Source organism: Tachypleus tridentatus, chromosome 6 (assembly GCF_004210375.1).
Source record: "Tachypleus tridentatus isolate NWPU-2018 chromosome 6, ASM421037v1, whole genome shotgun sequence".
NCBI classification, from domain to species: domain Eukaryota; kingdom Metazoa; phylum Arthropoda; class Merostomata; order Xiphosura; family Limulidae; genus Tachypleus; species Tachypleus tridentatus.
The window spans coordinates 74,373,553-74,429,918 of NC_134830.1; the positions used below are offsets into that span (position 1 = coordinate 74,373,553).

Sequence of the window (56,366 nt, forward strand, 5' to 3'; positions counted from 1 at the left end):
AACATTGTTAAGTTTAATTTTTATGTTACTTATATTCTAAGTTTTAAGAGGTATTCGGCAAGGGTGCCGTCTATTGGCATTATTGTACATTTTATGTTGAAATATTTCAATACATGCTTGTTGTGAAGTTAACAATCCTACCCTAACAGGAAAAACAAATGGTTGTCAGTGGTACTGGTCATATGAATATTCAGATTTTACTTCAGTGTAACCTTTACTGATGTTTTATTATAAAGCTATAATATAAGGAGAAGATATTTACTTTCGTAAGTTAATGATATTAACACAAATAACATGTTGCACTGTTTAGGAAAAAAACATTAAGCTCTGGCCATACTATGACTCAGTTTTGTTACTACTTGTATAATCAATGAGTAAAATGACTAACCTCATTTACTGAGGTTACTTTCAAGAAATGGCCTTATTTCTCTAAGAGTTTGATTTAAAAATAGTTATTCTGGATGCGCTACGGAAATATTAATGTGATGTCAAAAAAGCTCAACATTAAAAGTGCTTTTTGTAATGTAAAAATGAGAATTAATTTAAAATTCAACTGAATCAGTCTAGAGTTAAACAATGAAAAAATCCAGGTTATTTAGGTTGAGAAGTTTTACTAATGTGTTGTCATTAGATCGAACTGACAATTTTGATAGGCAGAAACTCCAAACGATCTAGCAGTAGGATTCTTTTTTTGTTTGTTTGGGAATTTCGCACAAAGCTACTCGAGGGCTATCTGTGCTAGCCGTCCCTAATTTAGCAGTGTAAGACTAGAGGGAAGGCAGCTAGTCTTCACCACCCACCGCCAACTCTTGGACTACTCTTTTACCAACGAATAGTGGGATTGACCGTCACATTATACACCCCCACGGGTGGGAGGGCGAGCATGTTTAGCGCAACGCGGGCGCGAACCCGCGACCCTCGGATTACGAGTCGCACGCCTTACGCGCTAGGCCATGCCGGGCCTGCAGTAGGATTCAATCGTTGTTACAGATCTGATCCACATCACGAGTTTTTAGAAGGTTAATGCTGTCATAATGAAGGATCTCAAAATTCTCTCAAACTATATAACTTTAAATTTTATATAACGTAAAAATGATAGGGAAGAGTCAACTAAATGAAGCTGGCTCCTAAATCAAATTATGGCAACATTATAGTTTTCTGAATGTAATCCATCATTTGCTCACCTAGGGCTTTCTAGCTTAACCAGTGTTAGATCTTGATCTTCTCCATAATGCTGGTCTCAGATTTGTTCTATATGATTGAAATCCAAGAGAATTTACTGACCGGTTTAAGAGTATTCTCACAATGAAGTTATATTCAAGGAAGGCAGTGATGATAAGGAAGTAGTATGGATGAGCAGAAGAATAAAATTAGACTTAATGACTGTTAGGTTTTTCACTCAAACATCCATTCCTCATGATGCACTGAAAAATGAATTGCATTAGTTTGTCAAGTATAGTAAGAAACCGCGGCTTAATCAGATTAGCACAGCAATGTTTTTTTTTCTTTATCTTCAATTGAAATTATTCCTGTATTTCGTCACTATGACTATATACTTTTCGTTTTCTTCAAGTATACCTATATTTCCATTTTGAAAGAGACGAGCAAATATTATTGTCTGTAAGAAGAGTGGAAAATACAGAATTTATTACAAGAGAAAGTTATGCCTCAATTTTTAAATGAAGAACGAGATGTGTTTAGCAAAACTGCTATATCACTTGTCTCAGTCCCTCTTAATGATATCATAAATAATTGCAGTCATTTTCTGTGAAGTGCAAAGGGCGTGACCAAAAGGAACGTAATCTTCTTTGTTTCGAAATGTTTTTCATTGGATATGTCAATGAAGAAACAGTGTCCATACATTAAGCAAGAGTAAAAGTACCACAGAAATAGCCAACCTATAATGACTTTGTAGAATCCTAAAGCTTCTTGGATGGGTATATATTTAAACCAACTTTGAAAACTTACTGCATTATAGTGCACATTACTAAAGGAAAACCATGAATATGATGATATATTATCGTGATGATCTGCAGCGAAGATAACTTGAGGGTCTTTGAATCAAGAATAGCAGATTCGTCAACAGTATCAAGTTTTTATTCAAATAAACTAAATTTTTAGAGCTGTCTTAAGAGAGTAATGATAATTTAAGTAATTCAGAAAACAACTTCAAGATATTTTAGCTAAATATAAAGTATTGTAGACTTATCCAGAAACAGATTAAATAAGGAGCACTCCTTGGCAGGACATGGAACACGATAGCTTTCAGAATAATATATATTGGTTTTAATAAGATCCACAAAGAATGTGTGTCATTTTGTAGTAATATTGAGAAAAAGCAAAAACAAACAACAGTAAAATGTGTACTATTATGTTTCCTTACGCTTTGTTACATCTATCATCTTGATTAACTTTCTGATATTGAGGTTATGTGGAGGTAATCCTAATGAATCAAAATATTCTCACTGTTCATTTCGACCAAAATAAATACAGATTCAGAAGCTATCAAATTTATGACCAGGTTCAAGATTAATGACATACAACTGTTTTCTCCAATATATTCAATAAATTTCTAACATATTCAAATCTTCTGTTATGATGTTTCTATAAAGACTTATATCTAAAACTCTCTTAAATTATGTATATTCTAGAATATTTACAGTGTTAGGTAAAACACTACCAAAACGTATTTTATTTCGTAAATTTCTCTGTTTCAGAAAGTTAAAAGTGGCAGTCTCCAACAACTGGATCTGGTGTACAATCAAAGGCAAATGGTGTATCTCCTCCACAGTATTCATAATACCTTATTTCTTAAAATTCTTCTTCCAGTTCCAATAAATAGCATGCCATTGCTTCATACATACAGCTCAGCTTCAAAGTATGGCTATAAAGGTGAAGTGGGTATCCGTTTGATTGCCACGAAATTGATATTGTAGTGTTTGAAACTGTGTGATTTTTTCGAAGATCCAGTTAATGCATCGTTACCAACACGTCTTATAACAAGACGTATTTGACATAAAAATAAGTATTATCAATAGATGCTGCTTAGTTTTCCTGGGGTATTGAAAAGATTTACACATTATATATTTCAAAGAATGTCTAGCTGTTCCTTTCTAAAATGCTTTAGCATGTGACAGACTGACTGACGAGCTGACCTTAACTTTTCTAAAGTAAATAGAATCATGATATAGTAAACTTTTAAATTCTGATTCATCATTTGACATAATACAAAACGAATCTCTACTTCGTATGAGTTTGAATTTTAAACTTACACCAATTAGACAAGAACTTGTTCTGTACAAATGTATCTGAATGCAAAATACCAGTCATGACGAATGTTTGGGTACCACGTGTATTCGTGTACTGATCTTTGATTCCATCGTTCTCATCGTCATTAAGACAGAAACAATCAAAACTGCTTGTTGTGTCTTTTATCCACATGGACGATATCAAATGACTTATCTTATCTTCACCATTATAACTCAGTAAAGTTTTTGTGTAGGCCTTATAAGCATAAAGGTCGTAAGACAAAGAAATGAGTTTATCATTAAGGTGTACATCCACTTGAGAAAACAGAGAGTGACCTAGAATGTTTATAGGTGCAGAATCTTCTTCATCCTTTTTTAATATCAGTACCATTAGGCTTAACAATCTTTGTCTTTAAATGAATATATGATTAAGCTAGATCTAAATATCCATATTTTGAACCCCCTCATCTGGGATCCTCTTACGCCAAAAATGGAACTATGACCTCGTCACTTTTGATGACATTATTCCTCTCTTTGTCTCCCTCCCCTGAGGAAGCCAATGAGCGTGAGGCGGAATCCTTTCGATAGTTAAGTGCCAACCTTACTACTATTTTAATAACAAATTCAATATTATCATCAAACTCCAATAAGGTGGTTATATATAGATAAGTAATATAACGGCTCATCATAAACAAATTACACTATTTTTCATAACAACAAAATATATCTCTAGAAACTTGTTGTTTTGATTCTATGAAGAGTTGTTAGTTAAGTCTTTCGTACAAAGGTTCAGCTCTTTCTTTATAAAACTTATCCTGCAGTTGCACATACCATGATGTCGTTGTACAATAGTGACTTGACATATAGTCTATATTAAGTTACAGATTGAGGGCAATATTATTTCAGATTCAATATAACAATTTAATAACACTCATTTGGAAGCATCAGTTTATTAATGTGCAAGAGAGCTAGATATAGTCGTTGAAATTCAAACACACTGCTATAGTTACGACTAGACTAATATACATTTTTTCTAAACCTTAAACAAATAACATGACTTTAAATTGTTCTTCAATAATTCTGACGAAAAACAGGTATTGCTGATTCTTTGAAGATGCTTATAACAGAAATCATCAATATATTAGATTATGGTTAATGAGTTTGCGTGTTTATAGATATTAACAATAGGATGCACTCTTTAACAACTATATTCTTCTTTCAGTACTACCACATTCCGTAATATAGCTAACCAGTCATGAATGAAATGAAAGTATTGCTTGGAGTTAATATTGCAGTTTCTTTCTTTAAGGTGGTATCATTTTATTTAGTTTTGTTTAAAATTTTAAAAACGTTTTAATCAGCAAATTTTGCGACTTTTAATTAGTTATGAAATTTATGCCGCCTTTAAAGCTCCTCTATGGCTCAGCGATGAATCCAAGGGCTTACAATACTAAACAATCGAGTTTTGATAAACCCAGTGGGAAGAGTAGAGTTAGTCTATGGTTTAATTTTATCTTAAACGTTACACAAACAAACAGGTAAAACAGATATTTTCTTTCATTTTTGGCGTTATCCTGTGTCTCAGCGGTAAGCCTGAAGACTTATACAGCTAAAAATATAATTTTGATATCCATTGTGGACAGAGCACAGATCGACCACTCTGTAACTTTTGGTTAACAAAAAATTAATTCTAGGCTCGCATGAAGAACTCATTCAGGGGATATGATTTCTCAACATCTTTTGAACATTTGATTAAACTGTAGCCATAACGATTGTAATTTTGCTTAATACTGTTTACACGGGAAAATAATATTATTTAACAGAATGAAGATAGCAAAGGAAACAAAGAACGAACTTATGGAATTGTGATAGCTTGTTCCTGGATAGTATTTTTTATTTCATAATTGCTTGTGCGGTAAAAGTACAGAAAATGGCCATTATTCTCTTCAAACTTTGCTTTTGTGACCTGGATAATGAAATTTAGAAATTAACCTATTTCCTATGTAAAAACGGACAAATTTACGCATTTTCATTTACATAAAGTCTGAATAAAACAACATATGAATCAAGATTTACATGTATTTATACTAAAGTTATACAAAAATGAACAACAATGTGTAGAAATGACTGTAATGTAAATCACTTTCACGTATCAGCCCCCAAATATAGTCTCCCATCATGTTTTCGTTATACGCTCCCAGGTCTCAAAAGTAAAGTTTGAAAAGAAAAATAGGTCTTTTCCATTCACTTTAGGCATAAGCAATTGAGAAATAACACTTTCTGCCCAGGAACAAGAAAAGAGTAAAAATTTTGTTACGTAGTGTTATTACCAGATGCTCACAAGTCTGTAATTGCAATTCATCCGTAGCTGCATTAATTATGATGAATTGTCAGCTTTCACAGTAATGTTGATTCTGTTAAGAAGTATTGATTTACATCTAACACATCCAAAGATGTTATTAAAATGTATTCTTTCATACAGGTAAACGACCATTTACCTATGATTTCTACATATTACACTGCGCAACAATTTTTTTTAAAGTTTTGCTTCCTGAAAAGTTTTTGCTGATTGTGACAGGTATCTGGTGGGTATGCACAAATATAGTTTTGGTTTTGCTTCATAGCGTAGGAAGTCTGAGAAATAGACAGTTAACTAGTTACCGGCAATAACGTATTTAATTGCGTTTATGTTTCTAATACGCTATTAAGTTCAACATAATTAAAAGTGTTTTGCTCCTGATTTTCGTTTGTATTCAATGTCTGGTGCATCACGTTGCAGTGTCCAACAGTAGTCAGCAAGCATTGACGGATTCCAGTTGCCTTGATATCGTTTTTCCATTGTAGCAATGTCCTGGTGAAACCAAGATTTCTATGAAACGGTACGTGATTGGAAAATTTGGATGTGATTTTCGTGATCAGCAGCCAAAAACCTATACAGTGTTCAAGAAGCAAAGACTTTGTTGTGCAGTGTCATTTTTATAGTAATGACACGTAACCTTTTACCCAAAAAATGGCCGTTTGTTCTTGGAATAATATCCTTAAACCAAAATACATTTTTAATCCTAAAAACAAGTTTAATCACGAATTTATAAAGAGAAAAAAATACACTCATCTCATTCCTTTTTTTGAGAAAGTTTGTTGTCGTGTACCTTGGATGTTGGCATATCAATCATCAAGAAATCTATTCCAAACATAACCATCCACTTGTATGAAACCATTTTGGAGAAGGAAATGTGTATAAACATACAAGTGCCAAGTACACATCATAGAAGTGGAGCTACTACTCAAACATGCATCTTTGATTTGTGATTCCAATAACAGTTGTATATTTACTAATGGATACGTTGTGCCTATTCTTAATGATATTTTTTGACGAGTAAAATAATGATACAGTGGTAGCCCATAACATAGTTTAAAATGATGTTGAAATCATACACATCCCGGTACATCCACATAAAAATGCTGTTGTAAAATTATTTAAGACTGAATTTTATTTATATTACGAGGTTGGAGTAAATCCTGAATAACATTCTTCCTGAAGGAGTACAATCAGCATCCAACTGAGGAATCCAATGTTTTAAGGTTTATTATCAAAGTGTGTTTTGTTTTTCTTCTTTTGTTAACTTTCGCATAAAACTAGCCAAGGGCTATCTGTGCATTAAGAAGTGATAGACTAGAGGAAGGACAGCTAGTCAACACTACTTATTATATTATCTTGAGCAATTCAGTTACTAACGAAAAGTGGGTTTGTACGTAACATTATAATGCTTTCATGACTCAAATGGCTACCATTTTGGGTAAAAGGATTTGAATCGGCAGATCACAAGTCAAAAAGCCTTACCATCAAGTCATGAGAAGCTATATATCATTATATATACAGTGACACTACTGAATATGATTCTTACCAAACAGCATATTCATTTTATACTGTTACAGAATAAATAATTGATGCCTAAAATTTCTGCTGAACTTTATATAGCCTTACTAGAATCTTTATTCAATAAATATAAATAATACAAGTTTTTAATTAACTGTGTTCTGAAAAGCTTACGGTGCAGCAGTAATCTTTCAGCTCTGAAAATTGTACATATTTCAGCGTGAAGGTTGAATAGTTCCTAAATGTGAAGCACATATTGTAATTGCTGAAACTATACATATGATGTCACCTAATACAAGTGGATATAATTTAAGACACCTAATGAAGGAGTCAACATTCCGGTTTTTAACGCTAGAAAGTTGTTACTATGTAGAGATAAAAATTTGTTCTCTTTAAAATGATTTTGATAAACAATCCTAACAATCTTAATGTACGTCTTTTCAACAACTATTTTTACTTCAGCCCATGTGTGATATCTAAATGTATATTCACGATAAGTGAGTGTTACAAATTTAAATTCATTAGAAATTTACTCCCAATTGTCTCTAAAATATATTTTTATTTATCATGAGAAAGGTGATCGAGTGAAGTTAAGCATGAACCTACAGAATGAGTTATCGGTGCTCTGCACACCACATGTGTCGAAACCTAGGTCATAGCGCTATATCTTTGCAGACATACCGTTGTGCCACTAAGGGGCTAAGAGGAGAGAGTGTAAAGTTAACATTTTGTTAGCTACTTTGCCTTGAACCAACACTAGCTTTTTATTTCAGTCTTAAGGTTTTTTAAAGCAGTGATTTCCAATCTTTTTACTTTACTGACCGACAAATTATTCCTAAAGAGAAGTTACCGTAAAGTAGTAATCGATATGTTCTGAATTTTACGTTTTGAGTAAAAATCAGATTGGTATTGTAATACGAGGCATATAATAATTTTACAGACTGACGTTGCATAATTTGAATAAAATGTTTATTTGAATGTTTCTTTTATCACTTCTTTTATCTAGGAAACCTTGTATTTACTTTCTGGTCTCTGTAAGTAATTGAACCCCGGATTTTAAATTTCTAATAAATAGAATAAATATATCACTGCCTAGTGACGAAAATCAGTCTTACGTCCGGGAGTTAGGCTTGTCGTTGAGTGCATATGTGAGCACTAAAATGTGCAAAAGGTATAGTGTGATGTCGTAGTGACTGAGGTTGGAGGAGAATGGGGAGAATACCCTAAATACAAATTATGTGAAGTAAGGGTTGATTTTATGCTTGTTAAGTGTTTTTAAATACATCTTTCTTTTTATCTTTGTCATGATATATATATATATATATATATAACAACCCTCTCTACGATCCATATTATGAGACCTCACAACTTTCATAAACAACTATTACATCACCTCTTTATCTCACATGATGGCTATCACCGGATATCGTCTGTTTACCTTTACTATTATGGCCACTGCATTTTTGAATAAAAATACCTCAACATAATCCAAACATAGACTGTGAATCATGAAAGTGTATGTCATCATTTGATCTGCAACCATAAAGGAAAGCAATGTCCACTCATTGGTGTAATAATAATTTCTGAAAAGCATAAAACTGCGCTCCACATAGTAAGAGTAAGTAAAGAGTTGGCAGTATATAGAGTTGAATAGTTCTTCATATCTACTCTATCACTTCAAAATTAAAACAGCTAATTCAGATAATTCTCGGGTAGTTTGGAAGAAACTCAACATCAACAAAGTTTACAATCAAACACTGTATTTATAAACCTTCTTGAAAATGTTATATTAGCATATTGCAATTTCTAATGTCCATAAACTTACGGCCCGGCATGGCCAAGCGTGTTAAGGCGTTCGACTCGTAATCCGAGGGTGGCGAGTTCGAATCCCGGTCGCACCAAACATGCTCGCTCTTTCAGCCGTGGGGGATTTATAATGTAACAGTCAATCCCACTATTCGTTGGTAAAAGAGTAGCCCAAAAGTTGGCGGTGGGTGGTGATGACTAACTGCCTTTCCTCTCATCTTACACTACTAAATTAGGGACAGCTAGCGCAGATAGCCCTCGAGTAGCTTTGCACGAAATTCGAAACAAACAAACAAACAAACCATAAACTTACTGTGGTTCAAGGTCACATAAAGTAATAACTATCTATATGTATATAAAAACTCTATATATTTGTACTACTTTGCCTAAATTGTTAATATATTGGAAAATACTAAAAAGCCGTAATAAGGAGACGTACTGCTTATGAATTTAAAGTGGTTGAGGCAAATCATTAAGTATGAATATATCATTAATTTAACGCATAAACGAACATTTACTTAATTTATTCTTTCCTGAAGAAAACTCAATAGCATATTTTCCAACATATAGACACAGTTATTTGGTCTCTTAGGGAGTGGGGCAATTGATTTTTTCTTTGCACCATCAGTCAGTTAGTTTATATTCAAATTAAATACAAGCAGTACTACACGGATATATCCAAGTGGTCACCACTGTTAAATAGATAATTTTTTATTTTTTGTTTTAAATTTTTACTTGAGTCTTTTCATTTGCTTTCCGTGTTTGATTTATTATTTTCAAAGCATTTATTGACTCTGGTGGTTATTACGAATTTTTACACTTACCTATTTGACATTAGGAAATCTAAACATCGCATATATTCAGAGATTAAACGAAAAATACCAACACTTGACAAAAGAGTTTCACATAAATTTTAGCCTTGTGGTTAGAGTACTCAAATCACTATTTGTGGGTCGCAAATTCGAACCCCTTCACCAAACATATTCACTTTTTGAACTATGGTAACCTAATAACGTCACAGTCAATCTCACTGTTCATTGTTAAAGAGAAACCCAAGAGTTGGCAGTAGCTGGTATTGACTAGCTTTTCCCCTTATTATATATCTCTTTTCAATTATGAACAGCTAGCACCGAGAGCTCTCAAGTAGCTTTGCCTGAAATTCAATAAACAAACAATATGACTTTTGAACCAATAACTAATAATCTTCAATAAAGAAGAAATTCGGTTTGATAATGAGGCAGCAAGGTATTGGAATATTTCAATAGGAATATTATATATATTTTACTGGTTTTCAACACGAATCACCCCCATCTCTTTTATCGGTATTAAAGCCTAGATTTAAAAACACACATTACTTGGTACTGTTATTCTTGAGGTTTTACCAACTGCAGAGGCCCAGCATGGCCAGGTGGTTAGGACACTCAAATCGTAATCTGATGGCAACAGGTTCAAATTCCCGTCACACCAAACATGCTCGCCCTTTCACCTGTGGGGCGTTATGATATGACAGTCCCATTGTTCGATGGTAAAAGAGTAGACCAGGAGCTGGTGGTAGGTGGTGGGGATTAGCTGTCTTACCGCTTGTCTTACACTACTTACTTAGGGACGGCTAGCGCAGATATCCCTTTGCAGTTTTGCGCGAAAATTCAAAGCAAAACAAACAAAACCAAGTAAAGACATGCTCTTGACACTTCCTCAACCTCTGTGGTATTTATCTCATATGCACCTGCCAGATAGGCGTACAGTTTTGACCATAGTGTTTCATAATTTTTAACAAATAAGATCATTATTTATTAAGATGAGATACTAATTTACTTTGTGCTATCATACTGCGAAAGGTAATTGATATAAACAGACAGGTTATACGGTCATTATGAACAATTTTTAGAATAGCAAACAATTTTATCAGAACCTATAAAAAGATGTGTGAATCAGCATTTTACCTATCACAAGAAAACGTTATTAAAACACATAAAATGACAAAATATAACAACAAGTTGTTACAAACATTGCCTGTAATCTTATATCGGTTAATATGAAACACTCAATACTTTATTCATTATCCTCTTGCTCTAATAATTCCACAACAGAAATGGCATGCTGTTGATGAGGTTACTGATGTAGTTCACCGTGACTTCATCCCAAGTTGTCACAAGAATGTGCTACAACTAAGCTACAGTAACTGGTTTAGAGTCAGTTAGCAATTTTATGGCTTTGTTCTTCCTAGCAATTTTCAATGAAATTACAATATGGAGACTTTGTTAGCCATGGAAATTTTATAATGACCAACTGGTGGTGATAATCCATTACAATGCATGCACTGTGGGTAGTATTGTCATCCTGGAGCATAAAGTTACTGCCAATACTTGCCCTAGCATATGGCAGAAATATCTTCTCTATATGATGCCTGTAGGAGACGCCATTGACGTTTTCCTGGTGGATATAAAGAGAAGTTTTCTTACCATGATGAATAACTGCCCAAACATGTACTGTACCACTTGTCGTGTACTTTTTGTGGAAAATCATTAATCTCTCATCTGTTATTTAGGCAAACAACGAATACGAATCTTACCATTAGCTTTAGGAAGCTAAAGAAAGGACACATTTGTAAAAATGACATGTAGCTGGTGTCCTAACTGTAAGATGGCATTCTGTTTTGTCCAAAAAATCGGTGTCGGTAGTGAATTCTGGTTCATTCCATTCTTTTCGTAAGATGTTGTAAGACATCTTTCGACCTTGACATGTTATCCTAATCGAAACACGTTCAATTATGGGAGAAGTTTTTTGGCATCTACCGGTAAACCTTTCTGGGATAAGGTTTCCTGTAGTCCAAAAACGTTTCAGAATTTTGGATACAGTACGTTTAGGGTTCTCTACTGTTCTAGCAATGTCTATTTGCTTCTTACCATTTCGAGACAGTTGAACAATTTGATGATATATAACTTCTGGCGCATGAAGATGAATGATTCTACACTAGCGTTAGTCTATTTTGTAAAAGATTGTATCAAAATCACACCCTTTTATACAAAAGAAGAATGTATGCGTATTTTGACAAATAAGTGCTCAAAACAACTTATGCAGACAAGAATAATAACATGAACATGTTTTTTATCATACTCTACTTTCTCTGTTGCTACATGCTTACAGAGAATTGGACAATAACATAAATCTTGAACAATATGAAAACATTTGAGCCAAGACTGTATATTGTTGTCCACCTTTTATGTCTGTTAAACCACTTCTGGAAGACATAGTGTCTAAAAACATAGAACGAATGGATAGCTTTAATAGTTACACAATTGAAAACTCGGGAATCTTGTGGTATTTTCAGTATGTGGGCTGGAAAGTTGATGGAAAGAAGTTCTTGTGTTTATTGAAACTAGAAAATACGGCAAAGAATAAAAGAAAATAAAAATATCACTCTCGTTACACAGGAAGAAATATTTCTGAAAGGGTGTGACTAAATACAAGAAATTAAATCTCTTTGCCTCTTTGCAAATTTAATGTTGTATCTGCTAAATAAATAATGTCAAATAACAAATAAAAATATATGAGCAAATATTTTCTGGTAGTGAGAAGATAAAATTTAAATTTTCAGAATTAATTTCTAAATAGCAAATCCATTTCATTCTAAGTTTATTTACATTTTTTGACAAATGTAAATAAACTTATATATCTTTTACTAACAGACACCCGTTTCTTTGAAAACGTTAGAACAATAAAATAAATAAGAAACTTCATAGTCAACTAAGAAATCTACTGTAAGTGAGAAAATTAAAAAAAATCCACAACAGATTAATTACGATATTACAGATGTATAGATAAAACAAAGTCAAGAACCTATAGTCCACATACTATTATTTTTCTGGACACAAGATGACAAGCATGAGTGTTTACTTGGTATTCTACTCGGAGAAAATGAAATGTTTGAAAAAGTATGTGAAATGACAGGAAATTATTTTAAAAAATATGTAGAGTATAATAATGAAAGTGTTAAGAGAATGAAGTGGTTAAACGAAGAAATATTTTGTGTTAGTAACGAACAGGGAATAGTTTATATCAAAGTAGACAGATGTAATTGACTGAAGTTGGTGTGCAGAAGACAAGTAAAGAAAGAAGATATATTCCAGAAGTGAAAGAAAATTCCACAAGTAAAAAGACAATGAACCAATGATAGCAAATAAGTAATAGTATAATTGAGAATAATTTATAGAAGTAAGGAGATGGATTACAGTGTGAAAAAGAAGAAACAAATTACAGATGACTGGGAGGGTGATAGAGAGAACTGTTAGAAAGAATAAAAACAACAGATAATCTAAAAAAATTAGGTGAGTTTACGTGACTTAAACAATGAAGAATAAGCATTACGAACAAGTACCAAAATACCTCATTCATCTACAACAATACAACAAAAGTTTGGTTTGCTATGAATTTCGCGCAAAGCTACACAAATTATCTGCGCTAGCCGTCCCTAATTTAGCAGTGTAAGAATAGATGGAAAGCAGTTAGTCATCACCACCCACCGCCAACTCTTGGGCTACTCTTTTACCAACAGATAGTGGGATTGGCCGTCACATTATAACGCTTCCACAGCTGAAAGGGCAAGCACGTTTGGTGTGACGGAGATTCGAACCCGTAACTCTCGAATTACGAGTCGAGTGCCTTAACTAGCTGGCCATGGTGGGCTATTACAATAAGAGAAGAAAAGAAACATTGGTCCTGGCATGGAAGAAAAAGAATCATTCGAAAATTATTCAAAGTCGTCCAAAGTAGTAAAGAACATAATCAATAAATTATAAATACATTAGACACGTTACAAATAATATAGAATCGAGAAAGATAAAAATTGAAGAAATAAAATGTGCTAGAAATAGAAAATTTGAATGTTCAGTTATAATCTTGCTGAAGGAAGTAGAAAATAGAAATGTTTTAAGACAGAGAAACCAGAAAAACCAGAGGCATGAGAAGTGATGCAAAAGAAGACTGTATAATTGGTCAAAATAATTTATCTGAATCACAGGATTGACTCTGTTTTTATATTGCATGTATATACAATGGTATCACTCCACGAATCTTCTACCCTTCAATCAACAATATAGCACATAACTATATTCTTTTAAAGTACTGAAGTACTGAAAACTGAGAAAGGAAAGGTGCATTAAGATATTAAAGAGTTTGGAAAATAACATAAGAAAAGTAGAAGAATTAATACAGCAAGTAATCATTTTTACTCTGAATCAGTTTAAAAGTCTATCTGCTATGACGTGTGTGATGGCACCATAGCCAATGGTTAGGAATTAGTTTAAAAAAAAACAGTCATAATCTCTTTAAACAAAAAGGGATTTTTAACATTGTAGATTATTAGAAAAAATAAATTTAACTAGTTTGCTGTGAACTTCATGGTTCATAGACACACACTGAGATGCATTCTCTTTCGATTATATAATCCAATTTCCAAAAGGTTGCTCAGACCATTTGTTATAAAGCTCAGTACAAGAACTACTTGAGGTGAGAAAGCAGCCAACTTTTAGTCTTTAAGTGATTGACAGATTTCTGCACTGAGTGATTAGTCAAATATGAGAAAAACAGAAGTGTTTGGCGTGGTGTGGGCAAAAGATATATAAAAAAAGATATTAAGAATAAAAGACTGAGAGATGCGAGAGCTGAAGAATAAACACAGGGAGAGAAAAGGACAATATGCTGCTATTACGAATCAAAACTGGTTTTAAACCCAATTATCTTATACACTGTTGATATACTAATAAACAGAAATTTGTTATTTTTAGCATTGATACAGATACTTTTAGGATAGAAATAAGTAAAACCTTCTTAAAGTTGAAGGGAAAATGACTTGAGTGTATAATGTAATTATGACAAAGTTGGTTCATATTAAAGCAGTGTTAGAGGTTGAGACTTACAACAATTTGGTGTCAAAAAAGAAGTATACAACAAAATGGGATTAGAGGTCACAACTAATAACAAATTAGTGTAATGGTTGGATTAATCCATTTCTTAGAAACCAAATCCAAACAATGGAAGAAAAGTTTGTAATTGGAACCCTATCCACAATGTTTAAGGAGGAAAATCAACGCTGAAATCAAGAAAGAGAATAAATTTGTTTTCTGTTTATATATTGCCGATTTAGGGTTTGACAGTGGTCCAGTTACTTTTTACTAATTAACGTTTTGTGCCTTATGTTTAAGAGTAGAGAATTAACGATAGCATGGGTGAAAACTAAAAATCACTGTCAAAAAGTTAGTTGATAATTAAAGAATTGGGTAATATGATGTAGTAGCAGTTATAAACAATATAAAATACATGAAGTTTCAACTGAGGCGAGAGTCACTATAAATTATTTTTATAGCCTTGAGATTAGAGAAAAGATGAGAACATCAAGTTCCGTTTAAGAAGATTATCACATTAACAATCTAATAACACTCTCTAGATGTAGCTAAAATTTAAATGTTTAGAAGTTAAGAATAAGCACTGAGAGATAGTAGCCAAGAAGAATCATTTAGAGTTAAAATTATAAGCTCAGCCCTACCAAAGGTAATTCAAACTGCAAATACCTAACTTTGATGAAGGGAATATAGATACATTTTTCTGTAGTTATCATAAACAGTGAAAGTGGAAAAATGGCAATCACAGGATATGGTGAGGAAACTAATTCCTGCATTACCTGAATGGCGTTACAGCATACAAGGTAGAGAGTGTAGACAAGCTAGAGTATGATGTAGTAAAATCAGCTACTTTAGAAATGTACGACTTAAATTCAGGATTACCATAAGAGGCTCAAATAGTAAGAAAAAAGAAAAAGGGATGTTTAAACACTGTGAGACAAAGGTGTTTAAGTTCTTAGTTTACTAGATCGATGGAACTAACTATACTGGAAACACTGACAATGTTACAGATATGATATTGCAAGAGCTAGTTTTTATCAAAAGTCTCAACACAGTTACCAATATGCTTAGAAATATAAAAAAAATAAGAGATGCACATGAAACAGTGGCATTAAAAATAAATATACAGTGATAGAAGGAAATTTAGTGGAATGAAGATAGTAGAGGTACCTACAACAAACAAATATCCCTGAGAAGTGTATTGTTTGTTACTTTGTTTTTGAATTTCACGCAAACCTACACAAGGGTTATCTGTGCTAGACGTCCCTAAGTTAGCACTGTAAGACTAGAGTGAAGGCAGTTAGTCATCACCATCAACTCTTGGATTATTGTTTTTCCAACGAATAATATGATTAGCCATAACATTATAACGCCCAAACAGCTGAAAGGGCAAGCATGTTTAGTGTAATGAGAATTCGAACCCGTGACTGAGAAGTGTAAAGAAAATATTTCCATAGAATGAGTTTTCAAGTAAGAAGAGAAACTACAAATATCCGTCAAAATGTTTTGTATGTGACAAGATTGGACCCACAGCTAAATTCCTTAAGCACACTAAGAAAACTGTAAAAATAAAGAAAATTAAATGTGTTATATTATAAACAGCAAAAAATTTTAGGTAAATATTTAGAAGGAAGGTGGTAACATGGGAAGCTCTAAATGCGTTAAATGATATTGGTAGTAGGAAAAACCTTGATGAGAGAAAAGTAAGTAAAAAACAATCAACTTGTTGATGATACATTAGATTTCAATGGGTTAGCACTACATCAAGGTAGCTTGGTGTACTGTACCTCTAGATAAAGTTACTTTGAAATGATCAGCTTTTGTATGTGAAATAGTTGTATTTGTGACAAGTGGTACCCCACATCCTTTTCTCCTTGATAATAAGATGGAAGCTTTTGGGGTTCAACATACACCTTTAGCAGTGGTGACACGTAGCTAAAGTGGACAAATAATAAATCAGACTAGAAAATGTTCTGAAACAAATGTAAAAGTTGGTTAAAAAAAACATCAACTAATTTATATAAATAATGAGAAATTTTTAACTGCTGTTAGAATAGGGAACATCGATCAAGAACAAAAAGTCGCACTTAGAAAACTGAAACTGTGGCAAAAAATCAGCTATAAGTAAACTTAAGTAAAATTATTATTATTATTATTATAGGTATGAAAGAGTGTTGAGGTGTAAAGGTAATGGGAATTATGCATTAGATGCGAAATATAATAACATATGCAACCTGTTTAGTTGGAAGTCCCCCAGAGGTACAGTGTTATGTTTGCAGACTTACAACGCTAAAAATTCGGTTTAGATACCCGTGGTGAGCAGGGCAAATATAGTTCATTGTGTAGCTAAGTGCTTACTTGTAAACAAACAGAGCATATTGACATTTTCGAGGAATTAACTCCTAAGCAACGAAAGAACGTCTGTTATTTTAAGGGTGTATTTGATGATGAGTCATAGCAGATATGGTTTGTTAAGCATGCGATAAAAGTAACTTATACACCAGCATATGGCCATTAAATTGCAGATTTCTTTTCCATTTGGAGCATTGAGACCAGTTTGTGACCTTACTCTGATGTATAATATAAACACACATTAAATTTAAGATCCATCCAATGTCAATGCCTGATTATGCAATCGAACGGGAGAATAAGAATATGTAAACTACTGTTTCGAACTCTGAATAGTAAAGTAGCATAATTGGTAAAACACACTAAACTTTTTGTTATTCTGAACTTTTTGACATGTTGCCATGGTGAATATATATGATTATGAAATATCAAAGGAAAGATTGTGAGCTGTAATACGATGTATGCGAAGACAGTTGAATTATTAGTGTTCCCCACAAAATGTTTGCAGTGGTTTGGGAAAAAATATGTAAAACAGAAGGCTATCAATATGAAAACAGAGAGAGTGAAAGATGTGATAATAGTTGAACAAACATAGAGGGAGAGAGAAGCTCAGGAAAACTTGATCCAATTAAAAATCATAATTAACTCTAAACCTAATTTTCTAATATATTATTGATATAGCAATAAACAGAAATTTGATGTATTAGGTTGAGGAATAATTCGTGAGCGTTTTTAAATAATTTCATTCAAGCATTACATGTAAGACTATACAATACTTCAATGCATGAACACATTACACCCAAAACATTTATTATGATACTTTATTTCATGTAATACCTAGGTATATAATATGCATTGTTTTAAACGAAATTGCAAGATATTAAATGCGAAAAGCAGATGGTGTCGAAAATGCTCGATTTTGTCCACTTGACATTCCATTTAATGAGCTGAAAATGAAAGCAAAAATTAAAGACATATGAAAATCAAACACACCATCTATTAGAGCAAAAAATTATATACCAAATGACATGAAATATTTTGCGAAAGCGTTTCATTTATGAATATATTTTTGTAACTTGAAAAAACGCTCACGAATTATTCCTCAACCCAATAGTTAATTCCTGATAAAAATAAATAAAATATTATCATATTAAAAGCTATGTGCAAGCAGAACATAATCATAACAAAGCCGATCAGTATTAAAGTGGTGTTACAAATAGTCTACAACGTAATGGTGTCAGGAGGTAGTCTAATATGCCTTTGAGTGATTTTTTCACTATTCTGGCACATCCACCTCATACCTCTATCTTCTTAGCCATCAAATTACAAGCTAAAATAACACTGCTTTCTTTTAAAGCTGATAATATCTATGACTATAATGTACTATTCATGCTGTTAGAACGTAAGGTTGTCCTATATCACTCTGATAGTACATAGGTTGGACCAAATGATATTCTTTATGATATACTGTGCTATCTTTCTCCTAACTCTCTCGCTCATCTTCTGGTTGAGGAAGAGACTTCTACAAGTACATGTAATAAGGCTATTTTCATCTCTTTTTATAAACTTGAGAAGGATTATAAAATCTCTTCTAATTATCAACCTATTATTTGACTAGATATCTCTGTAAAGTATTTGAAAATATGGTGCATGCCATTTTGTTCGGTTCCTTTAATCAACAAACTTCTTCTCACCCACTAATTGTAGTTTCTGCAGGTAGTGTTTCAATATAGATCACCTAATTTGACTTGAACTCTCAAATAGAGAGTCCTTCTTCAAGAAAAAGTATCTTGTTCCAATCTTCTTTGGTCTTGAGAAAGACTGTGACAGTTCTTATCGGTTGTGTGTCCAGTTGTCCTTTATTCATGACATTTTAACTGACAGATCATTCCACGTCTTTGGGGGATCAATATTGTCTCAATGCTTCACACTAGAACTTGGAACCCTTTAGAGATTTATGATGAGTGTAACACTTTTTAAGCATTAATATCAATTCCATTTCTGAACAACTTCCTCCCACAGTTACAAAAAGCCTATATGTTAATTAATTTTTGATTTTCTATCTCATACTTTCCTCACTCATCTGTCATATAAATCATTTTTGTTTCTTTTTACTGCAAGTATGGACTGCTCTCGATCTAGATACCCTCTGGGAATTGTTGTAATTCTCGTAGTGGTTTATAAAATGTTATTGAGACTTATCTTTAACCATAAGCTGAAATTATTCTACACATTAAACATCTTTGTGTCGAGTGTACAAAAGTACTGTAAGTTCTCTACATTTTCGTTGCCACTTCTTAGGGGCGATAAGTGTTTTATGCTTCAAAGTTATCGTACCCCTATTTTATCAACTATACAATATTTACTGCCTCATTCAATGTTTTGATGGCTCTTGAATCACTTAATACCAGCTGTTACACACTACTGTTGGATATTCAGAAAAATCTGTCCCATTTCCTTTATTATCAAGTTTACAATGTTAGTGCATGTAAAACACTACCAGCATTAGTTGTACGGTAGAAAGTACACCATATAGGTGGCCCATGCTTTGCTTAAATGGTTAACTTTTTAAATGTCTGGAAGGGATTATAGCAAATTGAATGACAAAATTGCATGAGTATGGTATAACCATAAGGCATCATTCAGGTCAACAACATGTTAAATGTCCTGGCCTTGTATAATACGTTGGAGTTAAAACCATTTCTGTCATAGTGATATCAAGCCATACGGTAAATGATTCCACTAATGGTTGGATACCATGATTAACATTTTAGTAGCTGAGCTGTGAAAATAGCATCTGAAGCACCTAGATATATCACTAATGTGAAGTCTAGCCAGATGCTGATTGGATAATGCAGCATAGAGTCATATAGCTTGTGGCACTTGTATGAGTGCAGAAATGTGTGATACCATTGTATAAACCATCGAAACATGGGCCTCAGTCTCTTCAATAACTTTATGTAATGCTTCATACATGTGCTGTCAGAGAAGTTAACATGTCTTATAAGTATCGCAAAGTAAGCAGTCAGTAATAGAATTCAGTTCTGCTGAGAATTTTTAATGAAAAGTCCCAGTTCGAGCATTGATATTGCTGCTGCTACTACATTATATATCAATACACTCTCATATTTACCTTAGCTATATAATACTCTGTAAAAGTAATTTATTGTCTTATATGGACATCAACATTAATAGCAGAACAATGAAGACACTGTTTCACCATACATATGCCAATTCACTGTCGCCGCAGAAAAGTTAATACAGGTAAATCCAATAAATTAAAATCATTTGACACAGATTCACAATAACCCTATCTGCATTCTATTCTGTGAAATATCAAAACTACCTCACTTCAAAGGAGAAATTATACACGTTGTTGTGTACTGTGAAAATTCCAATAAGTATTAAATTGCCAATTACATAGAGCTTGCATCAGTCATCTAGATGGAGGTGAGTAATTCTTGTAAAACGTTCTTCAATCATTTCACTATAGAAAATCACTCAAGAACTTGGGAAGCAAGGTTTGTAACATATTTCTACTGAGTTTTCAAATTTCTGTTAACCATCCTCAGTTGTGCAAATTGTTAATGCTCATGACGTTGTACCTACCAAAAACGTAAATAATAACTGTAAAATAACAGAACAGATGCATTTTAATAAAATTCTGTTCAACAGCTCAAAAGTAGGGTTTACTATATATTTTCGATCTTGTTAATTATACTGTCAACAAACAACAACATCCTAATATTGTAATAATGGAGAAGCTATTAAACAATATCCTGCAGATATTTTCTAGTGATACTTCTTGAAGAGCATGGAAAATAAAGGTTCACCATATGATTGCTGTATTCGATGTGTCAGTGGACCACTCTTTCATGAGTACTAAATACAGATCACTGCTGAACTACTTCCATGCTATTTGATACATTGGTATGTATCAAAGCGATACCCAGCCCTTATTTTGGAACATTTGTTCCCTAACAGTTCTTGATGACAATGTCCTTCTCTAGCTATTAATATTGAAACTCGTGAGCTTCAACCAATGCAAACTTTAGCCACTACACATATTCTTGTGAACGCTATTGTACATCTATAACACAGGGAGGACCAAACACCACCTGCACAGGGAGCACTATTTCTTAACCAAACGCAGCCAGTCTCTGTTTTGTTGCATGACACAATATCAAGTGCTAATTCTAGTCAGTTGGACTGAAAGTAGCAAATTTTAAAATGACTAACCTTATTATATGTAATACCACTTTAAAATAGACTGGAGTGATGAAGTGCAACGCACTTTTCCACTGATACTTTTCATAACTCATAGAATAGCTGGTTTTAAAATTAGTATCCTGATCTTTGACACTTTTAGGTCACCATATTAGGCTATCTATTGATCTACAACCTAATAAGATATGAATTATGATGAAGTATTAGCCAACTGATAAGAGTCAGACCACTTAGTGTTGTAATGGTAGTAATAAATAACAACCAGCACATAACAAGTACCTTATACAGTCTCTGTGAGAACCACTGATAGCCAGGGCTTTTCTCTGTAAATTCTAGTTTATTCAGCAATAAACATACAGTTTAGAAACAAGTAGACTCGTGACAAAAATAAAATCTTAAAGACAGTACAAAACTCATGAATACTCAAATTTCAGCCATTGCATAACACACCATGTCACCTGGATACAAAACAAACAAGGGAAAATTAAAATAATCGACACAGAGACTTTTATAAGACAAAATTAAATAATTATTTTATATCAACAAAATAAAGATTTCATTCAACAGAGATTATGGATTAGAGGTGAGTAACCTGTAGCTACTACTGGTTGAATTCAAATGAACTTTCTCCTCCACCAAACAGAAGCAGGGATAAATCAACCAATCAAAACACGCCCTCCACAATCTCAGAATACTAAAAAAAAAAAAAAAAAGGATAACACCGTATATACACTGACCTGAAAACGAAGAGAAGACTTTTGAACTTGTCTTTAGTTCTTGTTTTTCTACCACAGGCAGTTGCCGTCCATTCAAATAAATGTTTTCTTAACATCTGCACTTAACACTTAAGTCAAATGACGTCTATAAAACTGCCATCATATGTTACTCACAAAAGCAAAAGAGAAATCAAGGTTTCAACTCTAAAATCCATTAGATACAAACTATTCTGAGAACTAAGACCTTTCATTTGATAAAAACAATATGGCACACCTTTCTGTTCTTGTAACCGACTGTAGTTTAGGTTTGTACAAGCTGTGTTCTTCTATCTTTGGTAGCCAAGATTTATCTTCCTGCATAAAAAACATCAATAATGCTAGATCTGAGTCTTTGAACTGCTGTTTCTGGAACTTCTTGTGCGGTAATTGTAGAATTCATTCATTAGTAGAATCTCGTAGTAGAATGGTTTGATGTTGCCAAAACAGAAATGGTTTCATCTCTCACATAGTGTATGAACAAACAGTCTTTCATCATACAATGATACAACATATTCACATTTCCATTTGCTAGCTCAAATGATGTACTAACAAAGTCAATTTTCTTATAATATATTTTATCTAATGTGCTATCATTCTTTTAAGATGTTTCAAGTTCATTGGATATTTCAACAAAGCATGATCCCTTCAAATGGTGAACTTCCTGTCTTACAAGTATTGTAAATATTATTTTAGGATGCAACTGTTTCTTTATTGTACAATATTTGTGCGGAGAATCTATGAGCATATAACTAATATAAGCATACTAGTATACGTTTTATTCCATCTTGCAACAATAATAATTCTGTTCTGATACCAATATCATTGGACTCAGTATTAAATTGGAGATCACTTTCTTGTTACTGGTATGCTAGCATTAAAGCCTCTCTTAAAGTAAGTTATAGCAAGTAGAATGCTTGCTCTTGCTCACATTTCTCACTCAAGCAAGAGTTTTTTTTCCAAGTTTTAGAAAGAGCAAACAATTCTGCTTGTCAACTAACAGAGACATTAATCACTTCACATATTAATGTGAACCTGTGGAATGCCTGTTGTAGACGAAAAAGCATGTTTTATGCATAGAAAGAAAAAGACTTCTCAACCAAACACCAGAATATTCAACATACATGTTGATCTCTGGTCAGTTGAATAACATACCATCATGATGTAGAATAAGTTTTACAAATCAATTCTGTTGGGATTAACAATCTTAGTAAGTATATGTTTGACAATCTGTGTCACTCTTTCCAATAAACCATAAACTGTGGATTATAAAAAAAAGTGCATGCCTTCACTACACAACTCAGAGAAAAGTTGGCTGTTAAAGTTAACTGCCTGATCAATATAAATAGTGCTTAACCAGTACAACAACCATAGACTATGCATGTATGTTGACAAACGGGTAAAGTTCCCACTTTGTGATGTAGTTAATGACCACAAGAATATAAGGTCACTTCTATCTGTCTCTTGGAGTAGACCAATCATGTACAGGACTCTTTTCTGTAGAGGAAAAGTAGCAATTCTTTATTGAAGTTTATTATGTTAGGCCTGTTTCTTTTGCAGCTGGCAAACACTGCAAGTGTTCAAATCAATATTGAATGTACGAATACAGCCACAAGAATGGCAACTGAACATTATCAAAAGCACGTGTAATATTTTGACGTCTTCCACCTTTTGTGCTATATAAATTCTGGAGAATCTCATGCTTCAAAACTCTACGGACAACTAGCTGTAACACAGCTTGGGAACTATATGTTAGAAATTGTCAACAACAGCACATTACATCTTTCTGCACATGTAATTGCTCACTGAAGTGCGTTAATTATAGTTCTCTTGTATGCTCCTCAATCTGAGTTATTCATGTTTCTCACCCAGGTTCCTAAGCAAATCCTGCTTGCTTTTTCGACATGAAACAACTTATTTCATGTGTGGAGTGTATAACGATATTAGGCTGCACCAAAACAATAAACATTTTCTGTAGTAAAACACAACACCATTTATACAGATGGAGATACTGTAACGTCCTTTCCCCACAGTTATATACTCTGCTCTTCCTGGGTTCGATCTGATCGGTATCAGCTAATCCTTTTAGGGAACATCAGCAATTGTATAAATGAAACTAACCAATAAGCTTTACTGTTACTGTGTAATCCATGAATAGAACAAGTGTTACATCCAGAGAATAACAAAGGCACTAGCTTTTCTGTTGGGCAGCTGGCGTCAAACTTTCTGGGCTACATCTTATGAGAAAATTGCATATATAAAGAATAAATGATTAATTCAAATTAACATAAGAAAATAGAAATGCAGAGCACAATAATACAATTAAATAAACTTTGAAATATTTGAGTGGAGTGTTCATTAAACAATTTTTCAAAGCGCAGTCCCAAAAGAAATATATGATATGCAAATTTGATGGCTTATGAGTGAAAGAAAAGAAGAATATGTAAAAATTAGTCAATCATATATATTTGTTTTATCCAGTGCTAACGAAATCTTTCGTCTCATGGACCAGTTGGGATACAAAAGACACAGCAGTGGTCGAAGAAGTATTTATATTTATTAATTTATTGATGGTAATATGCATAGACATGACGTTTCTTTTAATGCTCATCATGTATTCCTATGGTAAATTTTAAAGGTATGAAAATATTAGTTTTTAACTTAGTAGTATATTGATATTCTTTGTTTAAAAATTACATATTACATGCAATTTTATTAACTGGTTACTACTGTACAAAAATTTTCCGTTTCAATGTTCTAAAATTGAGTTCTATAAAATAACAAAAATGTCTGTATTTTAATAATATGATTTAATATTAATTTCTTTTCTTTCGTTTACGTCAAAGAAGTGAACAAGTCTTCGAAGGTACGAAAATGCGAAAGTTGGTAATGTTAATATCGTTGAATGATTCCTGTCAGTATTGTCTAACCTAGTTAGAGTTAGAAGTAACCAGTCGTAGTAGATTTTATACTAGTATTACGAATAGTACTATGGAGGTAAGAATAATTTTATAATTTATTGTTTCTAAAACCTATTCATATACAAAAAGAGTAACTGTAGAAAATCTTAGGCGCAGTATTGCGACCTATTTTGTAGACGTATAAACACCCAATAAATAACACTAAATGGTAGTATAGAATTTTAATAAACAGAAACAATATTGATTTTATTAAAGTAATAGTATTGTAATAATATATATATAAATAGATTTCACAAAGCGCAAAATGTGTTTTAATATAAAACAAAAGTCACAATATTACTTACTATTAGCGTTAAAATCTTAAACTGCTGTAGGAACATAGATGAATTTGCGGCTATTTATTAAATATTTAACTAGGCTTTTAACTATACTAATAACCCTTATAGGCGATCCAATAAATACAAGTTAAACTTTTAATTTCACATACAAGTGGAAACCTTGATTATGGCTTTAACTTGTAAGTCACAACTTAGTTATAAGATTTGCACTAAAATGATTGGATTTCAACTAATAATGAAGTTTTTGTGCACAATATATATGCTATTTGTGCAGTTTAGATATATCTTTTAATACTACTAGCAACATATTGTATCGATATTTATTAGTGGGACAGTCTCAGTCATTCTGGAGCCCTGGGCAGAATTCAGTAAATGGGGATCCATAATGATAAGAAAACACCAGAAATTGGGAATAGATTAAAAGATTTTTCTATGTGTGGGGCCCTCGGCAATTGCCAAATTAACCCTACAGGTAAGACAGTCTGTTCATTAGTTATTTTTTTTATTGTATTAGTCCTATTCATCCAATTATTCCTAGTGAACATTTTCACTTGAGTAAAATCTTTAGTCATAATTGTTGGGTCATCTTGTGATGGTCTATTCTGATACTTCTAAAGTAATTCCCTATGTCACCTGCAAGGGAGGCACCCACTTTTAAGATCTGTACTAGTTCTTTTTTTATAACCTTGTTTCTTTCATTGATTGTTGGTTACTAAGTGACACTATCCACACCTTTTGCCTCTTTTCTGACTCTATTGTCTTTTTATTTTACAACTGTTTTTTTCATTCTACTTACTTTTGGTCATTGTCATTTGGATGTCTACTTCATCTCCTCCTGTATATCAGAAGTGCCTGTTGATTTGTTACCTGACCACTTCTTTATTCTGAACACTTGTTCTGCCTGAGAGAGTGGTCAGTGTTTTTCTTTTTTTTTGCTTCTATTTCCTATTTATATGATTGTTTCATTCCTGATCATATTTTTTGTCTCTGCAGGACTGTCCATTGCTCTTCCCTTTTGGTGGGCACAACCATTGCTTGTTTTTCTTTTAACTTACCCACTCCTCTAGTGACTTATTCCCTTCTACTTTTAAGTGGTTTGGTTTGTATGTTCATCTGTCTGACATATTTCTTTTGGTATGGATCACGCCAACCACATTTTATTTCATTGCTACCCATAAGGTTAAGAATATAAGCCGTTTTTTTCATTCTGATACCAACCTTTGGTGGAGATGGTGCAACCTGGTATGTGGACATTAACACACTCATCACCTATTATTTGTATCACTTGGATGTTTCATATGTCTCTGTTATTTGCTTTTCTCAGATCACTATTCATCAATATATTCAAGTGCTCAAGTATGGCAGGTTTTGTCTGTTGATATATTCCTTGTTCTTGTTGGATCTCTATATCATGCATTTCAAGATACTACCATTCATGTACTCAGTTATTCATACACCTTCAATGAACACATAATGTAAAACTTGTGGAATTAAATGCTACTTATTGTTATGTTTGGTGTCATTGGATCCCACTGAGTAGTTGGTGCTGCCTCATGGGTACAAAAAGTATTAAACCGATTCTTCTGTAATTAATACCCCCCACTGAGATATGGTTTTATGCGTGAATGCTCTAGCAGTATATCTGTAGAAGTTATATGACCATTTCTGCATTTTTTATATATATATATATATATACAGAAACAAGAAAACCAGACAGCACCAAATTTACTCTTGATTTTACATGTGGCTTGTGCTACCTGTGTTTAGGTATATTAACTCATTGCATTATATCTTGGTGGGGATCCTATGTCAGATGAATGTGCATAATAAAAGTGACACACACACACACACACACACACACACACACATATTGTCTATTTCCCTGCTTAAGGCCTTCCCTTATTTGGAATGGATGGCTAAAACTGTAGACAGAACACCCACATACAGTACAGTATCTCTGAAGCAGTTCCAGATAGACATGCATAGGCAAAAAATAGTTGGATTTTCTGTGAGATACTGCTAAGGACTCCCTCCATCTGTTATTATAGTATCTATCATGTAAGGATTTGATCAAGATGGAGCAGCCTAAAGTGCTAGTCACACTAACACATTCTAACATTAATCTCTTTCATAATATCTTACTACCAACACTGATATCCTTGGCTCTACTATCTTAGTATAAAAGTGAAATAAACACTAACCTGTTGTGCAAATAGTATTTATTCTCTGTTTGAAACGGATGTGGTATCCCACCTGGTGCTGTTCTACTAGACAACTGCAGGTCTCATGAAAGTCACATTTTTCTTGTTACTTCATAAAGGAGCTCATCTATGTAATTGATCAGCACTTTCCATCGTGTTCAGTGTCGGTTCTAGCTCTTAGTAGTATAGAAAGGTAAGTAACATTTCTGAAGTTAACATCTTTCTTACTTGAAAATATATTTCAGATAAATAACTAATACTCTGTACCACATCCAACCTTTCCTTTACACTGCTGATACATTTTACTTGTCTTATTAATAATATGCCTATGATCATGTGCTAAATACTGTGCATAAAGGTTGTGTTGCCTTCCTAATGGTGGAGTGCTAAAGCATGAGGATTGTTATGTTGTTGGCTGGAAATTTATTTGAGGCCTATGGCATGCACACAAAATCCCATAACAGTTGTGCCTGAGGTAATAGCTCATAGTGGTGAAGAGAGGTAAATGCATCTGAAATGCACTTTTGGGTAAGGAAAATGTTAACTTTGTTAACAAGACTTGGAAATGTATAAGAGATTAAAAAAGTCAAAATGGAATGCAAAGAAGTAAAAAAAAATATGGCTGTATCAACAATGCCAAGAAATAAAGAATAATTGGCCAGAGTTAAAAATATTTCTTTATGACGTAACCCAAATGACCATCTGGAATTGGTGCTGACTATGAGATTTTTTTTAACAGTGTGATCTGGTAAATTTTTATTTTTAACAATTTCTGCAGATATACTAATACATGTAACAAACATTAAATTTTTTATGAATATAGTATGCCTAGAATAATTTTTTTCAGAAATTCATGAAGTCTACGTTGAAGGGCATCACTTGATCACAAGTTAACAGCTCAATTCTGATTGGCCAGTGTATTAAGGTTTGACAGTACAACTTATCACTTTTCCAGGACCTTTTACACTAAACTAATAAATTCATGCTATTGACTAGCATAAATTAACAACATTGGGTCATTCCATGTCAAATCATCCAGGGGGCTGCAGGTGACCCCTACAGAATGCCTTGAAAAAAATTCACATGCTCATCTACCTATATAATGACAAATTGCCAAAGATTAGATCAATATCTCTAATAGTTTCTGATTTACAGCCCTGTAAAATTTAGTTAATTTTTTTTATTTTTGGGCAACTTTGGCTGTTTAAAGCTGCAAGAGTAATGGTGGTAGAAGGCTGAAATTTGCTACACTGACTGAATTAATTTCACAGAATTCAAAAATTTAGGATTTGCATTGTGAGGCAGTAAAATCACCTGAAAACCCAAAATTGTAAAAAAAAAAAACCATTGGTTTATGTAATAAGCTATAGCTCTAAGACTTAATATGATACAAAGCTGAATTTTGTTTTCAAATTTACTATAACATATCAGTTGATAAATCAGCAATTGTTGTAATTACAAGTCTGTTAGATCTCCTGTAAATAAATTTAGTTATATGCAACTCTTTATGATTCAGCTAAAAATAGCCCTACTTCAGGCCACAGTTTGACCATGTCACCAGTTATTTAGCCTTTTCAGATTTTTACCATATATTCTTACATCTCTGAATATGATCTACAAAAAAAAATCAGGATGGTGTTCAACCTACTTTTTGAGTTATAATTTTTTTAAAGTATCCTCTGACCATACATTTTTTACTTGAAAAAAAAACCAAAAAAACTTCAATTCAGGTATGTTACTGTGTGCAAATATATCCATACAATTTTGAAATAATTTATGAATCCCATTGAAATATTCTAACCAGCCTTTTACAATGCTAAATAATGACATAGTAAGAAACAAGAAATAATTAATTCATTTCTGAACAGGTTTATTGGCATAACTAGTTAGATCACGTGGCAATGTATTTATTATATTGTGAATCTTAAACTCAGCCATATCTACATAACTAATGCATACACAATATATTTGCAAAGGTAAATCAAACACAAAAAGCACAGTGCTACAATAGGGGACAACTGAGAAAGATTATAGTCACACCAAACTGCAATAATCGTGACGATGAAATGTTTCAAGAACTGCTTTGGCGATAAATTAGCCTTAACAACTTCAAATAAACATTGCTTTGTTCAGACAGCTTGAGTAAATTTCTGAAATTTGAGTTTTATTATGTTGAAATCACTTTAACTTAGATCATAGTGGCAAGCACTACTGACTTACACGGTAGGTGCACTTATCAGACAATGAATATGCTAGAAAGGAATCCAGCTTTCATCTTTACGTGACCTTGCAGGCCATGAGAACAGTTCATTTCTTGACTTCTTCATAAATGACACCAACACATCAGATTGTTCATCTGATCTATCTTTTATGTTTCCCACATACCATTCATGACCGTATATGCATGCCACATATTTCCCTGGCTGATAATTGTCACTGATATCATTAGACCCTATTTGAGCTGCTGCAGCATCACTTTCACTGTTACTACCAACATTACAACTGTGTACACATCATCATCTGATAGCCTTCTCATATACAATTTGTTGGTAGAGTGGGGTATAAAGCTATGATGTTACCTAATACCTGCCACAGTTTTGCATTTTTCATAGTGCTCAAGTATATCAAGCATTACACAATTCTGCAGGACTGATTCCTGATTGACAAGAAAGAACTGAATGCCCTGAATGTGGTCCTTTGCCCAATGGTACATATCGGAAAGACTTAAAACTTGATATTTTATTTTTCACAACCTTGATTTTTTTGAAGATATGTTCAGAGATGTAAGAATATATGGTAAAAGCTGATTAGAATATTTCAATGGGATTCATAAATTATTTCAAAATTGTATGGATATATTTGCACACAGTAACATACCTGAATTGAAGTTTTTTTGGTTTTTTTTTCAAGTAAATAACGTATGATCAGAGGATACTTTAAAAAGTTATAACTCAAAATGTAGGTTGTACACCATTCTGACTTTTTTTGTAGATCATATTCAGAGATGTAAGAATATATGGTAAAAATCTGAAAAGGCTGAATAATTGGTGACATGGAAAACTGTGGCCTGAAGTAGGGCTATTTTTAGCCGAATCATAAAAAGTTGCATGCAACTAAATTTATTTACAGGATATCTAACAGACTTTTAATTACAACAATTGCTGATTTATCAACTGATATGTTTATAAGAAATTTGAAAACAAAATTCAGCTTTGTATTAAATTATGTCTTAGAGTTATGGCTTATTAAATAAACCAATGATTTTTACATTTTGGGGTTTTCAGGTGATTTTACAGCCTCACTATGAAACTCCTAACAGAGATAAACTTGGTTTGAGACCATTTTTGAATTCTGTGAGATTAATTCAGTCAGTGTAGGAAATTTCAGCCTTCTACCACCATTACTCTTTCAGCTTTAAGCAGCCAAAGTTGCCCAAAATGAATTCACCAAAAAAAAAAAAAAAAATTTTACAGGGCTGTAAATTAATCCAATACAAAAGTCATACATCTACTAGATTTTTTTTTCTCTTTTGTGATGCCACTAAAGTTGGATTTTGTGACCTTTAGATGGTGATATGTTAGTTGGCTGAGAAATATTTGGTTTGCTGTAACAATAGAGAACTTCATTGTTGTCATACATCAGTCTAATAATAATATACAAATTATTGTGGAAATCATAAAAAATGATCCAGGCTGACCAAATTCCCAATAAAAAATTTTAGTTTCATATTAGTTTTTTTTTTATCTCATTGAACGTGGATTTTCTATTGCAACAATTTCTAAGGACTCTTTATCACTGAAATTGTGCATAAGAGATGCTAGCTACAGATAAATTTTTATTCCTATAGTGATTTAGAATCCATTACTGTCATTAGTCATCACATAGGTGCTGCCTGTCCTAAGTTCTTCTCACATTGTACATCCTTGTCAACTACTTCCACCACACCTTAAAAAAAAAAAAGGAGGGGGGGGGACTGTGACCCATGTGGCAAAATTTCAACAGTATTGGAAGCAACACTCTTTAAGTTTTCAGCATTTACTATAAAAGGATGGAAACTGTAAACCTTGGTTGTACTTAAAAGGATGTGAACTACTAGGTGTTAGATGAAATGTCTGATCAGTGAAGAAAATAAAAATGTACTATGCAGAAAAACTAAACCCAAGAAAGACTTTACATAGCTAAGGCTGAATTGTAAAGAATCATTTTCCAATACTGATGAAAGACCTGTCCTATTTAAAACTGTTATTCAACAATGCTGTTTAGTTTCTTTCTTCTGAATTTTATTACAAACTTGTGATTGTATGCAGTATTGTACATTACATTTGGTGCAGTATACTTCTCTTTCACACTTTATCTTGATACACTGCTGTCTTTTTTATATTAATTCTTATTTGCTTTAAATTTAATTTTTGTAATAAGTCCATTGGGATTACTCTATAAAGTTTGTGCTTCTATTTGCCTACTTTATACAAGAAGAGTTAACAGTTGTGTAATGTCACTTAATTGTTTTTCACATTTTGTTTGAAGTGCAGTGAGGTACTGTTATCACTCACTCAGTCCATTTCACATTGTATCAGCTATTATTAGGCAGTTTGCTAATATAAATAGCTTCTTAACCATTGTTATGTCTGTTGTATGCCCCTGCTAGTCCAGAGAAACTTTTATTGGATAAAATGCCTTGTTAACATTGAATATTGTAGATATACTTGTGTAGTTGGCATACAGTATTATATACTCTTCCTTACTTTGACTCAAAAATTCTTATTAATAATCATAAAATTTGGTGTTATGGTTTTTTACTTGAAATTTTGTATTATTAAATTCTTCATTTCTTATCAAAATTACTCTACTAGTGATAAATGACCTTTATAGCACCATTTTAGTTTTTTTTAATTATGCACTCAGTGCTTTGCAGTGGAGTTGGTTTGGGTTTTACTGAACACTTCTGAATAAACTACAGAGAAAAACAGTAAGATAAAAAAAGTAACAAACTTTGTGTTATAAGGGTGTTTATTATGAGTATTACAATGTTTTTTTTTTATATACCAGTATGCTCCACAGACATGAAATAATTAGTTCATTGTTGTAATTTGATTTTCAGTTTCACTTGTAATATGATTTATTTATCTATATATATATGATTTTTGGTATGAAGTTTAACTATTCTGTAATTTTGTTTGTGTGTGTGATCATTCTATGCTATAGGGTATGTTTGTTCTTTTTATGTGTGTGTTGTACATGCATTTGAAGATTTACTTTATTCTTCATTAGGGTACCTTTTTTATTATAAAATTTCTCTATGGATATTTCTGTAAGGTATTCATTTCTAGTTAGGTTTTACCACATTTTAACTAAATATGATATGTTTGTTATAACATATTAAAGTTTTTGTTTATTCAACACCATCCTTACAATATTTTGTTATGTTCAAATTTAGGATCATAATTTTTTTTCGAGTCATAGTGAATTTTAAATCGAAATTAGATAGAGCTATATTGAAAGATAGTTTTAAGCATTTGAAGGTGTGTCAAATGTCATTCAAGTAGTTTTCGTTTTTGTCTTCTTAACAGGAACTACTTGACAATATTTGAATAATTATTACATATTAAATGTCATTTTGTAAAATTATCTTTGGTCTTGTATAACATCCATTAATTAAAAGATGTTGTATTAAACAGAAAACGTGCACCATCAAAATACTATAGTATTGTATAGTTATTCCTAGTGTAAAAACATAAAAAAAGTGATGTGGTAGAATAAGTATGAAACATAAAAGTATGCTAAATTTAATATTTTTTAAAATTTTTATGTTTTAAATTTTTATTATAAGTAGCTGTACACAACAAGGCTGTAGTTGAAATTTTATGCTGTTATGTAACTATTTTAACTATCAGGACATTTCAACTTCTGTGAGGGTGTGCCTTTCAGGTTTCAGATGTATATTTGCATATTAAATTTCTCAAAATTTAAATAAAAATCTAATTTCAATTCTATGTTAATGTTTTATTCAAAAATATTTTTAAATTGGTATTATATTGTATGACATTTATGTATTTCACAAAGAGAAATTAAGTCTTCTAGCCTTCATTTCTGTGTGAGTTTGAGAAGTCCTAATTGTAAATAACATTTATTGACTTTGTTTTATATTTTTGTTCTTCCAAGTATAGGTTGCTGTTTATTAAAATCTTATATTTTTTTGGAAATATAAAATTACTTTTCATGTGGTTCATCTTCCTACTCTATCAGTTGTTTGTCATTACAACTCTTCATTTTCACCCTTGCATGTGGTCTGAACAATTCATAATGATGCTTTGAAAATAACTAGAGCCAATGTGTAAAATGTCATTGAAAAAATTCTAATTGTTTTTGAAAACAATCACACTCCTGAATAATAATTTTATTCAAATCTGATGTTTCAGCTTATGCCTTTCTGGCAATACAAACTGAAAACCAAAAAAAGAACATGCACCACATTTAGAAACTGTTTTAATAAAAGAAATATTACATGTTACAGAATGTACATAAAAAAAGATTTAGAATGACAAAATAATTTTTTGTTTGATGCTGATGAAACTAAGTACATTTCATGGTTTATATAAATTAAAAGTAACTAAAGCTTAATAGAACTACATAAAGTTAAAGAAATAGCTACTGATACAGAAAAAAATTTTGTAGTGGATTTTCTTTAGGCACAAGTGCAATACTCTGAGTAGGACCAAAATTATAACAAACACTAAAGTGATATTTTAATTGTTTAACTTGTTTTGAGAAACTGGCAAATGTTTCTGAGAGTATAAGAACATTTCATAAAAATCAAATAATTGCAGAATTATAAGCTTGCATTTTGAATGTAGAAATCTACAATTTAATAGAAAATAAAGAAAAAGTTTCTTGTTTTAAAATTGTCCATAACTCATAAATCCAATATAATTCATTTCCAAAAGTCAGATCTAATATTTACTAATGAGAACAAGCTATCAAATAAATGTAAAAATTAAATAAAAAACATTAATTACAAAATGTAAGAATTATTTTTATTTTAGGTTTGTAAGATTGAATCAGGAGAGTCTCTTTAAACTTCCTATCAAGGAAATTGTTAACCATTATTAAAGGCTTAATATTTAATGGTGTTTTATAAACTGTAGTAATTTGCAGGAAAAAAAAATAGTGTTTAATTTAAAACCAAGGTTCATGGTGACACAGATATGTTCCTTAAAATGTTCATGTATTGCATCACTGATTTCATCAATGTATTTCTCAGCATTTAGTGCATGTCATTTTGCATATTACATTTGTATTGGTACAGGAATTATCTAGTCCAATGTTTCTGCCAATAAAATAGTTTGTACTTTATAACAATTTTTCTCATATTAAAAGCCAGATAGAAAAGTAACTATTTTAATGTTTCCTTGATGTTATACAATACAAATATCTTACTCGGATTTTTCTGTAGCTTTGTGTTCATGCTTAATGATTGGATTCATTTTGGAAGATGAAGCCATTGGTCAGTTTTTTTTACGTGTTGTACAGTTTATAACTAGAAATTGGAAAGTTTTATTTATCTTTATAAATTATCAAAAGAAAAGTATTATTAAATATCAAACTTATTGAAGCTGACAAGATATATGATATTAAGTAAGATAAATGGAAAAAAATTAATATTTTCAAGTGGTTGTCTTACAACAAAACCTTAAGTTTTATAAGTTTTAAAAATGATATAATTACTTTTTAAGCAGAGAATAGGTGTCAAACTTAACTTAGAATGTAGGTACTAAATTTTATGTAATTTGGTTAAGTATTTTCCATTATAAGAAAGAAAAGGCAAATCAAGATACATAGATTATCATAAAAGTGCCAGAAATATAAATCAAGGACATTTTTAATCACCCATGAATAAGATTTTGTTATCTCATGAGCACTCTCGGGTGTGTTTCTGGCCTATCAGTCATTTGGGAGAATAAGTATAATATCTTGTGACATGTTTCCCTCTTGTAGAATAAACAAGCAGTGGAAGTGTTTGAAGTAATGAGTAAAACTGAAATTGTTTTTGCAGCAGAGTATATTAAGTAATCAACCTGCAATGGCCAGTATACACTCCAATGGTCATATACTAACTCTTGAAGAACTGACTGAAAGGAGGGATCAAGTTCAGAATACACATGAGAGTGGAGAGTGTTCTGGTCTTCGTAGTCCTCCAAATCACCTCTCTTCAACTATTTCTGAAGGTTTTCATACAGCTCACCACAGTAAAATGCCAATACTTGGACCAGGTATTTGTTGTTCTTTTGTATATTTTCCTTTTTTTGTTTCAGTATGAACAAAACATTTTATATGAAATTGCTACACAAAAAGATCATCATGAGAATGGTTATTGTGAAGGTGACTACACCCATTTTATATATAAATGACATAACACTTAGTTGCTTTTGAATATCATGGGAGAGATCCAGAAGCAATGACTACAGTACTGTATTCTTGGATGTAATCTTGTATCATTTCATAATTTTTATTTCATGATAAAATGATAATGATAACCTTTGGTGTCTCAACTACTGTGCTGTCATATAATGCTTTAATTAATATTTGAAATTGCTTGATGATCTGACATGTGAACTATATTTTGAGGTATCATGAGTTTATTATACACATTTTTGTAACATTATTCAAAGAAAATTGATTTTTTTTACTAATTAAGAATAATAGATCTGCAGGTTAACTTTAAAATTGTATCTCACAAACATCAGTTGTGATCTAGTTTTGTCTACTTGTCAAGTTATTCTCCATTTAATTTTGTTACTTGCTACATACCTGCCCTATACAGTATTGATTCCTCTAAGAAATTACAAGTGGAGAAACAGAAGTGTAAACACTCCCCATTGACTTTTTGATAGAGGCTATTTATAGCCCCTTCCATTTCTCAACCATGATGAATGTAGTTTAGATATTGTTTCTGTTTGAGTTAGCACTGAATATTTCAGTTGTATATAAAAGCATATGCTGAGTGATATTTATGATTTTTAGAAATTATGTAGGGATAAATGCCTAGGCCTTGCAGCCCATTCTTATATCACTAGTGGTGGACTTCTGTGATGTGAATTTAGTTATGTACTACTTTTAATTGCTGTTTCTGCTGCAGAAGACTTTGGCAAAATGCACTGAAGCTAGTGTTGTGCAGAATACTAGGTAAACTAGTATTTACCTAGTATTTACTAGTATTCAGAAAGTACTGAAAAACAGTCATAGCAAAATGCAGGACAGTCTTTTTTACATGACAACTACAAAACATTCAGTCTTGTTTACATGACAACTGAAAACTTATTTGAACAAGAAAAACTCGGGTGAGAGATATCTAGTAGTGGAAGAGCTTGAAATTTTGTTTATATGTGCATCTTATGAAAGAACTGGTTTGGTGACTTGGTTGACCATTTAGCTTTGACAGTCATACTTTATTGACATCCAATTCTTACAAAATTGTTAATTCCCCATGATATAATCATGTCAAAATGTTAGCCTGATAGTCTGCATAGTTTGTCATCATTTTTTCATCCATGGGTTTAATTTTTCATTATAGTTGTAACCTTTTACTATTATAACTCTCTCAGGTAACCTAGGACAAGGTTTGTACCATTTTTCATGTCATATCATTAGCAGGAGGATAACAAATGCCCTGCACATATTAACACAAAAATGCATTTGTCCAATATAATGAAATACTTTCAGTTGTCAGATACTACTCTTACAGTTTTCAAGAGCAAGAATTCAGTTTGACTATATGCTTTTTAAGTGACTTGTGAGCATGGCACATGTAAAGACAATTCCTTGTGAATTATCTTGTTCCAAGAAAGATCCTGATCTTAGCTGTATTTGATAATGGTGCTTTTGGGTTAGTTTCAGTGATGATTTCTGTAATTTTCTTAACATTCTCTGATCTTTGACAGCTGTGACATTCAGATGCACTGATATCTATGAACAAAGACAATTGAAATGGATTTTAGGATACAAATTGAATAATTTTATTTATGATATTTAAATATAATGTATAATCATCTGCCATCTTTTGCACAGTTAAAATTTTTAATCCTTGTAATTTTGCATCATAATACATGTAGTTTTGACATTACTCGCAGATGATATATTGGTAGCAAACAAACTTCTAAAGCAGACTTTTGTGCACAAACTTGAAGAAGAGAGACATGTCAGAAATTTATAAAACAGCACATACTATTGGAATTCTTTAAGAAAACTGTTGGGAATTTATGTAGGGTAAGTATGCCCTAATATGAATAACAAATTAATACATTTGGCCTTATAACTTGATCTTTACACGTGTAATAAGTAAAACATATATATTACTAGGGATTTTTTTAAGGGATCAGGGAATGAGAGTGAGGAAGGCATTTGGGTAGTACATTTAATCAGTTACAAAGTATGAAATCATAAGTTTGTTTGTAAAGTTTATTGCTGACCATTTACTATTGATTTCTGTTAAAGTTCTGTCCTTCATGAATGCAGGCGTAAATTTCATAGAAAACAAATTTTGGATTACATTTCTATAGTAATGTCTTGCTAATTTTAACAATCTTTTTACAATTTTGTTTCCAAAATTTACATACACTTTTGTTCATTAGAATAATGTATCACTGTCTGTAATTATTTGTATGATTTTAAACTTGCTTTTACAGAGAAATTGATTTTTTCCTCCATTTTCATGTAGGTCCTGCATTTTTAGACTGTAATACTAGAACCATTTGGTATTCTAGTTCATATCCAGTTGCCACGTTTTGAAAAACATTTGTATCAGAAAAAATGTATAAGGCCATCTGAAATATTTTTTGTGTTTTTTTATTACAGCAGGTTTGTTTTAGTTATGGCAAATTTAAATTTTCAGGCACAAGTAAATTGTCTTGACTTGCAAGAGCCACAAATATTTTTTTCAAGTCATCATTTAATGCTGTGAAACAATCTGTGAATTGTGTATATCACTTGGAAACCAAAGTTAAAAAAATAATTAGGCCTATCCAGTAATTTGTAAAAGTGTTAGGATGAAATCCTTTCATTTTACTTTGTCTACAACTCAATAACAAAAACGTAGTTCTGTGTAAAAGTATTAGGACAAATTCAAAAATTAGATTTCAGGCTACTTTCAAAGAACAACAGAAGAAAAATCAATGCTGAACTATCAGACTTTTATTAATCTTCATGTTTATTACAAAAGAAACTTAGTGGAAGAGCTTCGGTGCAGCAAACAGTTAATATTTTGTTTCCCCTTTTGCTTTGATAATTGCAGATAGTTTTTCAGACATGTTGGATAATATTTAATCAAAGTGTCCTTTTCAATTTTTCTCTAAATGTTTCTAATATGCTCCCATAAAGTATCTTTGAAAGTAACTTATGATTTTAAAAGTTTTTGATTTATCAAATCCCACATCTGCTCAGTTGGGGTAAGGTCAGGACTCTGTGGGAGCCATTGAATCATTTAAATAACTCCAGCAATTTCTTTCTTAAGTAATTTCTGCATAGGTTGGATGAATAGGTCATTATTCTTTTGTTAGTAGAATCCCTTACCACTGATACACAAACCAGTTTGTATATTGTAATGGATTGGTATCTGATGATACTTGTGCCAGACCATTATTCTATCTACTTTGCAATAGCTCCTGCCACCTCAGCAAAAAAATACCCCCAAACTAATACTCTGCCTCTCCCATGCTTCATGGTAAGTGCTATGTATTGAGATAAGTGTCATTCACTTTTTTCTGTCAGACATACAACCTATGCTTAGAGAACTAATTATTTCAAATTTAGATTTATCTGCCCATGATATCCTTTTCCAATCATCAACAATCTAGATTTGTATTTTTTAGCAAATTTGTCTCTTGACAGTATTTCAAGATCAAAATAAAGGTTTTATTTTAACTGCTATAAAACTAAATATTCCATTCTGGCTAATTCTTGATACTGTAGATTTGGATACTTTTCTGTCATTTATCTCGTGCTTGAGATCAGTGAGTCTTACTTTTGTCCCAAAAGCTTCATATGTGAAGATACTTAACATCAGTAACATTGAGCTTAGATATTCTACTCCTCCTTCTTCTATTTTCTGATTTATTTGTCTCGGTTTTGCAAGCTAGGCTGTACTTGAGAGTGTTTGGGGGAGTATTTAAAGTCTGTAACAATTTGACAGAGGCCAACCAGCAATATGTAAAGCTTTTATAGAAACTCTCTGCTCCACTGACAATTCTCTATGGTTTTTCGGCCATGAAATGACAACAAAACTGAGTAAATTTAGTGTTAAACACTGTTTTTATCAAAGTTTATCAGTGGAGTATTATGAAAATGATTTCTTCTGGTATTTACCTTTACCATATACTAACTTCCTTCTATATAACTAACACATTGCATGGAGTATTATAACAGCTATTTCATGGCCTAAGTTTAATCAGTGTATTCATTCAAGCAGAACTCTTATGACATGCCTTTAGTACAAGTATATGGAAAATCTAAAGAATAAATATTCTCACTCTGGCCCATTTAGTTGTCAACAGGTATCAGTTAAACATTACCATTGTGTTAAAATTTACATTCTTTAATGGCATAGGAAAATTAGCTAGATAAAATGGATAGAATGACAAAATATTCTCTCTTCGTATCGCTTTTGCACTAACTGTGATTATGAGAAACCCAGTATGCTCACCCAATAAAATTAATGATGAAATCAACAAAATAAAACACTTCATTAATATCAATTAAAGTCCTCCAAAAACCATTGAAAAAATTATATGCACACACCTAGACCAACAACACAAATAAGAACAAACAAACAATAATATATTCCAAGATACAACAAACTACAAAACCTTGCATTGTTGCATATCATATATCCCTGACATCAGCAAAAAAATAACTAACATTAGGAAAAACATAACACAACATTCCAATAAACACCAAATTTATTAAAAAACAAAGTAAAAAAACTAGTCTCTACCATGCAGAAACTGCACTGACAAACACACCACCAGCATTATTTATAAAATACAATGCAACAACTGCCACAACTTCTATTTGGGAGGAACAAGTAGCAAAATGGAAACCATATTCAAAGAACAAAAAAAAACCTTCACAGATTTTTGAACACTGAAAATCAAATAAACACAACATAACCAGAAATGACCCAAATACTAAGTAGAGAAACAAATACAAATGTGAAATCAAGAATCCCTTCTTGTACAACTAAAATAAAATTAATCCAATATAAATGAATGCCTTTTATACCTATACTAATTAAAAACATAAAATCTAACTGCATTGCCACTTACAATTCCTTACATGTTTTCAGCACATTCAGTTGCAAGTTCTCTTTGTTAACTTGAAGATGATTGAAGAAGGTTGAAACATTGTTCTCTACTTTATTTTAATGAAAGTTTTGATGCCCATACCAGCCATCTCAAGATGCACTTTTGCAAATACTGCATGATCAGCCATAGCTGATGTTACGAATAATGCACAAGTTTTAAATTTGACCATCATGTTTATAGGTAATTGCAGCATGAAGAGATGCTGTTAAATTGGCCTGCTTTTCGTTTTCACTTTTATTTTGCTATATTTGCATACCCAACAGTTTTGAATGTTTTTCTTTTTCTATGTTAATGAAATGCCTTACTTTATAGGAAAATCTCTTCCAGTACATTGTGTAGTGGAGCAAGTTCCTTCCCATTTTAGCAGCTCTTCCAATGGTTCCACTGTGGTTGAAGTGGACAGTTATGCTATAATTTCCACCAGTACATTATTTTCTGAACTTCTACAGACAGCTATTGTTAAACTAGGCTACTCTGCTTCAGAAGGTGTGGGTGCAAAAGGTAAATCTTTTATTAGAGCTTTATTTTAACAGATAATTTTTTATGTTGATTTAATATAGATTTGAATTAAGACAGATTAAAGTGTAGAATACATTTCATGCTGTGGCAAAGCAAAGTATTTGTATGCATTAGGCTTAAAAGTTATGAAAATCATTACTTTCACTAAGCTATTCTTGTTCATTGCTGCCATTTATATGCAAACGTTTTGTATGTATGCCACAAGCTTTTTTCTCCCCTCCATTAGAATAAACTAATTCTAATGTGTATGTCATATAAATCCTCATACAACAACCCTCCATCAAAAAGAATGCAACATACTCTTATAATGCATGTGACTCCCTCAATTAAATTCTACTTAACTGTTCCTTCTTGTTTGGTAGTACTTGTTTTGAGATGTATTTTGCTTTTAGTGCTTTGTGTGTGCTTTATAATAATTTCAGTTACAAAATGTAATTCCTTTGTACATTTTTCTCTTTATATTGAAAAAACATTTTACTTTATTTTCCCAGTCTTTTTTTTTCCTCACTTTTGTCCATGTCTCTAAAACATTTTGTTTTGATTCATATTTCTGAAATGAATTCTGAGGTTTATGTTACCACTTTGGGTATCATACCTCCTAAAAGCACTCTTTCACAGGCTGCAAGTAGGGGTGACCCTTTAGATTTATCAGCAATTATCCATAGAGATTAGTTATTATATGGGTCAACCACCTGCTCCTGAAAAAGCTGAACTTGGTCAGGTCAGCAACGATTTTGATAGTATTTCTACCTCCAGATATATGCTGTCTTCCTATGCCCAACCTGCAGAATCAGCTATGCCTAATATGACCTTTTTTAAATGTGATTTCTCAGATATATGTTTTTATTCATTTCAACAATTTCCTATGATCTCCATCCTTCTTTGTAGCATTTCTTCCTCTCAATATTTAATTTTTCCACACTCCCCTCTAATATTAATGTCCATGTTGAGCAATTTTCTTCCCAATTGGTTGAGGTTGTCAGCATGCCTTGCTCTTCAAATGCTATGGATCAGTTTTGCTTACTCTCAAGCTAACTATCTATTTCTTGACTCTCACCATTTGGGGTCTAATTTCAACAGCTTAGAGTGTCACCCAAGCAGTTTTCTCAGCCATTTTAGTCTGTGAAAAATGTGATTCTTTTGATCCAAATTTTCAATGAGGTAGGTTGTGTCTTTAGTCTGCTCAAAGATTTATATTTTATAAAATTTAAAAAAAAAGTTAGTTACTAAACTTAATAAATTATAGTGAAATTCTATGACATCTGTGTAGTCATTTATGATATTTTGGGTTATTCAACTGTATGTATAAAACCTAAAAAAAAATTTTGTTTGATATCCACCACATGTAAAATTTTAAAAGGCTAAGCAACCTATGTCCAGCACCAACTGAGTACAAAGGTTGTAGCAAGAAGAGATAATTGTTTGCTTTACTTCTTGATTTATTATTGTTCTATATTTTAAGAAAAGTTAATTAATTTGTAAATAATAATTATATATATAATGTTTTGTCATTTAAATGTTACTATACATTACAAAATGCTAGTCCACTAAAACACAGCCAAGACAGGGAAGACTAAAGGGTCAGTTTCATATTAGTGGATATGTAATGTAAGCACACATACACAACATCAATACAAGCTGAGTAATGTTAGGTAGGCATGACTGGAAGGTCAGTGTAATAAAAATATGTTTATTATATAGCATTAGTAGACTTGAGCTAGTAAGAGTAAACATTTGTATTTTTATGTTATAATATGTAGTCATTCCAGCATAGATAAAGCATAATTTATATTTTTTCTTCTTTTGTAACCATCATAAAAAAAAAAAAAAAGTTTTGTTAAGTGATAGATCCCACAGTTGGAGTATAAAAAATAACAAAATTTTACTGAAAACAAACATTTGAGATGTATTTAGAAGATTTTAGAGATTATGCAAATAATATTTGAGATTTTTAGGATAAAGAATAGTTTTTTTAATCATTACATGAAATTACTTTACACTCAGACTAGTAATAAAACAAACTCTATTTTCACAAACAAACCCTTAGTAAAAGTTTCATTAAAAAGTCTGATTTTTTTGCATACAAAATATTTGTAGTCTTTATTAAAAGTGTACCAGATCTTTGAAAATATACTTGATGATGTAAATGTGTAGAAGAACTCTGAGTCTGTTGGGAAAGGGTTAACTCTGAGAATGTTGTCTGTTAATAAGTAGTTAGCCTGCCAGACTGTAGATTCAAAGTGGAGGAGTTTGCACTCTATTACCACAAAGGAATTAAATAACTTGTACTCCACACTTTAGGGTCACAGCTGCTGTATAAGAGTGATGGTTACATTCTGGTATTTAATTAGAATAGCTCAAGAATTGATGGTGGATTGTATTAACTAGTTGATTTGCTTTCCCTTTAATATGCCAGTTGGAAAAATTTAAGATGGCTAGTGCAGAAAGTCTTGAGCAGCTTCAAGTAAAATTTATTAACAAGAAGAAGAAACATCAAGCTGTCCTTCAAAAGAGAAAGGATTGTATTAGCTAGTTGATTTGCTTTCCCTTTAATATGTCAGTTGGAAAAATTTAAGATGGCTAGTGCAGAGAGTCTTGAGCAGCTTCAAGTAAAATTTATTAACAAGAAGAAACATCAATCTGTCCTTCAAAAGAGAAGGAAAGTTTTACTTAATGTTACAAATTTGTTATTGAGTAAGAGTTAAAAGTACATATAAATACCAAAAAAATAATCCAACATTTGTTTTTCTTTTCAAAATGTTTGAAATGACTATGTAACTAATAGTTTATTAAACCACAGAAAACTTTATCACAGAAATTGAATCATCAAGTATATAATCAATAATTAATATGTTTTTTAACATAAGATTTAAAGTTCATTTTACTTTATAGTACATTTGTAAATTCAATATTTTATTATTCCAGGAGCTATACAGCTCAAGAAATGGAAACCATTATCTCTTGATCAAATCACTGATAAACCTGAAGCTACAGTAGGGGATATCTTGGGAGATATTGCAGGAATAGCCACTTTGAGGATTCTACTACTAAGGTAGCTCATTTTGTTTTACATCAGTTAAATATTTTGTTTGGTTTTAGCTGAGATTGCCCAAAACTGAATCTTACAAAGGCATATAATCACATTTATGAAAATAGTGTCTAAACAAATATTCTTTAACTTTCATAAACTTTTTTTTTCCTCTCAATGTAATCATAATATGATAGTGCTGGGAAAAACTTACATTAACTGAAAAGCCTGTGAAATTGGAGTACAGTTGAGTTTCTTGCATGATTTATGCATTCTGCTTGAGTAAGAAATAATCTCCTACAAACATATATCATAAAGAGTATTGAAAAAGTAATACTAAAACATTAACATCTTTGTTTCTTTTTAAATCTATTTATTTATAAAAATTAGCTTAAGGAAAACCTTAGCCAATGTATTTGGTAGAGCTTAAATTTTAAATAATCTGCAAACACAAAATAAATAACTGCTAGACATACATAAGAAAGGGAAGATGGGATATTTTGAGCATATAGTTAAATATGAATGAAGTAAGCAGAGCTTCTATTGGATACAGTCAAAGTGAAAAGAGCAAAATGCAGGTAAAGGCTCATTTGTCTTGATATTAGAAAATGGGTTGGAGATGAGAAGATCAAATTAATAAAATTGGTCCATGCTGAAAGAAAGAGAACAATAGAGAAACATGGTTGTTGACTCTCGGGAATACCCGAGAAAACCAATTTTCACGATCAGGGCACTAAATAATCTACCCTGACAGTGCCAGGAAGTTGCTGAAAAGGAAATCATGGTTAATAAAGCTTTAGGGGAAAACAACACAAAAACACACATGCATAACAGCAAAACATATGAATTAAAGCAATGATGTATCATAAGACCAATCAGGAGGATATAGATAGGCCATTCATGGATATAAAACTGAGTGATTGATTCTATCTGTATTGATGAGTCGTTCTCTTCCTGTCTGGGATGATTTGCGTCTTTTTGTGAATCTGGTTTGTGTCTTCTTAATGAACATGATGTTAATCTTTGTGGTCTTAACATGTGTGAGTTGAGTCTGGCTTGTTGCTGTATTCTTCAGATTAGGTCACTGTTGAGAATTAATGTCAATGTTAGTCAGAGTATCATTGTCTTTCTTAGAATTGAGGGTAGATATGCTGTTGGCAGCAGAGATAATAGGCATAAATGGAGTTGAAAAACTTACTGGATGAGGGGTACTCTGACAGACTTGACGTGTTGAAGTGTAGTTGGTTGATGTTGGGGACGTTCGGCCCTAAAATGAAAATAATGTAGGATGCATCCGTGGCTTAGTATATAATCAGCTTCCTGTTTATGCTGGCTGAGTCATGACTTTTACAAAATGAGTTGGTAGGTCTGTGGTCTTGGAGTGGATTCTGTGGGTTGCATGGAGTTTCAAGGAAGTGGTTATTTCCAGAGAATGTTGTATTTCTACTGGAGTTATAAAAAGATGAATGTTCTTAATGAATACTGAGTATAGGCTACTGGAACTTTTGGTGGGATTGCAGTACATTACCTGTTCTCTCAGATATGTATATTTTTGGTGCTGCCCTCTATATACATAAATTTTCTTTTGCATGCCACGGGCCTCACATTTCTCACAATTATCCTGGTTCAACTGTGTCTTGCATGTGTAGTATCATGCAAACACCAGTAGGAATGTAACACCTCACTCTCTCTTCGATTCTATCATACTAAAACGTCTCACTTGGCAGATCCCATTAAATTACCCAATACATGTTAGCAAACACATTAACAAGTTAAGTGTATTACAGAAAAATATCACATACCTTTGAACAGTGTTTCCAATTGTGGGATCCACAGCCCTCTAGGTCACCAAAAAATGGAATCAAAACAAGGATGCTGAGTTAGCTTTAATTCTAAATAAACAGTAAGCCAATAAAGGTATTGTTGAATTAATTAAATTACAGGGTTTCTTTGTATTTTAAAATGACAATACGATAATCTTGCATAAAATTGTGTATTTAATTGCTCAGTGTACAAATTTTACCCATACATAATAAATTACTTTGTTTTTTGTTTGTTTGTTTTGGAATTTCGCACAAAGCAACTCGAGGGCTATCTATGCTAGCCGTCCCTAATTTAGCAGTGTAAGACTAGAGGGAAGGTAGCTAGTCATCACCACCCACCGCCAACTCTTGGGCTACTCTTTTACCAACGAATAGTGGGATTGACCATAACATTATAATGCCCCCACGGTTGAAAGGGCGAGCATGTTTTGGCGTGACCCTCAGATTACGAAGCGCACGCCTTAACGAGCTAGGCCATGCCAGGCCCTAATAAATTACTAATAGTGTAATTTTAAATATAAATTGATAAGAAAAGGCAATATTAAATTACAAATATAAAATTTAATAATAAAAATACTTCATAGAAGTCCTTAAAAGTGTAATTACTTATTTTTTGAAATTGATGAATCACATTTTAGGGCATTGTTATTGGTTGGTAGAGCCTCAGACTTTTTAATTCACTTGAAGGAAACCTCAAAGTTTAAAAATTTTGGGAACAAGTGCTTGAAGAGAACCTCCTCTCCAAATATTTGTATTTTGATATTCATATGAGAAAAATGAGTTATTTTATTAATACATTTAAAATCACATTAAATGTTTTATAGTTTAACATAAAGGAGTTTGAAACGTATATAAAGCTTTAAGGTCAAAAGTGTGAAAGGTTTTTCATTGTTGAGAAACTTGTTCGAGAATTCTTTATTGTAGAAACTGAAAAGCATCCTAGATAATACAGAACTGGTGTTTTATGCTTTTATGCTATTCATTTTAAATTAACAGTAATAAATAGTTTTGAAAATATTTTTAGAATATATTGTTTCAGTTACATGTGCATAATGTGGTAAACAATTTCCCTCTTTCCTGAATGGTATTTTAGGTAAGACAGCAACTTTTTGTTTGTGGTTTTTTTGGGAAATCCTCTTGTTTAAAAATTTCTCTAAACTGTAATCAGTGTGTGGAAACATCTGACCAATAAATATGTTGTGTTGTAAATTGTAATATCAGTATTTCTTTTGAATAATGTTAATTTCAAATGATATTGATGTTGTATTTATTTCAGATTAAATACATTAAAAAAATTAAATACTGTAATACTAATAAGAAAATAAATATATAAATCTCTCCAAAACGATGTGTAAGCTTTTAGTTATGTATTTTAACAATCTGGTTTAATAGACCAGATTGTTCTTGCATATGTATTTTATATACAGCTATACATTCTTTCTTAAGCATTTATAATTTTATGTGATTGATTAATTATCCATAAATATTTTCTAGTAATTAGTTTAATAATCTTTTAATTAAAAGGTGAATAATATTTTTTCAAATGCTGTCTTAGTGTAATTAGTTTTATATAAATAAAATAACAGTTTTGCTAGTGTTTATTTAATACTGAAATTGTTAAAACTAAAATTTGAACTACAACAGTGAAAATCTTTAACACAATATTGACAAAATATTTATGCAACATACGATATTGTGTTATACACTAGCAATATCACTCCAAGTTAAATTTGAGTGAAAGAAAGCATTTTGTATGTGTTCAAAATTACTTAAATAAAAGTAGATTTTGTTGTGGCCAACTTGAAAAATTAAAGAAACCAATTTAAATCTTGGAAATTTCAGGAGTCTTATTAAGTATGCATAAAGAACATTTTAATAGTCACAAAAATATTACTAAGACATTTGCAGAAGTTTAATGGTAGCAAGATAATTAGAATTGAGTAATCAACTAAGAAATTTTGGTTTAAAATTCAGCTGTTGTTTTTAGTCTCTTGACTTTGTATGGTACTGATTCTTTTATTTCTAAATCATTCAAGTATTACACAGTGAAAAATCAGTAAAATCAAGTAATTAGAGTAAGAGAGTTGGTTTCCTAAAGATATGGTCGGAAAAATAACAGAGATCTGTTTGGATTAAAAATTGTTTATATAATTGATTAAATATTGTAATGCAGAATGTTATCAGTCTCGATCCTGGAATTGTTAACCTTTGTGCACCTCTGAAAAAAATTTAAGAAACAACTTTGTAATTAAATTAATTTATTTACTTTCTTTTACTGTTAGTATTATTTATTTATGTTTCTCTATATTGGTCTTCTTTGCTATATATTTCTTTAAATTATTATTTTCTCTAAATCCCACCCCCTTTTATTTCACTTCTCTATCCTATGAAAACTGTTTTAATATCTTTTAAGTCTCATTACTTTTACATTTCCATTGTACAAGTTAAACCTGACACCAGTTTTTTTCCAATTATGATTTGCTCTCTTCTAAGGTTAACTCATCTGAAATGTCAGCTTCCATAGCATCAATATGTGTACCTATGTATTACCTTTCACTCATTAATTATGACCATTTGTTCTCCTGAAGAAGAATAGTCAACTGTTTGAAAGTGCTGAGTTTGTCTTTTTTCTCTTTTTTTTTTTTTTTTTTGCAAGTTCATTGCACTTTTTTTGTGTGATAACTATTATCAGAATAGAAGAAAAATATGTTTTTAAGATTGCTGGAGCTATGAGTACAGTTAGCATCACAAGATTTTAATGAAAGTCAAAATTTTTAATTAACATTTTTCAAATTATACAGTGAGTAGTGTAAAAAATAGTTGAGAAGTTGAATAGAACACTATATATGTATTTGCTTTCTTTTTAATGTCAGCTGTATATCATCTTGAAGTGAAATAATGAAGTAATAAGTTTTCATTCATAAATCTTTGAATTTAATTAAACATTGACAGTCTGTCATGCTTTATTAGATGTGTAAAGATGTATTTTAATACATTATAATCCAATTATAATAGTATTTTCATTGTGTAGATTACCACAAGAGGAAGAGAATCTACAAGTTCATCAAAAGTGGATTCAAAATCAGAGAATATTTAAATGCTTGTATTGAATGATAATATAGCTAATTGTATGAAAAAAACCTGAGATCAAATAGTATTCATTTGTTCTTTGTGCTTGGGTTTGTGTGAAATAACCCAATTACAGTAGTAGGTATGGAAAGAGAAGATTAAAAAAATTAAATGCGTAGAAAGTTTTTTGAAGTCGTATCTTTGGATTTGTTTTGATTCAATCACTCTGATAAAGTAATAAAAATAAAATTAATTTCTGTAAATTCAGAAGAATGGTGTAAAAGATGTACAGTTAGCTTAGTTTCCAAGTAGTTTGTGTCATAGGAAACTTCCTATAACAAGTTGTACTTGAATGGGATTTTCATTTTTTTATTTCTATTTGCAGTAATATTTTCATGAGTCTTCAAAACTACAACCATAACACCTAAATCTCTAAATTATATGATCTCAGTTTTGTGTTTTTTAACAAAAGGGATGGAATGATGTTTCTCAAACTCTCAATGCCCCAGACCCAGTGTACACTTTGTCATTCAGATAAAGAAAAACAGTAGGCTAGATGTCCTCATCTACAATCACAAACAAGACATCACAATGATAAAATATTGGACATCTACTCAAACAGATATATCTACTTTAAATGAAATCACAAGAATGAGGCAGAAAATTGTAGTGAGTGAGACTTCAGTAAACAATAGTTTACAATCTAGTTGATGGACTTTTTGTCTTTATTGAAAATGAAGAAACACAGAAATGAAGGTTAAACACATTCAATTTTTCCAATGTTAAATGGCAAGGTTTGAATAATGTAACACATGCATTCTACATTAAAGTCTGTTTCTTGAAAGAAAAAAAAAAAGGAATATATAACCAAAGTAAAATGACTTGGCTGCCAAAGAAAGTTATCTAAAAACTTTCTTCTTATAGCACCTCTTACATGAGACAAAGAACAAAAGACTTGAGGATACCATAGTTGTTACTGCTGTTGTGATGCTTTTTTTAAATTAAACATTCAAACTGACCACATTATAAATTTGGTCTAACACCAAATTTTTGGTACACCTCAGCACTTTAAAAAAAGTAGTCCTTTATTTTTGTGAAACTGTACCAAACTTTGTACTCAGTACCAGTACCATTGTAAATTTACTGTGTTTAAAATGTGTACTTATCGAGTATTCATAATGCAAAGGCCTTTGCATTAATCTTGTTTTGTTTTCTTGTAAAATACAAACTGACATAACCAAATATATATACATATAGGAGTTTCTAACTATTTTATTTGAGCTTGTATATCAAAGAAAACATTGCAAATTCAAGATACAAATTATGCATGCATGCATATCCCTAGCTGTACCACTAGGATTATAGATATGATGAAACATTGCAATTGTACTTTCAGTGATTGTAGTCATTTTGTTCTTACATTTAACTGGACTCAAGAAAGAATGAGTAATGTTATTTAAAGTCATTATTTGTAGCAAAACTTTGTTTACAGCCCCAGTTTGAGAATCATTTTAATAGAAAGTAGTACCTAGCATACTGGTACCTAGCACCTTTTTACCAAGAATCATTGTTAACTAAATTTATCAGTGCTATTTCAGTAATTATTCATAATTTTTGCCAAAAATATTATGTAGGTAAAATTGACAGTTTTTTGATAGAATATTATTTGAAGAACAATGATTGCTTTCTCTAAGGTTTATTTTAAAAATTCTAGTGATTTTATGTATCCATATAGCTGAACTTCCACAACAGAATGTGCATTACAGGTAATTTCCAGGTTAAACCAGCTACAGTTTTTATGTGATTGATGATTGTATAACTAAATATGTTTTTTCATGTGACTGTATATACATATGTGAAGATATATTTGTTGATACCTTTCTTTCAGCCCATCCAGGTCACCTTATTCAAAAATTAACTGCAGTATGTCGTGTACAGATAAACAGGAAAAGAATTCAGCTACTAACTCTTACAGTAGAATTTGTGATGGATGGCACAATTCCATACACAAAGACTCCAGTAGCAACAAAAGCAGGTCAGATTTAAAAGGCTGGGTCAGTCGCCAATGGATGGCACCATTGTCTTCACCAACTTGCACCTCTATACATCTTAACACAGGTCCTTCTTCATTAAACACTAACAAAGAAGAACTTGCATATGAACCTTTTTCTTGACACTGATCTGGAACATCTTAAACTACAGGAGTAGTTTGCTCATAACCAGAACTTAAGACTCCAAGCTGAATATTTTTAATTAACTTACAAGAGTCACAAGCTACTAAACATGAGTTATGCCACCTCTAGTGTAAAAATCATTACACTGCCCACAGAAAAGGCAGTCTGTAAGTGTATGTTATAATGAACTAAGTGAAAAGTGGACTGCTTTGTCATTGAAACCCTGATAATTCAGTTGATAAAGTACTGATCTCAGGGCATTTGTATGAGGTGAGAATCCTGGGTCAAAACCTCAGTTTAAAATTATTGCTTTTTTTCACTAGCTGTAATTATTAGAAATAGATAGATAAAATGTAATATCCTGAAATTGGTTTATCTCACCATTAAGATAAACTCCAAAAACACTCCTTCAATGTCATCTATACTTGATCATTCAACAATCATTTCACAAATATTAATAGTGTTGGTTTAAATTGTAATGAATTCCCAACAATATTTACTTAGAATAAAACTGGAAATCTAGTGCAATTAATTAAAAAAAGTTCTAATATGTTAATTATTATTAACAGTATTGTGGAGTCATAAGTATGCAGTGATCTTATCACATCTTCTATTTTACACTGAACAGCAGTGAAGAGCAATCAGGAAGAAGCAAACTTTAAAGCCCTGTAAAATAAAAACATCAGAAACCTTATAGAAGTAAAATTGTGTGGAAGATTGTAGTAGGTATACTGGTATACTATATTTTAATGCACCAAGACAAAGGCTTTTGAAGCTTATTGGTGTATGAACAGAGTGGTATCCCAACACCCTTTATGACAGATATTAGGCTAAAGAAGCTGATAAGGTTCTACCTGGAACTTTTACAATTATGATGAAAACATTAAAGTTGGGTGATATACACTAATTGGAACTGAAAGCTCATACAGAAGTTTGTATTTTTTCTTTTTTTCTTGTATGCTTACAATAACATGTTTGAAACAAAACACATTACAAGCCATAACTTTCTTGCTGCTTATGGAGTATTAGATTACAAAATGTTAACAGCTTATGGCTCTTTTTCAAATGTCATTAAAATGTAGAATTGATTGCTATATATTGAAATATAAAATGTACATAACACTGCTTCCTATCAGACTTTTTTTTGATGTTTCATAATCTTGGAAGATTTATGTACATTTTCACTGTGTTGAAGTATTAAGTGATTTTGAAATGTTACAACTTATCTTTTTATTACATAAAATTTAAAAGTGCATCATAAACTTATGCAACCTTTTAAGGAAATGATCAAATAAAATGTAAAAAAGAAAGGGAATTTGGAGTTTTTTGTACAGATTATATCATTAAACTAAATATACCAAAACTATAATTATAAGAGGTAACATAATATTCTCTTTAGTAAGATAAACCTTAAGTATGAAGTACATGTATATTTGAAGTGTATACTGACATATTCCTTTATAGACTGTACAACTTTTTTTTATCTATTTGTTTTGAGGAAAATGAAAAAAAAATTAAAAATATAAAAGTAGAATAACAAGAACAAATATGTTGTAGTTACAGACATGAAAAGCTAAGTGGATTTAGAAGTAATAATGACTTACATTGGAATATGTTGAGTTAAATACTGGCACTAAATTAGTCAATGTATGTCAAACAGAGGTTGTTCTTTTTATCAATCATTGCATAAGCATGCATCTATTCTATGTCAGTATTATTAAATTGGTGTAACAAAATATAATTTACATATTTTATATTTCTAAAAGCATTGACATTTAAATAAGTATTATCTCACAGATGTCTTCTTTGCAGTCACTAAGGTTTATCTTCACATACCATCATGTCTTTTTGTTTATAAATTCATTGTATTAGGTTGTCCAGAAATAAATATCGTTTTTGAACTGTGAAATTTAGAAAAGTATAAACCAGTGTTTTAAAACATGCTTTAATCAAAGTAAGCACTATTTGTTTCAAAACACTTTTTTTTAGAAATCAGTTTCTATGGTCAATTAACTCTCTGAAAGCTTTTGCAGCTACCTGGTTTTGAAAGTTATTATTGCTCAAAAAGTTGTCAAAGTGCTTCAAAGATGAAAATCTGTAGGGAAAAGGTCTGGGGAATAAGGTGGATAGAGCAGAACATTGATTCCCAATTTGTTGAGTTTTTGTTGGAGTGTCATCCTTCACAGGTCTCATGATGGTAATTTTTTTCCTTTTTTTTTAATCTTCAGTCAGCTTATGCAGCACCCATTCATCCAACTTTTTTATCTTTCCAATAATGTTCAAGTGGTTGGCAATGCTTAACTTGCTTGTGCTGCCTAGCTGTTGTGTAAGGGTCTGTCTCAACTGCTTCCCTTAATATGTTTTCATCTAAGAATATCTTCCTTCCATGATCTTCATGGTCTTCAAGAATTTCTTCTCCATGTTGAAACATTTAGAATCAATGCTGAACTCTACATTCAGTAACAGATCCATGGCTGAGTGGTTGATGTTCAATGTAGTTTTGGTAGTTTTTCGTCCAAGTTCGAAGTCACAGAGGAAAATCAGATGAAAATCCTTGTCTATACTGCCTTGGAGGTTGTTAAACTTACTCTGAGGAGTAACAGCAGTCAGATAAGAAACCTTGTAAGTGACAAACATAGGACTAAGCCAACCAACCAGTGATAAGTTACTTAATATTCAGCTTCTAAATGTCATCATGAGAATTTTGACATTTATTTCTGGACAACCGAATACAACTGGAAGACTTTTATACCTTTGCAATATGTCTTGTAGGTAATTTATGTGGCATGTAGCTCTCTGACATACAGGTTAAACAGAATTCTAGACCATTGGTAGGAACCTTTTCCATGTTATATCTGTTCTGCATTTCTCTTAAGTCAGAGCAGTAATGGAGAATGAAGCTTCATTTACCTTATGTTTATCCATGGTTAGTTTGAGATTAAGATACACTTTACTTGTGGCTTATGTTGGTTGTTTTTTCATATGCTGTGTTTATACAGCCTTGATAGATTGATGTGATTTTTAATTTATTCAAGAGAGTGTGAGATGTATCACCTATTAATAGTGTACATGAATGTTTCTTTAAACACTTATTTGACTCGTGTTTTTCTGTTTTGTATTTTGTAGTATAACTGTTTAAGTTGCATGGAGCTCAAAAGTTGAAACTGTTCATTTAATCATTACTTACCTCTTGCATTGTAGTTGTTCCTTATCCTTGCTGCATTGATATCTTGGATGACAGGCTTGTATCTTGCTGGAGTTTTAAATGGCTAAGTAGTCAAAGGAGTCTGATTTGTCTGTGATGAGCTCTAACTCATTGAAAATTTAAATGAAAGATGATGTACGTAATGTATATAGTGTGTGTTAAAACACACTTGTGTGTCTTAAACAATAACAAGATGGGTTACCAAATAAAACATGGTAAAAGATGAACAGATTTTTTACATAAACATCATTTGTAAAAACACTAATACACTTTACTGACATATATTATAACAGTGACCACTTCTTTCCCCAGTGGAACATGGATCTCATAAAATAAATTACCTTGTTATTAAGGTGGATGGTCAGCTGGAAAAGTTGAAAGTACCTTGATACAGAGAGTGAAAATAACCACTACTGTATATATATAATTTAAAATAATCTCAAATATAAATGCAATATATATAGTAAATATTATATCCTGAACATTTTATTTTTACCTGATATTTGCTGTTTTTTCATATGTGAAGAATTAAAAAAAAACAATTTTCAGAACCATGACAATTCATTTTACTATTAAAATTTGGTATAATGTTTAAAGGTGAGTAGTTTTTGTTTTTTTTTAGAACACACCAAAAACATTATAATTTCAATATACCAACCTGATATATTTGATAAGAATTTCACATTTCTCTGCTTTTCAATGTTGTGGGTAAGAAATATTCAACATTTCCTTGTAGAATAGTAGAGCAGAATAATACTGCCTTAGATGTATTAAATATTGATTTCCATCATAAGATTAAATAAATAGTCACTACCATTCCTTTGAATAGTGAGTGAAAAGTATCCAACAAAAGAAAGTGCATTATATATATATATATAAAAATGTAAGAACTATATACATTTAATTAGCTATGCTCATTGCTTGGATCAGAAGTCAGTAATAAATGTAAACTTCTACCTTTATGAAGTAGCAAGAAACATGCCAGTTTTACACATTAAATATGTTTTGGGATTATATGGTAACATCATGTACTAGCTAAAACGTAGTGTTTATGGATTCACCTCGTTATTACTGATGCTTATAAGAAAAAAAAAATCTTGATTATCAGGATGTAAAAAGACATTTAAAAATGTAACCATAGGTATGTGTGTGTGTGTGTGTATATATATATATATATAAAACTAAGGATTTTTAATTTTCTTCTAGGTATTAACAGTCATGATTTGTTTGGATTTATTATCATGTTTAGTTATTTAACAAAAGTATTATTAAAATTTTTCTGTACTTGTCACTGTTGTTTTTTTTTTCCTACAAAATAACAATACAGTTAATATACAAGACATTCTTATAAAGATTGAGAATATTAGCTGTGGAGGAAGTACTGAAAATGCGGCTGGCTGATATTAAAAATTATAAAGTACGAGATAAGATATACTGGACCAATTGATTTAAAGGCATTTGGAAAGTAACTGTACACCACGCTTACAGAGCATTAAAAAGTATTTCTACATTCTACTCATAACGGTTGGAAAGTCGTTGTTTATAAGTGCAGCATTTATTTGAAGGATGGTCAA

The 56,366-nt window shown here is 31.6% G+C and overlaps 1 protein-coding gene across 9 annotated transcripts; it reads left to right on the plus strand.

The window, feature by feature from the left end:
- The first annotated feature begins 24,647 nt into the window (after positions 1-24,647).
- Positions 24,648-56,081, plus strand: LOC143252813 (DNA-binding protein SATB1-like). Of its 9 annotated transcripts, none has more exons than XM_076505536.1 (6): positions 24,767-24,797; positions 25,006-25,025; positions 35,673-35,889; positions 41,287-41,475; positions 44,419-44,545; positions 51,302-56,081. In XM_076505536.1, the coding sequence occupies exons 1-6, from the start codon at positions 24,782-24,784 to the stop codon at positions 51,585-51,587; spliced, it is 855 nt and encodes a 284-aa protein (XP_076361651.1). In that variant the 5' UTR covers positions 24,767-24,781; the 3' UTR covers positions 51,588-56,081. The 9 variants fall into 9 exon arrangements, with proteins under 9 accessions (XP_076361654.1, XP_076361651.1, XP_076361657.1 ...); XM_076505542.1 differs by lacking the exon at positions 51,302-56,081 and adding an exon at positions 49,376-49,595; XM_076505540.1 differs by lacking the exon at positions 24,767-24,797 and adding an exon at positions 25,746-25,890 and having other exon boundaries at positions 25,025-25,156.
- Positions 56,082-56,366: the final 285 nt, after the last annotated feature.

Coding starts and splice junctions, on each gene's coding strand:
- LOC143252813 (XM_076505536.1), top strand. Junction 41,476..44,418: donor AGAAGGTGTGGGTGCAAAAG/GTAAATCTTTTA, acceptor TTATTATTCCAG/GAGCTATACAGCTCAAGAAA. Junction 44,546..51,301: donor TTGAGGATTCTACTACTAAG/GTAGCTCATTTT, acceptor CCTTTCTTTCAG/CCCATCCAGGTCACCTTATT.